At 39.9% G+C, this 72089-nt stretch overlaps 3 protein-coding genes across 3 annotated transcripts; 2 read left to right on the forward strand and 1 right to left on the reverse strand.

The window, feature by feature from the left end:
* Nucleotides 1-589: 589 nt before the first annotated feature.
* On the reverse strand, nt 590-10329 carry gpr142 (G protein-coupled receptor 142). The gene is made up of 3 exons (XM_029456456.1): nt 10151-10329; nt 4887-5041; nt 590-2992 (listed from the first exon to the last, which is right to left on the reverse strand). The coding sequence occupies exons 2-3, from the start codon at nt 5023-5025 to the stop codon at nt 2034-2036; spliced, it is 1098 nt and encodes a 365-aa protein (XP_029312316.1). The 5' UTR covers nt 5026-5041; nt 10151-10329; the 3' UTR covers nt 590-2033.
* Nucleotides 10330-15649: 5320 nt separating this feature from the next.
* Nucleotides 15650-22054, forward strand: btbd17a (BTB (POZ) domain containing 17a). The gene is made up of 3 exons (XM_029456455.1): nt 15650-15780; nt 17460-17754; nt 19638-22054. Exons 1-3 carry the CDS (start codon nt 15702-15704, stop codon nt 20710-20712), a joined length of 1449 nt encoding a protein of 482 aa, XP_029312315.1. The 5' UTR covers nt 15650-15701; the 3' UTR covers nt 20713-22054.
* Nucleotides 22055-23428: 1374 nt separating this feature from the next.
* Nucleotides 23429-47963, forward strand: map2k6 (mitogen-activated protein kinase kinase 6). Its single transcript, XM_029456335.1, has 12 exons — nt 23429-23726; nt 35660-35723; nt 36718-36766; nt 37937-38050; nt 38837-38956; nt 39999-40115; nt 40247-40298; nt 41535-41662; nt 42740-42817; nt 44343-44482; nt 47126-47171; nt 47439-47963. Exons 1-12 carry the CDS (start codon nt 23636-23638, stop codon nt 47514-47516), a joined length of 1077 nt encoding a protein of 358 aa, XP_029312195.1. The 5' UTR covers nt 23429-23635; the 3' UTR covers nt 47517-47963.
* The last annotated feature ends 24126 nt before the right edge of the window (nt 47964-72089 follow it).

Genomic DNA, 72089 nt, shown 5'->3' on the forward strand with positions numbered 1-72089 from the left:
CGTACCCGACGTGTGCTTCATAAGATATGCAGACGTTACATGACGTTAGACATACGTGAATACGGAATACGTATGTAAATACTTACCTACGTAAATATAGTACGTGAATACCTACATGAATACCTACGTGACTACGTTAGAGGTACGTTATTTATAGGCTACGTCGGCTGACGGTGAATCCTACAGCCAATTTATTGATAACGAGTGGATAACCTATTCCTACCCTATGTTAAGATAATGCCTGTCGACGGAGTAACTTATTAAACGTGGTTCTACAGTACAGCTAGCGTTCAGCATGTTAGCCGTTCTCCAGCATCAGCATGACGTGAACCAAATGGCACTTTTCCAGATCCGTTGGCCAGACGCTCCGATACGTTTTAAATAAGTAAATGATAAGCTATCAATGTTTGACATATGTATAATAATTAGTTATGTATTCGTTATGTATGCGTCAGCTACAACACCGCTGTGAAAAAGTTGGACGTATTTGGACTCTGACACATTTTTAGCTAATTTTCAAAAAGCCGGCATGTTTCTGCCATACGGAACTGTGTATGGCAGAAACATGCCGGCTTTTTGAAAACCGTGTTCGGCGTATCGTCTGCGTCCTTCAAACGATCACAACATACCCTTAATTTATATCAACCTATGCCGATATTTCGTATGCGCCAGCATATGTTTCTGTCATACGGATATGTGTGACAGGGCCTTAAAAACTGACAAATCCAATAATTTACAACAACTAGACTCCATAATACAAAACATTCATATTCTATATATTTACAGTATATATGCCAGTTAGGACCAGGTCCTGATCTAAACTAGCATTTAATGTGGCTGCGCCGTGTTATTTTAAATACCATGAGTTAATGTTGCGGCATTTATCAGACTACAGAAAAACAACATTTGTACTCAGACACCATTAGAAACCAAGTGACAAGCTGTTAAACAGAACAAATTAGTGCTGCATGACAGCTCACTTTTCCCCAAGGGCATTAATTCAAATATGTACATAGCAGACGGATCGTCCAAAACTTAAAATCAAATATGTAAACTAGCTGTTAGAGATTTAAGTGCAGACCTGTTATTTTTCACTGATACAAGAAGTGATCATCATGAAATTGCAATGATGTTACATGAACATTCCTGTTGTGGCAAATGGAAATGTACCAGCTGACATCGGTGTGTGCGTGCACGTACATGCATGACAGTGTGTTCCTTCTTGTGAGTTTATGTGTGTGTGTTTGTGCAGACCATCAGGTTAATCTTAGGTTTGTTTAGCCAGAGCTGAGGCAATGTTGGTGATGTAGCAGAGGGTCTGTTTGAAGAGCAGGGTCTTCACTCCTGCCGCTTAAACAGCAAGCTTTCATTCAGTTGCATTTCAGGAAAAATAAACAGACGGCTTAGCAGCTGGAGTTTTTATGCCTGGGAGTGCGCTGCAGAGACAGATTTGTTGCTCAGGGGGCGGATTGTTTTTTAGACATTCAGCATCTTTACACAACTGCAGAAATAGCTACCAAATTAAAATGTATTTTTTCCTCTTTGCTGCTTCCAGAGTGGATGTCATAGCAGGGCAATTAAAGTAGATTGAAGCAAACTGAATGCCACTTGACATGATAGAAGTGGGACTGGGTATTACACTCACTGTAGCAGCATGCAAATAATCGTTTCCCCTCCTAATCATGAATCTACTTACTGATTTAACCATCTTTTCTTCATTCTAGTAACAATATAAAAAAATATTTTATTCACGATACTACCATGTATGGAAAAAAAGCTACTTTTAGTTTGTCAAATTATTCTGAAGAAAAATAAATAGGCTGTCATCTTATCTGATTTACATGGACAAACACCCAGTGACATAATACAACAACAAAAAAAGATTCATCATTTTAGGCCGTTTGAGAACGCTCCAGGGCTGATTGGCAGCTGTCCACGGTCACAGCTGGAATGCAGTGTACGTCTCTGGGGTCAAAAGTGCTTGGGGACCGTGGGATGCTGGGTGTTTTGGATTAAGAGGAAGGGGCACGGGGTCATGAGGGCTTTTTGGCTCTGCGAGGTGACAAGGGGGTGGAGTCCCGCTGGGAGCGCTTGATGTTCCCACTGTACAGCGAGGAGATGGAGGCGTTGGTGGGGGCCTGCGGGTGAGGCAGAGTACGCCGAGAATACAGCGGGCCCGCCCTGAGCAGCACGACGTCCCGCACGGCGCCACAAAAAGGCTTACTGACGAAGCAATAGAGGAAGAAGTTGACGGCTGTGTTCAGCATGGCCAGCATGTTGGACAGGTCGTAGGCCAGGTGGACACGCCAGTCTCGGTGAACTGAGGACACGTACAGGTGATAAATGACCACCGCCGTCCTCGGAGCCCACAGCACAGAAAACACAGACGTGATGGCCAGTAGCATGGCTGTGGTTTTCCCGAGGCGCAGAGGAGGCGCAGACTTCGGCCTGCCCTCCTCCTGGCAAGGCTGCTGCCTCTGCCTCGCCCTCAGTGTGTGGATTATCAAAGAGTTCAGCACTAAGAAAATGCTGCAGGGCAGGAAGTAGATGATAGTTACATGCGTCCATATGAGGACGGTGTCCAGGGCTGTGGGGGGGTCGCTGTTCCTCCACATGTCTGACCACCAGAAGAAGGGCACACCTGATACGAGAGATAACCCGAGGACGACCGCAATGATCTTCCTGGCCCGGGCCGGGTAGCTAATCTGGCGGTGGAGGAGGGGGTGGCACAGCGCCACATAGCGATCCACGGTGAGGGGCACGGTGGACCAGATGGAGGCGTGGTTGGCAGCGAACTCTGCAGCGCTGACGGAGTGCAGCAGGAGTGCAGGGACATCGCGGTGAAAAACTGCCGTCTCCAGCAGGAAGCCGACAAAGATGATGAAGAGCTGCGAGAGAATATCTGAGCCCGTCACTGCCAAAAGATAGTAGTACAGAGCTTTCTTGGTGCGGGATGCCAGTCTGGATAAAGCCACGGCTGTGAGGATGTTCACTGAAACAAACAGAAACAATAAAAAGTAGTAAAAAGGTTAATCAGGTTACTAATGGCTAATATGCTATACTATGCTAGGCTGCCTTAAATATATGGCATAACAAACTAAATTAAGACACTGATTACTTTCAATTACAGGAAACAGATTGGGGGGAAAAGTATATTTAGCCAAGGCTAGCTGTGGTAGCTCGTTAACTTGAAGCGGTGATAAATACAATTGATTTTAGCACTGTTTAGAAGATTGCCACAATTCTGGCTTTGCGTTTCCTGTTTTATTTTGTAAAGTTCACTCCCCTTGTGTCATGTCGAGTTGTACTTCCTGTCTGTGTGTTTTTCCCTCGCCCTGTGATTGTTGATGTATCCTCCTGTGTCCATTCACCCTGCCCTTGTGTCTTTGCCTTTTTACCCCAGCTGTGCCTCGTTCCCACGTTTAGAGTCTGTGTGTATATATCCCTGTCTGTCCCAGTGTTCTTTGTCGGATCGTCTTTCATGTTACCCCCATGTTGGCTCGTGCTTCGGTCGTGGTTCCTTGTGTCTTACCTGGTTTGTGTTTCAGTTATATGTGTTGCCTTGTTTTGTTTGTATTTTGTAAGCTTTATTAAATAAAGCTCTCTTTTGTTAATAATCTGGTTTTCTGCATGTGGGTCATCCCCTGTCCTTAACTTGTGACAAAGATATGCAAACTTCACAGCTTTTTCACAGAAATTATACATTTCTATAAAATAAAAGGTAAAACCAATCATGAAAATATTCTGGTGGTTTTGGTAGGCATAACAAGTACCTTTTTTAAGAGTTGTGCATTTCTAGGGTAAAATGCATTCATAGCAGTATAAGTTACAAACCATTGATTTTATTTGTCTCTTGCAAAACATCTCACACAGTATCTCCTCTATACATCATCTCTAATCTGTTTTTTTTCAACTTGTCAACAGCTTGATATTTTAGCAGTAGGATCTGTAACATCACCATCATTTAAGACCCTGCATAGAGCTGTTGACTCTTGCCCTTTGGCCTTTCTACTTATTTTCCTTTTGCGTACAATTACTGTCACAGTTCGGTTAAAAAGGAAGACCCTGCCTGTACACACAACAGGCAGGTTGCCAACAAAATTCGATGGCAGCAGGGTGATTAGACACAGGAGGATCAAATCAGGGCGGGGCAAACAAATCACAAAAGGCGGGAAAACACTCAAAGACAGGAAGTAAAACGAGACATGACACACGGTGAGTGTTCTTTACGAAGTAAAACAAGAACAGAAAAACTAAAAGCCAGGATCATGACAATTGCGTTTCACATCTGGTCCATTAGAGCTCTGTTCACATTCCTCTTGTTTTGATAAACACTGTTTGAATCCCTGCTGGATCAATACCAAATCACCACCATTGACTTGTAGACGAAGCACAGTAATGAGAACAATGCCGAGGTGAACGCTGTCCATAAACCTGACAGTCAGTTCAACTTTCTGAATAATTGAGGAAATAAATTTTGATGCACATAGATTCCAAAGACAGTGGTGATCGATGGATGGATAAATACTAAACTTCCCTGGGGATTAATAAAGTATATCTACATTAAACAAACTGATTGCAAGATGATTCGATTATTGTAAGCTGTGAAAAGTGCCATCCACGCTTGGTCATGTGCCACAACAGTATCACTGGTCCATTAGAGCTCTGTAATGTACCTCTAACTCACTTGTGTATTGATTTATTCTGTCCTCTGCAGTTACCACTTCTGTTATAAATAGATATCAAAGCAGCAATTCAACCTGTGCTGTGATTCGGATTCAATGCAAATGCAACATATAAAATCATGTAGAGCATCAGGTAATATTCTGACCTTAAAATGTCAGTTCTGTTGAGTGATTTGCATACATGACATCATGACAGTGTACCTGGTACTCCCACACAAAGCAGAATACTGTAGTAGATGACGGGGATGAAGCCCAGGACACATTTGGACTTCTGCAGCTCCTCAGGTTTCAGGCCCAGCTCTTGGTGGCCGGACGCTGTCACATTGGGCCAGTCGATCATGACCTTGGCGCTTCCCCTGGACAGAGATGGAGACTATGAGTTAGTGTTTTAATTAAGAAAGCAAGACACAGGGGAAAACTGGTGATTTATTGTGATATTCTGTAGTTTTCTTATTGTCAATTAATCCCATGATATCCTAAACCACCAATGTATTGATCCTGACAAGTATTGTGTGTAAGCCTGATAGATCTTCTTCCTCTGTTGTCCAAAAACTATTAAAAACACATCAATGAGCCTCACTGGATGACATCTTCCTTCATTACCATGAACACACACACTTTATGCTGTGCTGCTGCAAATACTCACTCGAGCATCAAATTTGGAATAATCTGCCGCTCAAAAAAGTCCCAAACAAATACAATATTTCCTCCTGTTTGTTTGATACAGTGACCAGCTGAGCCTTTATCAAAAATTAAACTACATATTTGTGACCTGTTTTTAAAGATTTACATCTATAGTTTGCCACAGGCAGTCGGGTCCTCGGAAGGTATTGAAAGACAGACAAGCACATTATTAGATTTGCTCTGTAATACTAAAATGTATTTAATTTAAAGTTGAGTTAAGGTTTGGGTTTAGCAGGCTTGAAAATTGAATATTTTGTGTTCAAAGTAAATATATTTAAATTAAACTGCTTTTTCAGCTGAAACCCAAACTAAAGACATTTTGTTACATTTTAATTTCATTATTTTTTTTAATAATCTGCTGATTATTTTCACGATTAATCTTTTGTTCTAAATACATCAGAAAAAGTGAAAAGGTTTGCTAGAACCTGAAGGGGTCATCAAATTACTTGTTTGGTTTGACCTGAAGGATTTATGACAAGAAGATAGTTCTCACATTTCAGAAGTTGCAACCAGAGAATGATTTAACATTTTTGCTTGAAAAATGATCCGAACAATTATTTGATTATCAAAACAATTGCTGATGAATTATTTGTCAATTGATTAATTGACTAATCGTTGCAGCTCTAACTTGCATAAATCAAGAAGGTCGACGAATCCAGTGGCAGGTAAATCTCTGGAATACACCACGTCTTTAGATTAAATTTCATTCACGAAAATGAAATTCAATATTAATTCATTGTATCAGTGACAGAATACAGACCCGACTTATAAAAGAAATGTATCAATATGCAAAGATACATACTGTATGTACGGTCTGAATGATTTACCGAGCTGTTTCCTGTTTTTCAGAGATAAACTGTGGAAACAAAAAGTCGATTAAATCCACTGAGTTTGGACTCAGTCAATTGAGCTGCAGGTGCACAACAACAGATGGGCTGACACCAATGACCCCGTCACCCTCCACCCTCCCGAGAGTCATTATCATCCCGTCCCCCAATCTAACCTTTTCACCTGGGTGCCATCCATCCTGTTTTTCTCTGTCTGTCTCTCTTCTGCCTACTCTCCTAATTTACTTCGCTCATCCATGAAGCCATATTTGGACAGTGTTATCTCTTAAGCTTTCAGTGACAAACCATTTGTGGATGCTTAACCAACGTAAACATCATCGTGGAGCCACGGACACCCACTGGGTGAAACTGACCTCATGATGTGGTCAACAGTTGGTCATGGTCATATTTAATCACTGTGATTGTAAAGGCTATTTATGTGCCAAAACCCTGCACGTGATTATACGACTGACTGGATCATTTTATGACTTGTAGCTGGGATGTGATCATAAACTTGAAAAATATATACGTGCTTGGCTGCTTTAATTCACCTTAGCACAACAGACTAGCAGAAAAACATGAAGTGAAAAGCAATCTTCAAGATCAATGGCGTAATTCAGTATGTGGTTGTGTAGTAAGAAGAGAGGTCGGTATGATAGAGACTGCCTCATGCTTTTTCTTTAAACATAGCTGGAATCTTATTTTCCTTCAAAAGGATTTTGTAGAAAACTGTGTATGATATACTTTGTATTTTGTGAATGATGGGGAAGTGAGATCAGGAAGGATGACGCATGGTTGTCACCTCCTGTTAGAGTCGGCAGACAGGAGTAGGAGAATTGTCACAGGAGACAACCACATGTCATCGAGCAACTTCTAAAATTGGCTCCTTGATTGCCGTCACCAGTCAAAGGCGCCTGAAGGTCTTCGCTGTTATAAAATGTCTTCAGTGTCGTAGGTCCACTTATTGAAATCAAGCCAATCTGAATGGTGGAATTGTATTGTTTTGTCAGATATGTATTGTTATTGTACATGCCACATGTGTAAATGTGGTTCTAAATAAAAGAACAAATAGATATAAAGGGGGGGAAACACTTTCAGTACAAGGTTTATAAATAGAGGTTGACTGGAGGATTTGATGATGATTATGATCTTCATCAGATCGAGTTTACCCAACTGTCATGTCATTATCAGTCAATGGGAATTATAGATGTGAGCACTTTAAGGACTTTTCAAACATGAAAAAAAACAATAGACACAAACGTGGATAAGAAATCTATGAAGTGCTCAGGAGAATTTGATGTCATTTGGGCAACTTCCATCTGCTGACAAGGACAAGGATCATGTTATAAGATCCAAAGCTCCAGAACAGCTGCTGAAAGGACTTTGTGATTAAATTATTTTGTCCACTGCTGTTTTTTGAAGTTCAACTGGAGAAATTGCTGAACAAAAAACAACTCTGACTCTCATTAGATCTCATCTGTAATGAAAGACGTCTGACAAATGTCTTCATATGTTGGCTTTAACATTTAGTGCAACATAAGGTATCACTCTTACATACATGTCCTGTGAGAGAATGAATCTGTCCGTCTCCGTCTTCACGTCTCAGCTGTGACATATTTGTGACAAATTACACTTCTCAGACTTTGGAAGAAATGCGAGCTCTGAGTTTGCAGTCTGAGTTTTTATCAAATGCATTTTGGTTGCTTTATTTATCTGTAAAACATTCTCGTATTTCAGTCTTTGTTACGTAACAACCTCCCATGTGCTGATATAGGATGCCCCATTCAGTATTAATAGGGCTGCTATTCCCACAGGAGGTGTAGTTCAGATATACATTCATCCCTACAATGTTTGACCTCAGAGAAGAACACACCTATGTTTTCTACAGTATGTAATCATTCATAAATGAAAAAAATGCATAATGTGATAACATGTCGAATATGTCTTTCTAGGCAGCTTAAAACTGTTAAGTATTAAAAGTATTCTTGGTTGATCAATCAAGTATCAGAAAATTGTTTAAAAAAAACTTATCACAGTTTCCTAAAGTCCTACATGATGTCTTCAAATTGCTTGTTTTGTCTGAACAGTCCAACGACTGAAGTAAACCAGCAAATATTCACATTTGAGAAGCTGGAATTAGAGAATGACTCAAATTGTTCCGGTTTGTTTTTATTTCCGAGCACCTGTTACATTATTAGCTGCTACAAACACTACTGCAGCAAATAAATAAGAAGTGCTGCATGGAATTAATAGGAAATCAATATAAAAGAACAATCTGAAGCAAACACCACTGCTGCGTACATTTACCATAAAAACAGGTACGTTCAGTTGACCTGCTAGAGGTGACGGTACTGCCTCTTTCATCTGTTTCCGTATCGTAAGACCAGGAGTAAGAAAGATGATCATTATGAATGAGAAGGTTGTGAGGTTGAGAGCAAAACCACAGCACAAGGGAACAGTAATTACACCGACCAATCAATATCCCTGCAGCCACTTCTTTTACACCGGCAGAGATCCTCTTTAATCCTGAAAGTGCAAATGAAATCTTGAAGCTGGAGAGCTCTCTGTCTCCTCTACTTACTCTTCATCAAACTTTATTCTCTGGGAAGTTTCCTGCGCTGACTAATCTTCATGTTCAGTCTCTCGGGTGCTACAGATTCTAGGTGGGAATGAAGCTTCAGAGGTGTTTCATTAAGTCCACCTTACTCGAGGGAAATGAGGTGTATTGACGTGACAATAGAATCATGCCGCTCCAGTCAAGTGTCAGCAGACAGTATCGGTCGGTTAGTTAGTTTGGAATCACCAAAGTCACACAATGACACACACAAACTACAACTGATTGAGGCAGCGGTAGACTAACAAATTCTATGTTCTGCAAGGTGTTTTTTTCCATGTAGTCTGGTTGCTTTGAAGAGAGCATAGGTTCTTCAGTTCCTGTCGTAAACACAGACTTTATAGCTGTCCCACAGCAAGGTAACGCAGTACAACTATTCTAAATATAGCTCACATTTAAACTGATATTGATTTTGTTAGGTGGCTAAAATACATTTTGCTGCTGCACCACAGCAGTACTTTGCTTTGCTTCCGTGCGTTAACTCCTGTCGGTTCCTTCAAACTGGGGGCGTGCCGACTGTCATCTACTGTAGGCGATACACTCACAACGTTCAAACTATCTCTTTAACCAGGACAGTTGAGTAATCTGTGAAGATCAGATGTTTCTGGTAAAGACTCTTCCCAGGGTCCAGATGCAGCTGGAGGCTATAGGACGTCACTCTGCAGGGGGTTCAGTGCCCAGGAAGCTGAACTGAACTTTATCTATGCTCCACTGAGTCCTCTTAATAATTCATCAAGACACTGTGCACCTGAAACAACAGCGCTGGGAGATAAAGGGTGCTGCAAGTGTAACTGCACAGCCAACATATTACTGTTTCACATAAGAGCAAGGAGGATGCATTTTGGAGTTTATCATGAAAGAGACAGGGCTTTTGATCAAACTGTGGCTTGTTTTGATCCAATGGCTGAAAGGCAACACTACAATCAGACCTCAAAGAAGTGTGCTCATCGTGCAGATCGTGCTGCTGTTCAAAGTTCCTCCATGAGGCCAAAATCATTGTAAGAAAGACATAATCCAGAAGTGCATTTTGGCAGAAACTACATAGGATATCAAATGTTTCTCTCTATGAAGATGTAGGAGGTGAAATAAAAGTAAATGTTGTTAATATAAAAGGGAGAGTTCGAGACAATATACATTCTGAAACAATCGGAGGAGAGACAGTCCAGACTCGCTCCCTGATGTCCACTGATGTGTAACAGCGCTGATTGCACAAGAAACAGAAACATTTCATCCTTTTACAACAGAGCAGCTCGGACACTCGTGCATAAACAGTGAATGGAGAGAGATTTCTTTGGCTTTGTTAGCCCTTGTATGGTAACTCTCACTGACTGCAGTCTTACCTTCACATCCAGTTTGCACAGCGACTCTCCACCTGGTGTACAGCCGGACCGGTCCCCTGCTCTGCCGTTCCCACAGATGCTCCTACAGAGTCCCCGACATCGCTGCTGGACACCCGCTGAGGAGACGTGGAGGAGGACTGAGAAGGGGAGGAGGAGAAATGGAGTCCAAGCAGCCGGTTCATCACTGCAGCGAGTGAGCAGAGGGAGAGGGGAGAAATGAGGTAGAGGGGAGTGACAATGAAGGGAGGGTGAGGAAGGGGAGAGAGGGAGGGATTGATCTGTGGATGGAAAGGAAGGAGGGAAGAAAAAAAGATAGAAAGAGATAGAAAGAGACAAGGATGAGAGTGCAGAGAGGAAAACAAGAAACTACATTAAGTCTGATAGGGATTAAAAAGTGATGATGTTTTAGGCTGAGTTCCAATTCATATTCTGGAAAAAAAATGATATACACAAAGCTTTCTATATGCAGACTAATGCCATGTCTAAACTTCTTACTATATACTAACTGTAACTAAATGTACTAAGTACTAATTGTACATATAACTGTAGCATTTGTGTTCCAATTATGTCAAATTTAATTAATAGAAATTCATATCTGTTCTGAGCAACTAATTGTTTTGAAATTCATTCAAAGCGAATGAGTAAAAACTCAAATGTTTTCACCTGGAAGGGTTCGATGAAATGTCAGAAGATCACTAAAATCAATATGCATCCACTGGAGGGACGATGGATGTCTGTACCAGATGTAGTGGCAGCATTTCAGCCTGGACAAAAGTGGACCGACTGACCGACCCACACTGCCATCTCTAGAGTAAGTATGTAAGTAAGTTGTCACTTAGGAGGACTTTGCATTGACCTACATTGATCCCATTAAAACTAAGCCTAACCTTAACCAAAAAATAAACTTAGCTTGTGGGGACCAAGTTTTTGTCCCCGAATAGAAGGTGTGTCCCCATAATGTCAACAAAACACACACCCACACACACTATTACAACAGGCAGGGATCAAAGAATATCGGCACCCAGTAGCAGCAGCTTATTTCATGCACGTATTCTTAACAGCAGTTAAAACTAACACAATTACAAACAGGAGAATCATTGGGATCAGTCGGTGTGGGAGCTGAGTTGTTGTTTTGCACAAAGACAAATGTCTCCTTAATGTAGCTAAACCCTTCGAAGAGAGCCCATTGCACGACTGCAAGTTGTTGACGACAGCAAAGCAAACAGTGCATTAAAGGAGGAACTAATTCATCCATCAGCTCAGTCTGTTGACAAAACAAACCCGAGGCCTGAGCTCGCTGCGATCCAATTTGGCTTCCAGCATCCTGCAGCTGCATACCAGTTTATGTGTTTGTTTGACATAAAGCGTTAGAGCTCTGATTTTACACGGCTGCAGGGGTCAGGCAAACCTTGGCAGTCAACAATCATGCAAAGACATGCCTCGCTGTCGATCGGACCGGTTAGGCGGATGACGCTGAGGGAATAAATAAGGATCAAGCTGGATAGGAGTGGTTAAGCTTAATTGATTGTGCTTCATGATTCTTATGCAGCAGTTAATATTCATCATCATGGTCAACAGAAATCTAATTTTCCTTTTATAGACAGGAGGGAGCCACCTTAGAAAACCCAGAGTGTGTCACTGAGGCGGTGGCCTGAACAGATACTACACAGCCGCTCCCTTTAAAAAACTGCATTTACATGTCATGAAACATTTTGATAGATTGCATGCTCTTCTGCAAATTAAAACTAATTGTTTAAAATTCTGGGGGCCAGTTGCTTCTGAGTTAAGTTTTTCCTTAAAATTAAAATGAGTTGCACAAAACACCCTTAAGTCTTCTCCTTAAAGTTTCCTTGAAAGGTTCGCTTAAGTAAAACTTAAGGTGTTCCTGAGAACCTTCTTGAAACAAGACCAAAACGGAAATAACATAAACTCAAATATTTACTATACTTGAGTAAATGTACATGGTTGGTTCCTGCCTCTGATTACATCATTAGGATTTACACCAGGAGCACGTAGTCAAATCTATAATGAGTATATCTTTAGAGGATGTATAAATCATGGAGTCAGTTTCATGTCTGTAGAGTCTATTGGCAAATCAGATTTATTGTCAATTTCTCGCCGCCTACGTTGAGCTCGTCCCTCACAAACAACTGCCACTGAAAAACAAACCTTCCTCTGCAGCTGGAGGGGAAAGAGAAAGAATAGAGCTGCTGGGGTGAGATAATCTGATGCTGAGGCAGAGCTCTTCTCGCAGGTCACCTCAGGCTGGGCGGCTGCCATAACCCCCCCCACTCTCCAAACTGTCCCTCTGTGCAGCTTTCACGCAATAAGACTCTCACCGGCCGAAACATGAGCAGCTCTCAAAGAAACACTGTCATTTAATCTCCGCTCAGACACACTCAGCATGATTTCATGCTCTCTCTCTGTGGCGGGCTAATCCTTCTGAAAGTCTTTCCCTCTTTATGGTCGATGCATGCTTTTGATTTCACTCATCGATGCTGAAAACTTAAAATGTCTTTCTCTTAGTTGTATTTATGATACTTTTTTATGTTTTCTTTGGAATTTCTGTTTTCTTTAGCCAGAGTTCAAGCTTGTTATTGCACTGAATGCACTGTATGTAATGCATATTACAATAAACTATAATTGAATTATAAAATGCACCTGGCAGGACTGTGAGATTAATTGCAACTTGCTATCCTGGTAATTGCAGCAGTTACTCTGTGAAATATCTTCTTGTCGTCTTGTTGACTGATATCACATTTCTGCGTTATTTGTTCAAATCATACCAACGCAGTGACTTCATCTGGCACAGATGCTGCATTATGCACTCAATTGAGATCTGCATCTGACTTATTTTAGTAAAGCAAACAAGCACAAATGGCTACATAATTACCTCAGTCGGTCAGTTCTGCTACAGCTGTGTGAAAGAATGAATTCTCAGTTTCTTCCACTGAAACAACACAATCACACATTATCACTGAGGCTAAAGCTCGTCATAGATAAAGATACACAACTGTCAGGATGTGTCCGCAGATAACTTGCTTTTGGGGAAATGTGATTGATCACATTATAGGTAAAAAAAAGATTATTTTTAACTGTAAACTCTGCAATGTAATGCCTATTTTGAGACTTTTATGAGTATAAGAAATTAAATATATATACTACTTTTTTGTCTTGTTGAGTATAATAATGTAGAGCTTGTTCATGTAAAGAATCTTCTTGCTTAGTATTGTTTTAAAATAATTAAAACAACATTTTCTTTGGAAATATATGATGGTGGAGCACAGCCCGAGTCTTTGCTTATGTGTGTTTTAATGTTGATGTTTTTTCTCGTTCACTCACCTCAACTGGTAAATTATTGATTTGATAAATGGATAATGACAATATATACATATTAGCATCTTTGTGCCTCATTCTTAAATGTATTTTTGTTGCTGGGGTTGTGCTTATATTTGTAGTATTACTCAGCTTTTTCTTATGTTCTATGTGCATAACCCACCCACTGTCATCTGTCCATGTATATAAGTAGAACACGTCAATCTAACCCAATCAAACATCACTTTTCACTTACTTAATCCATTTATTAATCTTTCTTTTTCTTCTGGATTTCCTTTTCTTTTCTTCTTTCCACATCCTGTAGTTGTATTGTGGCGTCACCATTTCATGTTATGTCAGTTGAGATATTTTTACAAACAGAATAATGTTCACCGCTTGGATCCTGCCTGCCGCTGAGATGCAGCGAGTCTGCCTTCTAGTGGACACACTGTGTAAATACAACCAGGAGTATCAGAGTAGAGAGGAAGAGTTTGTCTTTGACTCTCTTTACGTTATGCTCTGGTGCTGTTGTTGCAAAGACTTGAAATGGTTCAACCGTACATGCATGGATATTGTCCAGTTAAAGCATTGCTTTGCCACAATATTAAAAGGCAAGTTTAACCACAAAGAAAAACATATTATATAACTAGCCTCTTGTATCTAGTCAGGGAGATAGTTTTTGATTCATGTGTCTAGGTTTTGAGGTAACCTAGGTTCTCACAGAACACACTATGAACAGACTTATAGGGACTATTTCCTCTGTGCAAAGTAGTTCCACTGAATTTACTCAAACAAAACCCTAACTCCTTCTGTCCCTTGTGTTGGGAGAGGCAGCAGACATTTGTCATTTTGTTTACTTAAAGAATATAAAGGTCAGAAGTTCAAATCAACAAACACTCTAATCCACAAAACAACTTTTACTTTCCAAAAATGTGGTTGTAAAAGTAATATTTTATGTTTTTCAAGCTAAACTTATAGCGTTAACTCTCTACAGAAAGACAACAAGCATTTCATATGAGCACATTGAAGGCCCACTGTATGCAGGCCTGACCTGTTGGCTAACATCCAGACACACACAGATCCTTTGTGTCCAGAGTCAGACTCGGATAGAAGAACTCGTCCTGTGGGATCACCATCGACTCTGACACACATATGATCTCAGCTCACAGGCGGGGGTCAACAGCACTGACATGGCCCCACAGAAGCAGATCATGAACATAAACAGCACAGATATCAGCAGTAGAGTCCTTCTCGCCGACTCTTTTTCTTCAATGGAGAATTGTGGTTTGTGATTATACAATTAACCATGTTTGTTTTAAAGTCAGGAGGATTTGAGTTAAAATCATTAAGAGAGGGATATTGATCATATAAATCCCCCCCCCCCCCCCCCCCTCCCCCTAATGAAGCGTGCTGTAGCCTGAAGCTGTGAATAAATTGAGTGTGTTGCTGTGTCACGCACACGGTCTAAATTGAGTGAACACACTGACACACATAACAAATCTGTAACCAAACTAAACAATAAGTATTCAAATCTTGTGGAAATACTCTGTTACAAGTAAAAGTCCTGCATTTAAAATGTGACTTAAGTAAAACGTACAAAAGTACAGTCATCAAAATATATTTTAAGTACCAAAAGTAAAAATACTTATTCGGCATAACGGCCCATTTCAGAATAATGTACATTATATAATTGGATTATAACTATTGATCTATTAATGTCTTTAGTTTTTAAGGTGGTGAGTGATGCTGAACCCAATGTGCATGTTTGACCAGAATGTGGCTGTTAATTTAGTGCCCGGGTAGCTTGTGAAGGCACCAAAGACGTTTATCTTAACCTAAAACAATACATGATAATAATGTGTTGATTATATTTTGTATTATTAAAAAGTACTAAAGTTATCAAATAAATGTAATGGAGTAAAAAGTACAATGTTTGCCTGAAGAACTTTAATGACTTCAGAATTGTACTTCAGTGCAGCCTCCTCGTGTAGAAAGTGTTTAATACCCAAGGATAGGAAAGTCAGAATCAAAGTGGTAGTCATGGAAACAACCCAGGCCTGTTTCCAACCACCAATCGATGAGGTTCTGTGTGTGTGCGGTGGTCCGGATGTGGCGAGGAGAACCACTGTCCCACATTCAGACACAGACCCCCCCCCTCGCCCTCCACAGCAGAGTGGACAGAAATCCAGACACACAGTGGCGGAGTGAGCAGCGGACGGAGGAAGACTGAGAGAAGATGGTGAAACAAGATGTTCAAATCCACGTCGGGATGCTGTTTTTGGCTCTCCATCTGCACTCGGGAGCAGCTGCTGCAGGTGAGTTAGTGTTCAGAGCTTCTCTACAAGCTTACTCATAAAGGCTCAAACACCCTGAAGCAGGATGCTGTTGAATAATTTGCACTCTGATCCAGTTTGACTTCATTTTAATGTGCTGCAACACAAAGAATGTCCTGACTGTGGTTTGTTTGATGACTGTGGGTGTGTAGGCCAAAGGCAATATTGCAAATGAGTATTTGACGAGCTTTTAAATTAATAATAGTAATTAGGGATGAATTCTGTGTCACGGAGATGAATGTGTTATTTTTCAGTTGGCTCACACAAACGACAGACACGGCTGTGGATAGTTTTCAATAGTTTGGAATGCTTTCCATTAAAGGAATATATTAAGGGAATGTAAGTCAAGTTCTTTTATACAGCGCATTTCAGCAACATGGTAATTCAAAAGGTGTTACATAACACATCAAAAGCATCAAGAAGAGTCCAGAAGACACTAAAGGACATTTAAATACAAATGAATAAAAAAGGCCATCAAAGAGGATAGAAAATGAAAAGGTATAAAATACAGGAATACAAGTTATAGTGCAGTGTAAGAAATTAATAATTATTAGATTTATTAAAAGTCTTCAGCCTTGATTTAAAAGAACTGAGATTTTGCAGCAGACCTGCAGTTTTCTGGGAGTTTGTTCCAGATATATATGGATATGAAATGGTGATATGAATATGATTAGGGAAGGAAAGGGGGTCAGAAAGGGAGGCGGGTAGTCTGTGGGAGAGCAGCATTGCGAGTCTTTTGGCCTCTAAAATGTAAATATTATATAATATATATAATATATAGTCGAGTGTGACACACACTATTCCTATTAAGCCCTCCTTCTCACACAAATAATGTTTCACAGTCCCTAAAAAGGTGTTTATTGGTGAAACCTATAACTTCAGGTTATGTACAGTATGTCCCTTATTTGACACCTAAAAGCTGACAGACTGCTCTCAACAAAAACTATATAATCTATATATATAACCGTGTCTTTAGTCCAGGCTGGGATTCAAACGGAACATCTCGGCCCACAACTGAGTTTGTGCCTTGCTCCAATTTAGAGTTTTATATAATATTAAGAATATTTATTTAATATTTATAAAGAATCAGAAAGAGGAATCCCACTTCGCTCATATGAATGAAGGCTCAGATCCTGGCAGTTACAGTTACAGCGCAGTGTGCAGTGGGGAGGTGGAAGAGGAAGGGTGGTGTGCTACAGCCGCCTCATCTGAGACAAAACTTTAATTAAACGTGACCCACAATCCCTCGTTATCCAGACAGTGCAGCTGCACTGATCAATGGCATGGTATTGGATGATGCTGCCCCACTATCTGCCCAATAAATAACTGACCTGCAACTTCTGCACACAAAACAGTGCAAGTTATTATAAGGGATAAAATATTAATATTAAATAAAGTTATATAACTTAGACAGTAATTGCAAATGAATGCACTGAGTTTAAACATGCATATGGTGTATATATAATATATAATAATAATACATGTATAATTTATACATATACACACATACAGAGGTGAAAACTTAAAACTTAAAGTATATAAAAGGTAAAGTGACAATATACTTGCTTTTAGGCAGTGTGTTTGGTAACATGTTTGGAGCCTTGCTTTAATCTAACTTGTTTTCTACTCCACCTACTCTGCCTCTTTTTCCCTTCCCCCAGCGATGCTGAAAGTTGACATGGTGCAGGATGGCAATGGTGGCAGCGGGGACACCATCAGCCACTCCCTGACCCTGGTGCAGCGTCTGGAGGCCCTGCTGGTTCAGGGGAACGGCAGTGACCTGTCGCTCAGGGTGGAGACGCCCAGTGCGGACGAGGTGAAGGTGATCCAGGCTCACTCGCTGGTGCTCTCCCTGCAGAGCCCCGTGTTCGAGGAGATCCTGCAGAGCCGCAACAGCAGCACGCTGGTCCTGAAAGAGAGCACCGACTGTGCTGCCGTGTTTGACAAGTTCATCAGGTGAGAACACATTTTCATCTCAACATGTAACACCATGTGAGAGTCACTTCCACACTCTGCTTCATCCGGTTTGATTGAGTCATCATGCCCACCAGAGGGATGAACTCTGCAACTGCAGCTCTACATCAACTGACACCAACAATCAATGAGTCCAACATAAAACAAATTGACCAATCAGGGAACTGCTGGGTTGCTCAATAGCAGCTCCTGTGGTGTAGCACTAAGACACTGAGGAGCCTGTGCTGCAACAGCAATCAATAAAATAAATCTATTTTTATCTCTAGTGCTAATGAGGTTGATCACAACCTGAACTGCAGTGGACCTTTTAGCTCTTTGTTTTGTTTTTACAGCACATTTACTGTTTGGTTCAGTCTCCAGAAGCAGCAGGCAGTTCAGCAAACAAGCTGTAATAAACTCACTGTACACCTGCCAAGTAACAAATGGCCAGTGTCTGGCTGTGCATTTCACACCTAGGCCTTCAGTGATGTCCTACACAGTCCTACCTGAATTGTTCCACCTCTTAATACGATCATTATGACGCCATGGCTCTATAAACTATACATTTAGACAGAAACTGCAGTATAACCGGGCGTTGCATCACCCTAACAACAGAGTTATATTAATATTTACGAAACATTTAGTTGTAAATAGCAGGCATTCCCAGCAGTACAATGTGCAGTGCCTCTCGGAGGCTGTGAGCCGGGGGTACCGCTCGTAGTTAGTGATTTGAAAGTGGTGGACAAACCCTTTTCTCGGCTGTGATAGGCTTGCTAGCGTCGGGGTTGGCCGTTCTCTTCTAACGATGTCTATCTTTTCTTGAAAAGTTTGTCTTGAAAATGGCGTTGTAATGATATCTGCGACCAAATCGATCTCTTCTCCTCCTTCAGCCATTGTGGGTTGAAAAAAAACAGCTTGTAGAAATATACACAAACTAGTTTGTTCAAGTTTGCTAGCTCTGCATAGCTCTGGCTCTCAATAGTGCGTATCCAATCAAAAGACGTGCACGTGATGACGTTATCGTACGCCTGCTAGTTGGCCCCGGTGTCGCCAACTCGAAATCTGATTGGTTAACGCCACAGTTTTGTTTCCATTCACTTTAAGCTACAGGCACCTGTACTGTTGATTCTGAAGGCCTAAGGGCAGATTTCTTGGACCCTGGCAACACATCATGGCTGAAATATGATTGGATAAAAGCTCTAAAATAAAGGCCAGCCCTCCAAATCTCGATCTGAGGCTGGAAGCAGCGCAACCAAGAGGACAGCTTTGAAATGAAGAGAATAGACTATGGGGAATAATTTAATACATATTTGTGGAAAAAATATATCAAAATTAAATTTATATTCTGATGATGTTTAGGCCAGCAGAGAAGGCCTTGCTGGCCCTGACGGCACACCACTGCAAATGGCAGACAGAGTTAGCATGTAGCAGTTAAAGAGCAACACATATCTCTCAGGAGTTGGTTGAGACCAAAACAGAGCTAAAAAAGAAAGTAGACAATAATGTCTGGAGAATCAGGTCAGCACAACGTCCAATGTCTGGTCCGAATGATTCAGACGTTTGCGTTGTCTACAGCTCCACCATGTCTTGATAATTTAAGGGTGACAGGGGCTTTACATTCATCAGTTGGACTTACGAGACTCCAGTGGGATGATGTTGCTCCGTCTGCTTGATATGTAAATAAGCAATTGTTTAATCAGATTGTGTTTTCAGCTTGTTGTGGTGTTCTTTTGTCCCCAAGTGGCCCAAATAAGTTGTAGTAACCCTACAATAGTCGGTCTTGATGTGGGTAAAACATTTTCCGAAAAGTCGTTTTAGGCTAAAAGGTCACAAAGCTGTGTTTAAAATGCTTCTACATGAACCTTCTACTTCCTGTCTCTGAGCAGGTATCTGTATTGTGGAGAGATTTCTCTGCGTCTGGACCAGGCTACACCTTTACACAAGCTGGCCACTAAGTACCAAGTGACAGGCCTCCAGCAGGGCATCACCCATTACATGACCCATAATCTGGCCCGGGACTCCTCCACGGGCCATGTGGCGGGCTGGTACGAGTACGCCCTGCAGGCCGCGGACGTGAGTCTGAGGGACAGCTGCCTTCAGTTTATGGCATGGAACCTGTCGTCGGTGCTGCAGAGCGGAGAGTGGGTGACCATCAGCAGCCAGCTGCTCATGTCCTTGCTTCAGCGCTCCGACCTCATCCTGCAGAGCGAGATGGAGCTCTTTGCAGCGCTGGAGGCCTGGATTATTCAAAACGAGCCAGACGGTCTGACAGCGGAGAACGCTTTGAGAGCTGTGCGTTACGCCATGATGCCACCACGAGAGCTCTTCCGCCTGCAGACCCAGTCATCAATCCTGGCTCGCTATCAGGAGTCGGTGCGCGACCTGCTGTACTTGTCCTACCAGTTTCACTCTGCGTCGCCACTGCATATGGCCAAATACTTTGACGTGAACTGCAGCCTCTTCATGCCCAGGAACTACCTGTCGCCAGTGTGGGGGGCGCCCTGGATCATCAACAACCCCTCGCGAGACGACCGCAGCACCAGCTTTCAGACGCAACTGGGGCCCAGCGGCCACGACTCCAGCAAGCGGGTGACTTGGAACGCCCTGTTCTCTCCACGCTGGTTGCCCCTCAGCATGAGGCCGATGTACACGGAGGCGGGCGCCATGCAGCCGACACGTGTGGACGGAGGGCGCCCTCGCATTATCATCACACCGGCCACGTCCAGTGCAGATTTCGCTGGGGTTAACTTCCAGAAGACGGTGCTTGTGATGGCTCAGCAGCAGGGGAAGGTGGTAGTGAAAAATGTCTACAACTTCCACCAGAGCACAGAAGAAAACGGGGATTTCTTGGCCGAAGCCGACCTGTACCGCCGGACGTCTGAATACCTTATCGATAGCTCCCTCTACCTCCATATTGTGGTGAAGCCTCTGTACCAAACCCTCATGACCGGCAAGAAGTGACCCTGTACCCTCTGAGCCACCTTACCTCAGCGAACAGTCCAACTTTGTGAAGCAACATCTCACTCATATCACATCATGGGGATCTGAATCCTCCTCGTGTGTGATGTTTGGATCATTTGTCTTGTCTCATATAACTGCTGTATTCATCGGGCAACTAACACACCAAAGCTTGATGCATGACTGTCTGAGAGCATTTTTAAATCATGTGTAAAACATAAAACGTGTTTAAAAAGGATAAGTATGGTGCTATTCTATATTTTTTTAACAAATCCCATGAAAGACCAAAATCCACTAACAAGTATTGTTTGTCTATCAAAACCAAACGGAACCTCTGGAGCTGAGCAGTGAAGCAGAAGCGGAAGTCAAAAACTGCAGTTCATCTAATGGCCACTTGAGGCTCCAAAAGGGAGTCAATCCCCATAAACCCCCATGTTAAAAGGCCCAACTTTACAGCAGAAATAAAAACATGTTTACAGCTACAGCACCAAATGTGGATCATTCCGCAGCTGAAAATAGACCCCGACAAATGCACTGAATCCTACTGTTTGAGTAATGTTTGTGGAAAAACTACAGTGCCCATCTGTTTTAGGATATTGTGGAGTCTTTCTAATTCTTTCTTTTTTTTAATTAGACTATTTATTTGTGAGCTGTTTTTAAAGATTTCAGTAGGAACCAATGTTCTTGGTGCTGTTAGGCACAGACAGATAATCAAAAGATACGGACAAACAGACGGAAACATTGTTGGTTTTGGTCTTTTCGTGGAATTTGTTGTCAACAAGAGAAATATAGAATATCACCTGCCTTATCCTTCATGCTCGATGTTCTGTTCCTGTTACATTTCATTTGTATTGATTTTTAATATTGGTGCTATTATACCTCATTTAAAATGAAGGGGTCACAGTTCATCACCCAGTAAGCACTGATTTGGTGATTTACATTTGTTTCAGCATTTTAATGACTATGTGCCAACAAGTTGTCAGGACAAGCTTTAAAATGAAGTTTTGTCATACATGTTATAACTTGGATATAAAAAAATTAAACACTTTTCAAACAGATTTTTTCGAGTTTTAACCTAGAAGTTTCTGACCTGCATATCACTAAATCAGTGCTTACTGGGCACCAAATGTTCATCCTGTTGAACTTGCTCCAACAGGAACATTTTTACTTTTTACTTAAGTCATAATGTAGTTACAAAACTACTCTTATACGCCTTCACACCAGAGTACTGTAGATGTCAGAGTACCTCCTCATTAGTTCATTAATGTGATTAAAGTCATTACTTAGTTTCACTGTTGCATTAATCAATGTTACCTGATAATAAACATTTTTATTAACTTTTAAATGTAAACTGAATATTGTCCTGTGATTTCATGCTTTCATCACCTACACCACCAAATTTGTTTTTATTTTACTTTAACTTCAAGTCAATGTTATATACAATCAAAGATGACTAGTTTGTCTGAGAGGGCTTTATAATGTGTACAACATGAAACCTGGTATCCCGAGAGTAGACTTGATCAGGTAAGAAAAAACTACAGACATGCAATAGATGTTCTAGAGAAAAGTTTTTTTATTATATGATTTATAAAATATTATGCATTGTTAAGATTAAAAGGAGCTCCACTTCGACCATCTACAATAGTGAAATGCTACTTACACATAAATGATAATATAATACATTATAGTATATTATTTACTTTTACTTTTGACATTTAAGACGAGACATTAGGAGTACATTTTGAGAGTTTGGGATATTTTGCTTCCATTACTTGTCTTTTTTCAGACTAGTGGAAAGAAAACATCCAAAATACACATGTAAGTATTTATTTTACTAACTTTGTCTATTTGCTAATGTATATTTATCTTAAATTCACCCTAAGTAAGCATGAGATAATGCCTGATTTGCATATTTAAACATACCATTCCAGAAAGGTCTTAATGTTTCTATAACCTAATCACGTGAAGTGTCTTGCAAAATGAAGGAATTTTACAATACATATCTTTTAAGGCCGTTTTCTCAAATCTATCTATATTCTGCAGGTTTTATTTACAGGGTAACAGGGACAGACAGACAGACAGACAGATAGATAGATACTTTATTGATACTGAGGGAAATGTATGATTCATAGCCTGATTTATATAACATTTTATTCCTAAATACATTGCAAATTCTTTTATAGATTATTTTATAGATGTTGAAATAAACATAATATGTCAACAAAATGAAACAAGAATTTTGAACCTGGCTTTATCCAATGTTCAGATATCTGTTCTGGAAAGGCATGCAACTTAGCACATATTTAATAAGATAATGCCTCATTTGAATATTTAACAACAAAACTTGTAACTTGAAAACGTGTAATACAAAAATATTACCGTGATGTAAGTAATCAACTGGGGAAGATTCATGGTGATAGCTATTAGTTACAAATGTCACACAATTCACCTGTAGTGTCCCTCGTTACATTTAGCTTTTGCAAAATTTAATTTAATTGTCTTACTTGAGTAAAATTAACTTTTTACCAGTGCACAACACCTTTCACTTCTCGTTGCACATCGAAGCGCTAGTTAAAACAATAACAGCACAGAGATGTAAATACATCCGCTGTAGACTACATTTCCCATTATCCTTTGCGCTCCAAGCAGGAAGAACGTTCTCTCGCAGGGGCTCACACTGATCCAAGTTAGGAGCTTTCAGCTGCCAGCCTTGGCCCATCATGTAAGTGCTGCGGAGAATTCTTTGCAGTGCAATTGCAAAATTACCTCTTTTCCCGACGCCTGCGAGGGCTGTGCAATTGTAACATCGCTCTTTGCACCTACACGCACGCTCCGGACGCAAAAAGGTTCCAAGTGCATGAAGATCGAGGCTTGTATTTTGCATCTTTGTTGCAAAGCAAGCCGCTGAAGCTCCAGTGCGAGGGCGATGGAGGGAGGGAGTGAAAAAGAAGGCAAAGTCTTTTGTGCTTCCCCTCCCCCTCATCAAAGCAAGGGGGAAATGTCTCAGCCAAAGGGAGGTAAGAATATGAAACCGATCTGTGCAATACTAGCGATATGCAATCACTGCTGCACGGTTTGCAACATGCACCGCTGCAGCTCGAGCACGGCCGGTGCATTTTAAAGTTAGATGGTTTAGAAGGGTCAATTGCATTTCCTGTTTAAGATCTTCCCCTTTGCACAGTTCCTGGTAAGACGATGCTGTGTGTACTCACTCATATTGACGTTGTTCGCGTTACAGGCAGGGATGTTGAGCACAGGGCGCCTTTAATAGTCACGAGATAGATAAGGACACTGCAACTCTTTATAATAAACTCTGCCCGAGTTGATGCATGGCTCGTGACTATTGCTCAAGGTAAATAAGGAAAGCCATGTCGCGTGCAGTGCTACACATATGCGTGCTTTGTTGCAGGAGGGCAACATGACGTGACAACCTGCAGCTGTCAGTGGTCAAGTTTGAGTGTTTATTGGGTGTTTGTTTGTTTCTGCTTATGGCACAGAAAATAAAAATCTAATAATAGAATTAGTTGTGAGCATTGAAGTGGTGGTGAGCTCAAGAGCAGGGTTTTTAGGCTATTAAAATCCAAGTCTCCAAGCAAAAAGTCCCACTCTGTCCTGGCAACTGGATATGTGTCAAACCCCTGGGTGCGTGATGTTCTTTTTCCTCAGCATGCATACGAAAGCATGCATGTCATACTTTGACCCCAACTTTATTGTGCAGCAACAACACGATCTGTGGAGTATCTGCAGTCAGAGAGCTCTTAAAGATCATCAGTGAATGCATCCTGCAGAAGAAAAACAGCTGCAGTGTAAGCAGCTCAGGCATTAGTCCTCCCTGTACTGTGTTTTCCAAGAAGTCCAAAGTGAGGCTGGTTCATTGCACAACATGCAGAATACACACACACACACACACACACACACACACACACACACACACACACACACACACACACACACACACACACACACAGAGGCTATACAGGATGTGTACAGGTAGGAAAGAGAGCCCCTGATGGTCAGAGCCTCACAGTGTTTATCTGTTACAGTCAATTGTCCACCCACCTACGTACAGAGGAACTGTCTTGTTGCAGCCCGTTCATGGTGATGAATAGTGCACAGACATTTTTTCTTCCGTTTGTAGATGAATGAGTCGGTTTGGGACTTTCCTGAGAGCAGAAGTAGGTTTCTGTTGTCATTCATTGGTGTAGTAAGGTGCAGAAAACACCACACCCACAGATCTAGATCTGAAAGGAATAATAGACGTAAACTGTGGGTCGATTATTCACTACATCAAGTTCTAGTCTTGACTTTTTGTGGTATGACAAACAAAAACAAAATGGCACTGGGGACGAAATTACTTCTGTCAGTCACTTCCAGGCCAGATAAACGGTTCTGCTGCAGCCATGTGAGAGCAGGAGTTATTAGTACGTCAAAGCAAATAATTAATTAGTGCTGCAACGATTAGTTTATTACAGGAAAATAAGTTCCAACTTGTCATTTGTGAGGGTTTGCTGCTCTTCTGCTGCTTATGTGATAATAGATTAGATTATTTCTTTCTGTTGGATTGTTGTTTGAACAAAAAAGGCCATCGGATGGCATTGCGCCGGGCTTTAGGAAAGTGTGGCGGATACGGTCTTTGGCATTTTCGAAAATTGTTTGTCACGTATGAAGTATTTGCTGTTCCAGCTTCTACACTGTCATGATTTGCTGCTTTTTCAGTTTTATATGATTGTGAACTGAGTATCTTTGGGTTTTAAACTGTGGATCAGACAAAAAAAGCAATTTGAAGATAATAATCGATGTATTCATAATGATTAAATATTTGTTAGTTGCAGCTCTAAACAGATTTTACAAAGTACAAGTATTGTGCTGAAAGAAATAATAAGAATAATACAGAATACAAATCTGTGAAGTCCCAGTAGTGTCAGTTGTTAAAAGTAAGTCAACTTTGAGCGCATGAGAACTAATGCATAGATAATTGGAATGAATTCAAACCCATGTAGCCTAATTACAAACTACATTACAGAATTGACATTTGGTTTCAGTTCTTTCATGGCGCCTTAGGGAGTGATGAGCTAATGTTACTGTACGGTAGCAAACAGCTTTGCCTTTACGAGCGATTTCTCCATCTATGATGTTGAATGCTCCAACGCTTCACTTCTCAGATGTTTTGTGGGACTGCGTCCGAGTGGTCAAACACCATAAACAGTTATTGCAGATTTTAGATCAATTTCTAAGAATTTCTGCAAAAGAAATAGTTCTAGTAGTGATGTTACAAAATGTTACCAAATATATAAGTAACAGTACAAGAACACAATAATAACCTACAATTAGCTAAATGATTATGATCAAACTGAACTATCTGATCGAAGAATACGTTAACAAGATTACAAACATGATAAATGTACAGTTTTAAAATCTCAGTTAAATTAACACATTTGATTTTGCACCAAAAAAAGAAGCAAACTGTTACTTGCAGCCGTACACAGACTGTACAACATAAAAGGGTTTTATGACTTTCAACTACTGAAGGAAATGAGTACACATCTGCAACGCTAAAATAAGCACCGTGTCCTTGTGTTTTATTGTAATCATGCCAGACTGAGCGAAGTCCCTTCACCCTGCTGCTGGTTTCCTTCTATTCTCATATCGTTTGACTGAGAGATGCATGTAAAGCCCTTGCGTCTCCTTCTCGAGCGCTGCCCTGTGTGGCTGGACAGTTTTTGCCCTCACCATTGTGCGCTGTGCTGAGTGCTGTAGTGTGCTCGGCTGGCCGATGGCAGTGTGACAGCGGCCCTCCCAGCTCGTGTCCCCCTGCAGCCTCGGCTGGCCCTCGCGCCCCTGCACAAATGTCCCCGTTTGTCATGCAAATGGAGGCTGCGTTTACAGCTGCACAGATACTAAATTTGCTGTTTCGACGGGGCAATTGTTGGTCCAGTTCCAGGCCTATAGTGGCTGTTTTTTGCTGCAATCACAGTAGAATTGTTCAGAGCATTGTTCACATGATCCACTAACTGTACTTCTCTTTCTGACTGACTAAGCGTGCATGCATTCAGTCTACAGAAACCTCTCTGACTGCAAAGAGCTGGCAACATTATTTAGGAAATTTTAAACAATTCCTGTTTATTTCAGCAGAGCTGTGAGCTGTTACTGTGACTTCCTTTTTTGCAGTAAAGCTAAATAAAAGAGTGTGTGCTGAAAATGACAGACGCATAACTCCAGGTCTCTGTTCAACCTGGAGTAACCCCTTGACCATTTCGTGATGGTAGCAGGTTTCTACATTGCACTGCTGACATGGGATGAGAATGGGGGTGAGGGTGGGGGGAGGAGGGAGGGGTCATTGCACCGTAGCATAGCCTTACACTGCAAGGTAATTGACGCAAATAATGTAATTGATTACAGGTGGATGGGCACATTGATCTGCTTTATTTATTTGCACGATGCACGTACTTCCATTCTGTGCCTTTAACTCCATCCTGCACATCTTCTGTTTTATATCTCAGTTCTGAATTGTCTGAAAAACAAAGAAAGATCAAAGGTAAAACTCCTCTTCCTCTAGAGGGGAACATATTTGTGCTACACTGAAGTTGCATGCATTTGATAAGCGAACACTGTTCGTCTTCCCAATGAGAATTTAGTTACTGCCAAACATTTCTCTTCACATGTGGATGGTGATTGAGGAAAGTTGCTGCAGCGGCTGCTATTTCCTCTGGGTTGAATTTTTATGTTGTACAGTTGTAATTGTATTAGCGCAACATGAAGGTCCTTCACGCAGACATTACCCAGCAGCCAGCAGTTTTCACACCTTTTGTGCTTTTTTGTGTTTTCCGCTTGTGTTGAATATAACAACTCATCACCGGCTCCAGTTAGTGTTTTATTTGTCTTTTCATGTTACCAATTAATCTCCTGATACATTTTTGATCAATTGTTTCATTTATTAACAGTCAGACAAGTTTTGATTTATTTATTTACTTGATTTAAAGGACTTGAACAATTAATCCTCTAACGATCAGCATACATCTAAACTGGCTTCATCTGTAGTGACGGATAAAGTGCAGAAACGGACAAAAGGCGTGAATCACTCAATTATTAGTTATCTCCCGTTTTCTGTGCGTACACGAGCAGATGACGACATTTCCATCACACACACCCTCACAGCAGCGTGGATGCAGAATGTATCATTTGAGCTTGCATCGGTGACTCAGTTTGACAGTCATGAGTGCAAAGAGGCACTCAACTCCGGTTCTCACGGGTGGGTCCTCTAATGAATTACCGTTGTGCATTATGTTAGTCTGTTAATGTGACGGAGTTCGTCTCGGGCTTCAGCCGTGTTGGAAACGTGACAGAAATGTTTCTAGGTTTCATCTGGTCAGTCAGCCGTTGACTTGGGTGCTTATTCAAGTATGGACTGACTTTATGGATTGATGTTAAAATGGCGTCACAATTACGTAATGAAGTGAACGGCTGACAAATGCTTGGCAAAATAATGCTTCATTGTAAAACAACAGCAGTGTTTAAAATCTGGCTCTCATTTAGAGTCTTGAAGTGATTCTTGGTTTTCCACATGGCCTGTTGCCTTGCAGTAAATCAGGTGAGTGTTATAATATGTTCAGTGCTTTCATGAGGATGAATATGGTCTCCTTTTACAGTGTGTGGTTTCTGAATCAGAACCACCTTTATTGGCCAAGTATGTTGACACATAAAAGGAATTTGACTCCAGTTCACATACGCTCTCACATACGACGTGAAGACAGCGTAAGCTAGTGTATACAGGAGAGGGTTGGCCATAAAACTATCTATATTCAGGTCAGATTGTTACAGGGTTGTGGAACAGGCAGTGCAAGATTTTGAGGTCTTGAGCCATGTCATCTCATGATGACAGTTGACAATCGTGAGAAAACATCGTGAAATGTTTGGTTGGTGGTCCGGAGCAGCGGTCCTATAACACACTCTGACTATAGACTGTTTACAAGAAGTGTAAGTGACTGTGACGACGTCACCCAATGTTTTTTTTAAGTCGGGGGGTTTCTAATTTTGGCCATCGCAAAATTTTGAAACCAAAAATGACACGAGAGCTAAGTACAACCGAATGCTGAACAATGAACCCAAAAACACAGACTACACACAAACCCGACATTGCTGCGGCATGAGTTACAAAATAAACATCATGTTGTATTGAAGAAACTTGAAGCTAGCGGTTGAGTCTAGAAACACTTTAGGAAAATGTTTACTGAGGAAATAAATCAAGTGACTTCATAGACTTCTATACAATCGGACTTCTTTTTGCACCCAGTGGAGTCGCCCCCTGCTGGTCATTTGAAATAATGTAGGTTTAAAGCAAGCAGTTTGACTACGGTGAGATGAACCTGCAGGATGTTTATCTGGGCCTCTCAGTAAGTGTCATGTCCGTGCCATCGTGGTCTCAGGTCATTTTCCTGGATTTGGTCAGTGTTAGCAGCATTCTTGCTTTGGGGCGACCTGAAGCTGATACCGACAGGCTCCGCTGAGCCAAATGCACAGGAAGTGTAGCGTGAGCCGGTGACGACATGATTCCCAAAGGAGCTTCCGACAGCTGTAACCTAAAGGATCAGCCATCTTTGGAAGTGTAGAGTATCTCACAAACTGCCAGAGCGACCGAGGGCTCCGGCTGGTGTTATTTTCAAATCTCTTTTTGCAAACCAGCCGCCCCACCCCTCCCTCCCTCCCTCTGTCCCGTGTTGCTGTTTGTTCATGTCCTTCCTTTTGTCACTTCCTCCCACCGTCTGCGATTGATCTGTCTTCCTCTGGCTCTGAGGAATTCCATTGAGGAACTCTTGGGATTGTTAGAATTCCAGCCAGAGTGCATGTGTGGGTAGCAGCGGGCGCCCTGTATCCCTGTGATCCGGGGCTCATCATCACGCAGGCTGGCCATCATCTGGCCTCACACACCGAGGCTTTCTGCATGCACGTCTCCGTTTCTTTCTGCAAACTCTTACTGCCCTACAAACATTCCTGTCAGCATAATATTTTTCCTTTCACTGCTCACAAACGTACACGCATGCATGACGAGGCTGAATGCATGCTCATATCGGGTGTGTCAGAAACTGGGAGCACATACAAACACCCATCTCCTGTGGCCTCACTGGCATTTCACTGCATACTTGAGCTCATGTGCTGCAAATCACTGGGACTGATATGTACTGCTGCTTTTAATTAACCCACACTGCCTGCCACAGTACGCAAGTTTTATGCTGAGCTCAGCTAGAATAAAGGAAGGAATTGTGTATTTGAGTTATGCAACATTATCTGGAGTTTGAAATGGGATATTTTTAGATTGCTCATAAGTATAGCCTTAGGTACTTGAGTATTTCCATTTTAAGCTACTTAATACTTTTACTTCACTGCTTGTACTTTTTACTCATAGAAAATATGATGCCGTGTCTGGGGTTAGACTAGACAAGAAGTTAAAACACAATATGTCATTGTCACGTAGGTAAAAGCACTGAATGAAGCCACAGGATGCTAATGTTAGCTCAGTCTCTCCGATAACTTAAGATCCAGACGTTCGATGACTAAAATATTGCATCCGTTTAAAATATATACTGTAGTTAAGGACGACCAAGATTCTAAAAAAGTGTATTGTTAAAAAGGTGGCTTGGAACTGGATAAAAAGTCACTTCATAACAGCTTCTGGCAAACAACGCTGACCCATGCACAAAGGGGATATGGAACGGACCATTACCATTTTAGACATTGTAATTGTAATGCGGAAAAGACACAAATTAAAATGTAACAGCTGCATAAAATAACTATTATTATTATTATTATTATTATTATTAATAATAAAATAGTGAATAAATGTGACCAAATCCCAAATATATTCCATTTACTGTCATAGATAACTAAGAAAATCAGCAAATCTTTCCATTTGAGAAGCTGAAACCAGCGGGGGTTTTTTGGGGCATTTTCAATAATGACTGAACTGATTAATTATCAAAATTGCAGCTGAGGAATTTTCTGTTGACCCACTCGACTCAATAATAGCTTGAGCTCTAACTGCTACTTCTACTTTAGGTCAAGGATCTGAATTTTGTTTTCTATCGTTGCATTGTGTTACAAAGCAGAGCGCATGCTTGTTACTGCCAACCACATAGATTACATAATTCACCCCCCCCACACCCCCTCTCTCATTCTTACACCTCTGTTCGTTCTCTTTCTGTCATTTTCTATCTGTCAGTAGCAGCAGGTTTTTCAGCTCTGGATCCTGCGTTCATGTTAGAGACATGTCCCTGTATATGAGCTGCTGGATGGCCTGCATCATCACCACAACATGCAGCTCTTATGACTTACTGCAAGGCTTTGTGTCTCGCCTCTGTGTTTTCATATTGAATTGTACTGAAATGCATTGTGCGTGCTAATGTGCATGCTGAGGTTTTAAAAATAAATCTGTCTTCCTCCTCTGAAGAGCATGCTGCTTCTTGTCTCATGATCTGAGCGCACTGACGGCTGTAAGGCAGAAGATTCTTCAGTCGTTGTACACGCTTGTGGAGAAAGAAAAAGGATGCCGTTGCTTGATTATAAACACACAATGAAGCTTTTGTTCCGACATTGGTTGAGGTCAATCATCTGACAAAGATCCAAGCATGTTTAATGCAATGCAAAGTATTTATTGATCCGTTCTCTTCATGTGGAAGCTGTGGTTACTTCTGCTTTGTTAATACCAGGTTATGCCATAAATCAAATTCCAGTGAAATTTGGAGAAAAGGTTAGATCATGAGCCAAGAGGAAGTGACTAGTTTGGGGTGTGGATCTGGATCCATTAGTGCCGAGCCTGGAATGTGTCAAAGAAAAAGCCTAATGTGTGCACCAATAACCGGAACGTTAAGTAATATCGTTGACATTTTAAGAGTTAGGTTTAGGGGAAGTAGATCCACATCTTCTAATCCTGCATTCAACACCAGAGGCTAATCTACATTAGGTTGTCCGACTTTCACTGTTAATTATGCGCTCAGTGTCTTTAGATGTTTTAATATTCAAGTGCCTACAAATACTGAATTTCTTCTTTCATATTATTATCACTAGTTGTCTCCTTTAGTTTATCCTTCTCCCCAACATAAAAAAAATAATTAAAATGTAATAGTAATATAATATTGTTATAGTTGCAATACTGATTTGACTGTGAAAGGCAACCTCCGGGGCAGAAAAGTGAAGTAAATACGGGAGCTCCTTAAACCTGCTTTCCTTCAGATGACCAGCAGGGGGTGATTCCACTGGTTGCAAAAAGTATCTGATTGTATAGAAGTCTATGAGAAAATTGAAAATGAGAAACTTTTAACTTGATTTATTACCTCAGTAAACATTTTCATAATGAGTTTATCGTCTCAATCATTAGTTTAAAGTCATCTTTAATACAGCACAATGTTTTGTAACATTTTGTAAATTGTGTTCCATTTAGAGTAAAATAAGCAATAAAGCAGCATATGCTTCGTGGCTACCTTGTGATTGACAGGTCGTTACCACGGTGTTGTCCGATTTTGCAGTTTTATCTGTGTTGAACTTTAATCTTTTCACAGTATGTTTTCACTTCATGGAAGTTACTTGTAATATTTTTGTTGCCTAAAAATGTCTTGTTCACTTCGGGTTCCAAAAAAACAAGAACTGAAGGCTTCAGTCACGGTGACTATGTCCACTTCTTATATACAGTCTATGGGACAATCTGATCTGCGTGCAGTTTGGTTTAGATTTTGTGAGAAGATATGTGCATTAGAGTTAGACCCATACATCAGGCTGATACAGGCAGATATAGGCTTGTTGCAGATGTATCAGTATTGGTGTATAAAGTATGTCAGCTGTGTTATCTTTGACTTCCCTTAAACATCCGCAGCCAATCAGCATGATTCCAGTATATTGATTCAGATTAACATGCAGGTGAAAAATATTGTCCTATAAAGAACACATTGAGAGGATCATGCAGGTGCTCTCTCTCTCTCTCTCTCTCTCTCTCTCTCTCTCTCTCTCTCTCTCTCTCTCTCTCTCTCTCTCTCTCTCTCTCTCTCTCTCTCTCTCTCTCTCTCTCTGAGTGTTCTCTGCTTCTCAGTGTGTTAGCAGAGTTGGTTTCCAGTTACTATTGTTGTCTGTGTAAATGCATGTAGGAGGGGCTCAAACTGACATTTTAGTACAACAAAGCTGCTTTGGAAAGTGGAGACCAGGAGGCAGGCAGCAAGAGGCCACCGGTGGAGGGCCGCATAGCACAGCCGCGGCACACCCTGTACTGTTTGAACAAACCAGGACATACTGGACGCACCGTGTGTGTGACAGTGTTTCGACTGACAGATTAATCCACAGCTACTTGTGTTTATTTTCTCACAAGACAGCAATGTGAGTAATTCCAGTTATCCGTTCCGGAGCTGCTCCTCGTCTTTTGAAGAAGACACACCTTCAGTTTTACTTCTAATAGCACATTATTACATCATAGGGCGGCGCACAGTGTGGTGACCTTAAATATTACCTTCAAGCTTTATGCGTCAGTCAGCTGCTCAGAGCGTCACACACCAACAAAAACACAAGTTCTGCATCAGAGGCCTTCGTCAGAACAAATCTGCAACAAACTTTTGATAGGCTTGTAGCACAGTTCAACCCAGTCTGAGGAGGTTTGAGCCAGATGCTGCTGGAGACCAGGCAAACACACACACACACACACACACACACACACACACACACACACTCACGCTCACGCTCACACACACATTCACACAGAGTCACACAGAGTCACACCCTTAGGAACCTGTGACACCCCTTTAACAAGGCACCCGACCATTAAACATTACTGCAGCACCTCCAGATAGAGCAAGCACACCAGAACTGCCAGACCTCCTCCTCCTCCTCTTCCTCTTCTTCCTCTTCTTGCTTTCAGCGCTTGTTGCATTCAATTAGGAGGATCTGGAGTCACTTACTGCATCCAACCGTAAGTGTCAATGATGAGAAAGAGTTTCGGCCACTGATGCAGTCAACAGGAAATGTAGAAATCGTAGCCTGCATGTAATACATAAGAAGCATTCTGTGTTGGTCTGAGTGATTGCTTCAGGAAGTTTGAGTCATTTTGCATCAGTGGAAGTTTTTAACTGCCGGATGGCTGCTGTAAGCGCTGTAGAGAAGCAGCAAATCATCAGCTTTTTGACATCGAATCTGCAGATACGTGCACAAATACTAGCAGTGGTACACTCCAATGTTCTTAAGGTTTGATTGAAGTTTCCCTTTTTCTTGAATCTTAAAATAGATTTGATTTAGTCCTCATTTCAGTTGTAGTAGCTTGTCTGGAAATTAAGAGAAAGTTCCCATTAAGGGGTTTACAGACTGCTCTCCTGTTTCTGGAGGGAGAAAGAGAGTAAAAGGTTGGCCAGGATGAACTCTGATCAACTGATCTCTCATCCTGAGCTATGTTAAGAAGTTAAGTATGCTTTCATCTTGTGGTATGCTCGGCTGCCAGTGAAATCGTCCTCTCCTCTCTGGAGTCTCATCAGTCTGCTTTCTTCTGCTTTTACTTCACTGAACCATCTCAGAAGTGTGTATAAATACTGAGATGCCGGTGCGTTACACACAGATATGTTACGTTAAGTGAAACTATTGCTGACAATAAACCTATTTTTCAACATAAAATTAATTGGCAACAATTTGAATTGTCTTTAATCAAATAATTCACAGCTTCTAGGCCTGTCACAATAACTAATTTGTTGGACGATATTGTAATATTTTCATCTTAAGACCATTTTATGCCACTGATATAATGATAATATAATAGCAGAATAATGAAAGTACACCCATTAAAAGAGCAATGATCCTTTAATTCTTTGGAATTGTGAAAAAATGTATAAAACAAAATATAAATTAAATAAACATAAATTAAATAAAACCACACAACCAGTAAAAATTATTAAAATGGCTTCTCAAAGTCTGTTAACAAAAATATGCAATGTCTGCGCAATACCCAAATCTAACAATGGTAAGTAAAACCCTGCTGTTTATTCTAGAATCATGTTCACGAAAATGTTGGGGATAATGATATGTAAACAAACACGCATGTAACACAACGGGCGATATCAAGGTCAGCAAAAATTATACGATAAGTCGATAACGTAAAAATTATGGAGGTCATGTCCATAAATCGTACGATAAATTGATGACGCTAAAATTATCGAGGTCACCTCCATATATCGTATGATAAATCGATAACGCTAAAATTATCGGGGTCATGTCCATATATCGTACGATAAGTCAACGTTAAAATGATAGATGTCACATTCATATATCGTACGATAAGTCGATAACTTTAAAATGATAGATGTCACATCCATATATCATACGATAAGTTGATAATGCTAAAATGATTGTGGTCATGACCATATATCGTACGATAAGTTCAAAATGCTAAAATGATAGATGTCATGTCCATATATCGTACAATAAGTAAATTACGTAAAAATAATTGAGGTCACGTCCAGATATTGTACAATAGGTTAATACAGTATTATTGCGACAGGCCTAACTGCTTCATATATCATCAAACTGAATGTCTTTGGGTTTTGGACATTTGCTTTGAAGACGTCCCCTTGAAGACGCTCTTGAAACCTTTTTCACAGTTTTCTCACATTCTATAGAATAAATGATTAATCGATAATAAAAATAATCGTTGGTTGCAGTTCTAATTGCATTATTGACATAAAAAATTATAAAACTAAGTTGTTTTTTGGCGGAAAATCAGTTGAGGATGATTACATGCTTGACCAATCAATTTATCACATTCATGAAAATATATAAAAGAAATGTAATATTGATTTGCAACATTGTTCACAATGGCCTGACAGATATTAACAGGACATTTACCTTGGCACAAACAGTAAAATCTCTGTATATCGTTTCGTGGTTTCCATCAAGGTTGTATCTCTAACCTCAGTCTAATGACGTTGTGTGTTTTCAGGTAAGAGGAAGCCGGTGCTCAAGCTCCCCAAGGAGGTGTTCGAGCAGCCTCCTCCCGCCGCAGTGTAAGACTACATAATGTTTACAATGATCAGATCCAAGGTTTTTTATTCATCGCACACAAACCTCGACCTAGTTGACAGAATGTTGAATGTGTGAAATGAAAATGTGAGAAACTGCAACAGGAGAGAGAAGTTTAATGATGCTCATATCAACATTTCACTCACAATCAGCTTGTCCTGGATATTGTAACTTGAACATAAATGTGAATGTAAAAGGTTTAATTTCTTCTCATCACACCCGTGACATTTGCACAGTTTCAACACAATAATTATTTGTACATTTTGTTCCTACTCCAGGAACATCCTCTCCTCGCTCTTGTTAACATGAAGCTCAGACTGCAGCTGCTTGTACAGCAAAATTATTCTGAGCTTCAGAAAAACTAAACGTTCAGTATGTCTCAAAGTTAATCATCTTCATTGAGAAAAGGCGTTTTGGTTTCAAGCCATCTTCATATGAAGTGTCAGAGTCAGACTTTCAGCTGTATTACACTCTATGTAAATTTGCTTTAACATTGTTAAATTAATTGTTAAAATTAAATTTTTATTTTATAAATGTTATAATTTGAATGACATTTCTAAATACATCTTATCAATTGAGTGATTTTTTTATATTCTAATTTTAGTTTAATTTAGTCTATTTTGTTTATTTAATAATAAAACATTTTCTATTTATTTCTGAATGGATTTCTTTTCTCTTTTGTGATTTTTGTGATATTGTTTTCTTGCATTTTGTTTTTTTATAATTGTATTTATTTTTAAATCCTATAATTTATTTTATTATTTTTGATTATAAACTTTTTTTAGTATTTTATTTATTTTGTCTTTTTTTTTTTTGGTTTTATAAATCTGTTTTGTAACTTTGACAGAAGAACAATTTAATTCAAGATCCGCACTTTCTTCATCAGCTCAGTATGAACAGACTAGTGGAGAACAGAGAACATGAGAAGTCAAATGTAACCAGTTTATAAGTAATAACATGTCTGTGTGTGTGTTTCAGACCACCCAGAGATTTGGATTCGAAAGCTTGTGTAACCATCGGAGAGAAGGTAATTTTAATTCTTTGACTCATTTTTAGATCAGGACATATTTCATCTTTGCACCTTTCCTAATCCCATTTGCGGTTTATGTTTTTTCTCTTGCATAACTCATCAGCGTTGACTTGTTTTCCTTCTCCCAGTGTATTTGTGGTCCACACAGGTTGGCTCAGTAAAGGGTCTGTTAGCTGTAAAGAACGCCTCGGTGAACATTACAGCCGAATTGAACACTTCTGATTGTGGGGAGACTGGAATGCCTTTTATTGCCCAACAGGCAGTAAAAATATTTATTTTAAACTCATCAAATAAGTGGAATTTTCCGTTGGCAGAGGGGCCTGCTCTTTGTGTGCATGAGTTGGCCAGAAGTCAAAGTGAATGATTTCTTGTGATTTCTCCATAGTGCAGCAAGATGCACTATGGAGAAATCACAAGAAAGCAGGCGTTTAGTGATTCTGATATACAGCATATTTACATTGTGCATGTAGCCGGTGTCCTTCAGTAAAAGTACTCACGCTGTGAAAATACTCCACTACAAGTCAAATCCCTTCACTCAAAACCTTACATTAAATATCATCAGCAAAATGTTCCCTGTCAGTGTTCTACTATTATTTATGTTGTTTTTGGATTAATATTACAGTTTATATTCTGTTGGGTAGTTTAATCTACAGCAATGCATCATATTCTATAAGATTATCATGTTTGTATCTTTGTCTCTGTCCTGTTAGAACCATGTGTCTCTAAAAAGTCAACTTTTCATAGGTTTCTCAGTCTGTTTTCAGCTTTATGTTGATGCATTTTCAAGACTTTATTTAACTTAAGAAGTAGGAGAATTTGCTCTGCACATAAAGGAACACTTCATCTTTAATCTGCAAAGTAACTAAAGCTGTCAGACAAATGTATTGGAGTAAAAAGTACAAAATGTACCTCTGAAATGCAGTGGAGTAGAAATATAAAGTAGGATAAAATGGAATACGCAAGTTAATTAGAAGTACCTCGAGTACAATACTTGCGTAAATGTGCTTCATTACTTTCCACTACTGCAAGTAGTTGTACATGTTCTTTAAAACCGAGATGAGATATACCCACGCTTGTTTTTACTGTTATCTCTCTTGCTGTGTTAAGTCTAAAGAGTTTGTGTCCACCTCTCACCTGGCCCTTGTTCTCTCGTTGTGTCCGGGGCAGAACTTCGAGGTGAAGGCAGATGACCTGGAGCAGATCTGCGAGCTCGGCCGAGGAGCGTATGGCGTGGTGGACAAGATGAGGCACGTGCCCAGTGGCCTGATCATGGCTGTGAAGGTGAGTCATTTCTGCATTTCAACAATCGTGCTTTCACATGGTGGGGAATATGGATGAAAGAATCTTTAAAGGTACAATATGTAACGTTTACGCATTACAATGTCTAAAAAACAACTACACCTAGGACTTATATAGTTTGTTGAGTTGTGTACTTAAATCAACCCAAATGTTTCCGAAAACTTTCAAAGCTAAAATAAATAATACATTTTAAGAAGGCTAACGGTCATGTATCGACTTTTTATTCTGTTTTTTTTTCCGATACACTTTTCAAATCATGGTCGTTTAAGTATATAATTTAAGCGCATGAAGGCAGGATCTTAAGTTGCTAGCTGAGCTAGTTGTTAGCGGCAGCCAAACAGCATAACGCGACACTGCTTTATTCAGTGTTTTTATCGGTTTTAATCACCAGGTCAGTGTGTTTTGGAGAGGAGAAATCTGAGGATAAAAAACAGTAAAAACCTCCAGAACGATGGACACTAAAGGAATCCTCTTATTGAGGTTATTGATTTGATTTAGAAACCCCTAGTGGCAGAAAATGGCATATCGGTGCGTTCAGTTTCGTGTCATCTCACTCTGCGTTGTTTTGAACCGTTGTTCTGAACCGTTGTTCTGAACCTTTGTCCTGAACCTTTGTTCTGAACCGTTGTTCTGAACCGTTGTTCTGAACCGTTGTTCTGAACCGTTGTTCTGAACCTTTGTCCTGAACCTTTGTTCTGAACCTTTGTTCTGAACCGTTGTTCTGAACCGTTGTTCTGAACCGTTGTACTTCCCGTCGTCCTCCCTCAGCGGATTCGGGCCACAGTGAACACCCAGGAGCAGAAGAGGCTGCTCATGGATCTGGACATCTCCATGAGGACAGTGGACTGTTACTACACAGTCACTTTCTACGGAGCGCTTTTCAGAGAGGTAACGTATTGGAGAGATGCACGACACTTACAAGGCTGCACTAGTAGGAGCCAACCAGCCTAATTAGAGCCTGAACTATAGGGCTGTGTACCAAACCTAAATACATTTTTTGTACCAGCTTGAATGTGGCGGTAGCATAAGGTTTTGCTGCTGTCAAGTTAAACTTGTCTGTTGTCTGTTCATATTTATCTTTTTTACTTAGATTTAAATCGTTATTTTATTAATTTCAGAGTATGTATTTAGATGACACTTTTGGCTTCTTTTGTATCAGGTAAAGAACGGAAAACTTTTTATGCATTCCTGGATTTTAGTTGCCGATATTAATATTGATATTTAAAGATAATCATTAACATCTGATAGCAATATATCAGACAAAGATATTTCTGAGCTAATACGTGTCTCTTGGATTCGGTGTGGATTATTAATCTTGATCAAATGTACAGTAAAGTTTGAACTGTACATTTTAGTGAAAAATAAATTATGAATAATAATTATAAGTAAAACAACAAATATTTTTACCCATTTTAATGACTGTTTTACTTACCTTTTCTTCACTTTATTGTGTTTATTTTTTGTATTTAAGTTTGTGTTTTTATTTTTATTGCACTGCAATTTATTTTTCATATCTTCCAATATTTATGCTTCTATATATGTATATATATATATGTATATATGTGTATATGCATTATATATATATATATATACAAATGTAATAAAGATGTTAAATAAAGTTAAATTGTTATATATAATAAAAATAATAATAATGATATAATAATAATAATAATGGGTCCATAGTCCAAATCTCTGTTGTTGACTTGCAGCCAAACTAGAACCACTAATGACAAACAGGCCAATCGTGACAAACACCTGTGAAGATTTTGCGGATGCAGACAACTTCCTGCAGCAGCAAGTGGATGCTCAGGATTTCCTCGCTGTGACTATAAACACTGGAAAATCTGTCACTTCCCGTCCGTCTGTCTGGAATGTGTCCTGGTGCTTTGTTTTCTTCATCTCTTTCCAAATGTGACCTGTCTGTCGGCAGGGCGACGTCTGGATCTGCATGGAGCTGATGGACACCTCCCTCGACAAGTTCTACAAGCAGGTGATCGAGAAGGGCATGAGCATCCCCGAAGACATCCTGGGAAAGATCGCCGTCTCAGTGGGTTCACTTAAATCACTTTGAAGCGCACAATATGAGCGATTAGAAATGACATGCTCGCTGTGTTGGCTTAACGACAGATAATAGTTATGTAACTCTCATTTGCTTATTAATGGGCTTTGTTATTACAGATAGTAAAAGCTTTGGAGCATCTGCACAGCAATCTGCAAGTCATACACAGAGGTAAGAGCCTGAGTGGAAACCCATTAAACCTCCCAGAGACCGTGTCAATATCCACTTCTGTGATGCATCCTCAATCAGCTGCACTGAGCTGCTTTCTTTCTTTCTTTGTCTCTCTTTACTCCATCCAGCTCTCATTCAAGGACCATACTGGTGTTTTTCATGTTTTAGCCCATTAACTTTAAGTCACGTCTGCTGCTGTGTTGAATAAATGTGAATGTCTTTCATCCGACCTTTCAGGCAGCCATTGGTTCCTGTTCATTTCCGTAGGATGTTCAAATCTATCAGCAGACTCTTGAAACTAGCATGAGTCATTTAATCCATTACAGTGGACATCAAGTCTGCATTTATTCTTTGTTCAAGTTACATTCACTCCCAGAGATGAACTGACGCATAATTATCTTTCAGCTCATTGTTTTTGTTTTCTGGCCCGCAGCTTTACTGTTTTAGTTCCCTCTCAGCGCTTCAGTGTCGTTTCCAGCAGCAGATGTTTTCGGAGAAAACGCTGTAAAAAGCCACCGTCCAATAACTGCTCAGCATATAGACACAGTTAGAGACGAGCTGGGGAACATGATGGGTCTGCAGCTTCTTCTGCTGCCTAGAAGCGGCTTAAACACGGCTATTAATACTTGAGTCTTAGTTTTGTAATTTTGGTCACCGTCTCTGTGCACCCAGATCTCAACAGCTCGCTTGGTGAGCACAATTTTACCATAACTTATAGAAATGATGTTTAAAAGTACAAAAATAAGACCCAAGCTGTAATTGATTTTTCTTTTTAAACTGCATATTCCTGCAGCAATAAGGTAACATTGACTTTGAATGCAGAGTTGGGGTTCACTCTTATGCCTGGCGGAGATAATAAATGGAAATAAATGGCAACCTGGAACAATACAAAACATACTTAAAACCCAAACTGTACAGTATTATTTGAGCACAGTCAGCAAAGATAAAGTACACATTATTTGTTGCCAAGTAGCTTCAAGTTGCAAACACACGGTTATAGTCGTAGTTCTAATTATGCTCCTTTCTAAGGGATAATGCTTCCTGTGTCAGACCTCGGAGGCCCAGCGATGACCGCTGTGTGGCTCTTCTTGCATCACAGCTTCATGTAATCGTTCAGAAAGATTAGAAGTGACAGAAATAACCAACGACCACAAAGTGTGACATTTCTTCTTTTTCAAAGCCATAAAGTGGCTCCACACAAACTAAAATTGGCGTGTCGTCTTCCTCTCTTTGCAGATGTGAAGCCCTCCAACGTGCTGATCAACACTCAGGGCCAGGTGAAGATGTGCGACTTTGGCATCAGCGGCTACCTGGTCGACTCTGTGGCTAAAACCATGGACGCTGGCTGCAAACCTTACATGGCGGTAAGCACAAAGAAGCCAAATAGAAGGATTCAGTGTGCTGTAGTTTAACTGTTTTACAACCTACAAACCTGAAGCTTTATTTTACCTACAGAGAATTATTAAATGCTGTAAAAAAACAAAACACTGTACGCTTCTCCTGAACAGCAGACAGACGCTGTGAGAGACTAGCTGGTGAACATAGTGGAGCATTTAGCAGCTGCAGAGACAGAGATTTCCCTTCAGGAGTTGGTAGAGACATCATATGGACCAAACTAGCCTCCAGGGACAGATGTATGCAGTTAGACATGCTCCGGGTTGCAGTCCAAACAAAGACTAAAGAGAGCCGACGTGTTTAAAAGATGAACATTTCATTTGAAAGCAAAGTATGTTTTGTAAAACAGCCCCAATAGCTTGCTATAACTAGAACCAAACAAATGGCTGATGCGCTGATAATGAAGTGTGGTCACAAACTGTGTGTTACCGCTCACCCTCATCTCATCTGGCCTCATATATGAGAGGTGAAGGGGAAATATGGGGAAGAAATGGGGCTGGTCCCAGGCAAGGCTCCATATTGGATTTCCATAATAAATATAATATGGACTCATTTACTAATGGGGCAACAATTCTCACCTTACGTTCATCATGCGGACAGAAAAGTGTATAAACGATCAACTATTTTAGTTTGCTCACCATAAAAGGTGATAAGTCAGTGATATGCCAATGTTGTGTTCACAACTTTTTACCAGTGCGCACAAGTCTGTTAACTTTAGCAGAAAAGACGTGCAACTTAATTTCAACTGGACTTTATGAGTTATTTTATTTGCACATCACAACTTTAGTGTGATGAAGACAAACGTTTTGGTAACTGAGGCCTGAGCTCGTCAGGTTCCCCTCTCGGTCTCTCATCATTATCCTCACAGTTACATTTGAACCTGCTCTGCTGCTGGTTGGCTGAGTGGCTTTTAGGGCCAGGTTAGGGCTCAGGGGAACATCGCCGTCTGTGTGTGTGTACAAGAAGTTTAGGATGGCAGGGAAGCATGCGGGTCATCCCTGACAACCGCTGCCATATGTGACATCATCCTTCCCTCTGTCCCGCAGCCGGAGAGGATCAACCCCGAGACGAACCAGAAAGGCTACAGCGTCAAATCTGACATCTGGAGTTTAGGAATCACGATGGTAAATCAGCTTTAATTACTTTTTATTTTTAATTTCTGTGTGAATTTATCTTGGAAACTTCTCATCTCACTCGCTCTCACGCACACATTTGATTTCCTTAATTGGTCCGTCTCAGTTTTTCTAAATGTCTTCATTAAGTGAGGAATGAAAATTATTCATAATAAAAAGAGAAATCTTGTTCTATGAGGCACGGCTCCAGACGAAGAAGTGTCTAGACGTTTTATTATGAGTTGTTAAATATTCAAAGCTTTCCCATTTGCACATTTCCAACTCAGACCAGAGAATATTTTGCTGTCGAGGATTCAGCAATCTATTTCCTATCATTTGAACCCCTTCTCTTCGCTTCTTTGAGTGGCTATTACAGACGAGCAGCAAATGTTCCAGCACAAGTCTAATTTGAATGACAATAAGAGCGCTAAGTGTTTGGTGGACAGAGGAGTCCAGTTCACATTTTAGAGAAATAAATTCATTATGAATTCTGAGGAGATGGGAGGGAGTTTTTTATGTCTTAATTTCAGGAAATCATCCAAACTGGACGAGACTGAGCGAGAAATCAATGTGTTGAGTAAAACACACCGGTGATTTTGGGTCATTACTCTGGGAGAACTTAAGAGTTCTCACCTGGACAGTGAATACTGAAATCGTCTGACGGGTGTAAAACAGTCGGGAGGCTCGGTAGCTGCTATCATTAACGTCCCGGGTGAAGTCTGAATGGGTTTTGTAAAGTGAAACCGTGAGATATATTGTGAGGCCCTGAGTGGGTTTACATGCCGGCTGATTTTAGAATCATTAATAATACGGCTGCCGAGAGAGCTCGACCCTCAGCAGCTGAAGAGAACACAATCGGCACATGTGTGGCAAATATGATGGGAATAAATAAAGATATTTGAGAAAGACATACATCAATTTGACTTCGCATAAAGAAATGTGCTGAAAATACAGAAAATCCAAAACGCTGCGAGTCTACAAAACAAGAATGGAACTAAATTACTGGAAAAACTGATGAACATGCTACTAATTAGGTTTGCTCTAACGCCAATCAAAACTATCATCCATGTGTGCAATTATATCGGAATTAAACATCAGAATAAAATCTGAAATAAACATTGTGACTTAAACTTGAACATTGTTTTTTTTTCTTTCTAAATGCAACATATGTGCAGGTGGTTTCTAATCTGTTGATTGTTATTTTGGATTAATTGTTAAGTCTAGAAAAATGTCAGAAAATACTGTAGAATGCCAAATCATGACAAATGTCTCAAAGATATTTAATTTACAGTGAAGTCATCACAATGGAGAAGCTGGAACCAGAGAGTGTTTGTCTTTTTTGCTTGATAAATAACTCGATTATCAAAATAGCTGACAGCGGTGTCCCGTGATGATGATGATGATGATGATGATGGTGTTGATGAATAACTACATCTCTCATGTTCCATTAAAGCATGATAAGTTAAGACCTAAAAACCTGGACACTCTTGTTCTTCTACGGTTCATGTTCTCAGGGTTTGAGTGACCTCTGTTTCAGCTCGAGCTCGCCATCCTGCGCTTCCCGTACGACTCGTGGGGCACGCCCTTCCAGCAGCTGAAGCAGGTGGTGGAAGAACCTTCACCCCAGCTTCCTGCCGACCAGTTCTCCCCCGAGTTTGTGGACTTCTCCTCTCTGTGGTACGTCTTTTTCTGTCCGTCCTATATTTTCTTTCACTAGCCAGAAAACTTTCAGTTCCACATCCACACAGAAACCCGGTGAAGGCCGACCAGCAGAGTCGCTGTGCAGCTCAACAAAGCCACAATAAATCAGACAGAAATGTGTTGTTCCCAGCTGAGAGGGCTGTAGTTATTTATTTAGTCATGGTTTATTTGGTAGGGACAGATACAATATGCATACAAAAAGCTTTCCAATGCAAGTATCATAGTGTTTAATGCGAATGATAGTTTGCAACAGGGCATTTATGAAACTAGGTTATTACAACAGTGAGGTTAAACAGAAAACAGCACACATTAAAAAACATTACATTTACAAACTAGACATGAGCACATGTTTGTTGCTGAATTGAGCAGGATGTGGTAGCTCTCTTAAGAGCAGTGAAGTCTGCAGCAGATTTCAAGTCATTAGGTAAATTCCAGGATTTTGTTGAGAAAAATCTGTCTGAGCAAAAGATTTATTTGCAGAATTGAACCTTAAAGTTGCCACGTGAAGCTGCTCTAGTGGATCTACTGCAGCTCTGTGTGTATTTGCAGAAAGGCTGAGGAGCAAGTGCATTTAAACGCAAGTGTTACAAAATGAAAATCATAATAAGTATGCAAAACTTAGAATCTTGTATTTACTTCACATGCAGCATTTGCTTTTTGTCCGGAGTTTTCAAGGCCCGATTATAAAGAAACTCTGGATTTAATTACAGACTGGTCGGTCTGGGACCAGGCAGCCAAACCGTAGGACACGTGTGAGAACATGATTGAATTTAGAAACAGCAAGTCAGATGTCAAACAATTTCCTATCATCTTAAAAAAAGCAAAGGTTAGCCTTAATCATTTTACAAATCTTTTTTGCATGACTTTTATATAAATACTTCATCTCTGTTACTTGTTCAATTAACTCACCTTTTGATTCTAACGTTCAAGGATTGTGTTGCAGGTAGCTTTTTAATAGAAAACAGATGGACTTTTGTTAGTGTTCAGTGTCGAACAGGAGGCATCGAGCGCAGCTGATACTTTTTCTAAGTTTCTGGCTTGCTCATCTGCAACAACTTCACAACTTCTGCAAGATCCATGTACGACTGTGTCGTCAGCGTACATCTGAAGACCTATACCAGGGCATGTTACTGGAGGGTTATTAATACACATAGGACCCAGTATAGTACCTTGGGGATCCCTCTTTTAATTGTGTAACAGACTTGAAGTTAATGATCACGACACACTTTTCATGTGAATCAAACCATGACAGTGACCATTAAGATAAATTGTACATTGAGAGTTTTTATGTTTTTTACGATTCACAGTGTCAAAGGCCTTTTTTAAATCCAGGAACACTGCACCCACTACATTTCCTTCATCAAGTGACTGTTTACTGTTTTCCAATTGTAGTCAATCGCTGACTCTGTGGAATAGTTATGTCTGAGAGGGAACTGTAGAGGGTGCAAATAATGGTTTGAATCCAACTGATGTAGCAGATGTTCTGAAACAACCTTTTCCAACACTTTAGACAGAACTGGAAGAAGACTAGTCTGTCTGTAGTGACTAATCTCTTCAGTTGTTAATTGTTAAATGTTGTTGTTTAGTTCACGTTTATCAGATTGAGTTCATGTTGACGTTCTTTTGTTGTAGCTACTGTTGTGAGGCCAAGAGTCTGTTCTGACAGGATGCTTAGGGACGTGCCAGGACTCTCCATGAGAAATATATCTGAATATCTCACCTACATCTCTCTGACGCTTTATTCTCAAATGCATTTTTTATTTATTTTAATTAGCCATTAATTACTTAGATTCTAAGTTGATGTCAGAACCCAAATATCTTCAGTTTGACAAACTCAAACCTGTGGGATTTTCTTAGATCCAAGAATATCAGTTTACAGCGATATACAGAGAAAATAAGCAAATCCTCAGATTTGAGAAGTTTAAACTGGTTTAATTCCCTGGTGATTTCTTTAGTTTTGAACTGAAGTGGCAGTTTCTTACTTTCCCTTGTAGAAATACAAAGGTGTTTTTTGTCATCACGGTTAAAGGCACGTCGACAGTGTTGTGAGTTACACATGAAGCAGATTCCTTACATCCTATCGCCACAGATTCTATTGTAAAGGGAAGTCTGATGCATAAATGTGCTGAAAGGAATTCTTAACCCCTAAAATGATCATTTTTGTATTAATTGTTAGTGAAAATGCGCTTGTGTTTAGGAAGTAGTGAACATAGGACTGGATAAATGAGACTTGGATTGTACTGCACAAGTTGTGTGAGTATATAAACGGATGTTTCGATATGGTTTCGCTGTTGTTAAACCTCCATTCACATCAATTCATCAAGACTTTTCTCAGTTTTTTGATACTTTGATTACGGCGGAGGCATGCGAATAAAGCCAAGTTTTCTTCAGGAATTTAAGGTTACAGGGGGTGAGAAATTGATACACAAATGATAATTTTAGAAGTGAAGTATTCCTGCACTTCCAAAGGCGAAAGTAACAACTCACTCCAAACTGCTCTGAGATTCAGACTTGAAATACAAGCCGAGCTTTCAGACTGAAGGCACAAGACTGAGTTTAATTTATAGCTTCGTGATGAATTAAATTGTTGTGTTGTTGATTATTTGTTATCTTCTGCAGCTTAAAGAAAGTTTCCAAAGAGCGGCCGACTTACACAGAACTCATGGTGAGTGTATTTGTATGTATATGTTGTTGTATTGTCATTATTCTGCTGTTTTAACACCTGCATGTTGTAATACTGTGAATCAGACACTGGAGGGTGCACTAAGATCATTACTTCCATGAGGCTGAAAGTCCTACCCCTCACATACTGTATGAGTAGATAAACTGTGATGCTTCGGTACATACATCAGTTCTCATATCCCAAAGATCTGATATTTTAATGATTTCTAATTGCACTCTAAGACTAAATGAATGTTATTTTCCTCCTCAGCAACATCCTTTCTTCAGCTCTCATGAGGCCAAAGAAACCGACGTGGCTAGCTTTGTGAAAGTCATCTTGGGGGACTGAGTTGCCACACTCACACAGGAGGGAGGGAAGATCTGTTATTAAGAAAAAAAAATACAACAAACAAACAAAAAGCACCAATGGCAGCACCTCTTACCTGCAGCCTACTCTCACCCCTCCCTCCAGAAACAGACAGGCGGAGCATAAGAGGAGAAGCTGACGCAGCAGAGCGAGTGGTTTATCCCCGCCCCCACCTGGCCTCCATGTCCTCTGTACAGTACCTGACACGGGAGGGGTGGGGGAGACGGGTGTCGCACACATAATCTGGAATAATTTAAAATGTCTGTATGCAAAAACTCCCTCTGTGGTTAGATTTGTACAACCTCTGTGCACCGCCTACTACTCAGACATCGTTGGTAATCAGCGAGTTGACCGTGTGGAGTTCAGCCTGTCCTCCTGGTTGTTGTTTTTCTTTTTGCTAGTGAAAAGAGGTGCAGATTATATATATATATATATATATATATATATATATATATATATATATATATATATATATATATATATATATATATATATATATATATATATATATATTAAAAAAAAGATGAATGATATAATGCTATCTATGTATAATCTAAATGTGTGTATACTCAAAGCAAGTGTTGCATCGGTTTATTAATTGACTGCATGTACAGAATATATCTCTGGGTGAAAACAGGCTCAGATGAGGAACAGTTGTAGAGTCCGACAGTTGGAGGCTCTCCTAGTGGTCACAAATAGGTACTGCACTTCAACTGCTTTCACTTGATTACAAAAGAGGTCGACTTCACGTTTTGGGCTCTGGCTGCCTGTGAGTGTGTGCGTGTGCGTGTGTGAGTTGGTGCGTGATATGTGTGCATTTGTAGGGCTGCACAATTCTGGAAAACGATTGCGATTTTTGTTGTCAGAGTTGAGATGATGGTTTTCTCTCACTATTCTGAGGGTAAGACTTTTTTAAATGTTTCCTCTGCAGTCTCATCGTACCTGTGAGAGCTTGTCCGTTATAGTGATGCTCCTGTTATTTATGTTTTTTGTGGCCAGGGGCCAGGCTTTTCAGGTAGTTTTCGTGGCCGCGATACTTTCATTTTTGTTCTTTGTTGTAGCGTTTCGATGCAGTATGTATTTTTTGCTTGCGCGACACGTACATGTGTTAACATCTGAAACAAGTTTTCTGTCAGAACTTTGTTTGACACATTGATTTCATTGATTCTGACTCTTCACGTGTTGCACCAGTTCAGTTGTAACGCAGTCACTTGTGGATGCAACGTTTAGCACTTAGTTTAATGCAGCGGACGGCCCTGCTAATGCAAAGACACAAGTAGTGTGGTTGCACAGATACGACGCGGAATTGCATTTAAAGTTTGATGAATCATGCAGCCCTACTTGACGCATGCATTTATAAGTGAGGTGTGTGTTGACATTGTGGTCAGTTGTGGGAGAAGATTGCCTATATTCTCCTTGTTGTCTGTACTGAGCCAATCACAACCCTTCTCCACTCCATGTTCAACATGAAAAGAACTGGATATTATTACTATTATTATTAATATTGTATTAATTATTTTTATTATTTAGATCGAGGGTTCCTCCCCCCCCCCCCAGATATATTTACTGCAGTTTCTCTTATTTATTACAACTGCTGTTTTCCCTCCGAAAACTCGAGCGAAGGCTTCTCTTGTGTTTGTTTTTGTCGTGTTCTTCTTGGCTCAAACACGTAAATGCTTTTAAACTGTAACTTGCAATCCTTCTATGTGCCTCTCTATAGAAAACAACTAAGGAAAATAAGATGTTGTAATAAGGATGATGCAGGGATCTCTGCCTCTCCCATCATATCGGCTTCCTCTCTCTTCACACTCATGGCATCATAGTTCCACTTCCTGTTTGCTTTCAGTACTCTGTGTTTCTCGTTGTAGATGGAGCTAGAGGTCGTCAGTATTTTCCTTCATTTGTACTCGTCTTTGTTGCCGCCTTGACTTTTTTCTCACGGTGGTTTCTGACGGCAGGAAGCTTCGAGCTCAGCCTTTAGTTGTTATGCAAGTACTACTCTAATAACAAAATGGGAAACTTGAAATAGTGTAAGCAGCAGGGTGGCAGGGTATTGTCACAGTTGGATGATAATGTACATCATCTTCTTACCTATAAATATTTTGTTACTGGGTTATCACTTGATGTTTTCTGCATTTGCATCTACCTTCAGTCCATTCTTCGCTGAGCTTCGGTCAAAGTTGTTTGATTATTGCTTAAAGGCTCAATCTGTGATTTACAAGAAGACAACAATTATTGGGAATGTAAACGTGTATAACACATGTATGAAAAAATTAGACTCATCTTCATTTGCAGAAAGAACGGCCTGTCCTAAAAAAAATGTAAAGTACCTTAAAAACATGGCACCTAGCAGTCCAATAGTTTTCAATATTCTCTCTCCCATTGGCTCTGTTTGGTCTTCACCCATTCCAGAGAAAAGTATTTTTCTGTCGCTTAGCGCTGAGCAAGCAGTGTACAGTGGGTATATCAGAACTTTGCTGAAAACAGCTGGTTGATAAGACTGAACCAAAACAGTGAAGTTGTGGGGCAAAACCAAAACAAAGAGCTAAAAGATGCTAAAACGCTCCGCAGAGTCGGATGATCTCTGTGGTTGTGTCACAACATGTGACCTCATTCACATTGGACATTGTCATTTGATCCTACGTTAATATACAAATTATTGATAAGTGCAACTTTAATTTAACTAATAATTAACTCATTAATTAACTTTAACTTTTTCTGATGCTGTTAAAGAGCTGTTTACTTTCTTAAATGTGTAAACACGGCAGTAAATAAGCCCAGAATTAAAATGTCTAATCATTTTCATCATCAGAGAAGTACCTATGTGTACATACCATATGTGTACATACCATATGTGTACATACCATATGTGTACATACCATATGTGTACATACCATATGTGTACATACTATATGTGTACATACCATATGTGTACATACCATATGTGTACATACCATATGTGTACATACCATATGTGTACATACTATATGTGTACATACCATATGTGTACATACTATATGTGTACTTTAAACACACGGTAAATGTAGTTGTGATACACAAAACGATTGCAGATTGGGCCTTTAAAATCAGTTTCAGTACCATCTTTAGCATTTGTTATGTCTTTAAAAAATGATATTCTGTGTTTGCTGTTTTGTTGCCATTCAAAACAATCTCTTGTCCTCAGTCCAGTTGAGTCCGCTCTGTCGTTTAAACGTGTTTTCCTGTTTTGTAGCAGATAAACTTTCCCTTCACCCCTCGCACCATAATCTGCTCCCTTCTGGCCTCTGGTCACACGGACTTGACCTTACTGTACTTGACTTTGCTGTACTAAACTGTCACCCTTCTCCATTAGTTCCTCCTATCATGATTACCAAACCTTTCACCACACCCGGCTCTGTAGAAAGCAGATGTCACACGGGGAAGGTGGTTGCGCTCTTACTCCTACGTGCGTCTCATTCTGCCACTTTTCTAACTCTTCTTTTGAAATGAAGCTGAGTCAGAGGACAGATGGCAGTCTGTCAGACAAAAGCCACTGCCAGCCACCATAATGAGAGCATTAAGAGCTCCCTCATTAGTATGTTTTTGTGCTCTCTAAGTTGCCCATGTGCTTCATTGCATGATGAAATCAGTCAAATTCAATTTACAGTTTCTGTCACAGGTCTGTCCTGATCATGTAGCGTCACGTTTGTCCTGTTTTCTATTCTCTGGAAAAGACCCCGGTGAACCCCTGAGGATTTCATGATGAGATGCATTTGTTCGTCAGATAATCGGCATCATTTTCGCAAATTAGGCGAGTACGACTGAAGAGCCAGAGTAGAAAATAGAGGGCTCATGTGGAGCCGGGCTCAGGAAACAGGAGGAGGAGGGGGGACAGTGTTTGCAGCCCTCCTGACATCCCACCTGTAGAAACTAACCGGATGCTCCCCTCCCTTTCATCATCACCTGCATGGTCTTGTAGCAATGATTTAGGTGTGTAGTATTTTTAGGTCTATTAAGTGCCTGACGATGCTTTTCTGTGGTGAACATTTAAACACTTCTGTCATTGTGAATGATGCTTAAACACTGTTTTTGTCCTTCAGTTTCTCTCTGGGACACACTGCATGTTGCTGTGATGTTTTGCACTGTACCGAGGAGCCATATCACAAAGTCACATTGTAGGCGTTGTAGGACGTTTTGACCATCCAAGGTTGCAGTCCAGTTGGACATTGTTTCAGTTTCAGCAGGGGGTTTTGGGCTGTTTTGAGAGAGTTTGGAATTATAAGGTTCTGATGGGTCTTTAAAATTGCAACATTAAATTCTCAAATAGTAGCTTTGTTTTCATCGCCTATCTTTAACCATATCTGCTCCCCTTTACTGGCTGGAAGTCTTCTTGTTTACCGCTGCTGGGCTTTTCAGCATGTTACCACCACATTGCTCAATAGTGCCACTGTTGGACGAGAATGCAACAGGGCAACTCTAACATTAAAGTACAGCAAAGCTAAATCACTTTCATCCTACAGCACACAGCAAATAGACAGAATTAAATGATTCAGAGATATTGATATCCACGTCAAATTTGTGGCCTTAATTTCTGTTAAATTACACAATTGTTCCCCAGAAGATTGAAAGTCTATATAGTAATTGCTGCTTCAGCAAGATTTCAGGACACCAAACAAAGAAATAATATGTAACATTTTTGGAAAAACATTTTGCTTTCTCCTTGTAAATTGAATTAGTTTGATTGGAAGCAGCGTTCCAAAGTTGATGTTTGGTTGACATTAAGGCTGGGCGATATATCTATAGCATATCGATATTGTGATATGAGGCTAGATATCGTGATATTGCATAAGTGTTGTCTTTTCATGGTTTTCAAGGCTTCTTTGCATTAAAGTGATATCATTTTCTGAGCTGTTAACTATTATTTGGAAATGTACATTGTGTTTACAGAGCTCTCAGTCAAGGGATTGATAGTTTTTATTTCTGTATTCTAAAAAATCAAAACATTTACTAAAGAACTTCACAGTTCTGTTTTGTCGGATAGTAACTCAAATATTTGATGCTCAGTGTCCCCGAAGCTGCACTCAGAACCTTTTAACTCCTCACTCACTGTTTACTACTTCTGCTCAGCAAGAAGAAAATAATTGAGTCCAGTAACCCGTCGTGTGTGTGTGTTTGTGTGTTTGTGTGTGTGTGTGTGTGTGTGTGTGTGTGTGTGTGTGTGTGTGTGTGTGTGTGTGTATCTGTCTGTCTGTCCCAGTCGGTGTGCCGGCCAGAGGGCAGCGCTATCTTTACCCTGCTGTTCCTCCTTTGGGAGATAATGAAGTGAGTCACGTTCTGGGGTTGATGCACTGCTAACATCCAGTAGATGAGCGGCTTTTACTGGAACAAGACGCCTCTTTTTTTCAAGTATTTGGTGGTCACAGAGAGACTTTAAGGCTTGGAGAGAATTGGAGGAAATTCAGCTCACCTTCCTCATCCTCAAAATGTGTCACCGGATGAATCAAAAATATCAAAAAGCCCGTGTGTAACACTTCCAGCCCTTCTGCCAGATTATATCCAGTGTAAATCTGTTGTTTGTGTGTGAACCGTGCTGAGGTTTCTTGAACGCTTTGTTTCACTCATCTATTGCACCACACTTCTCGCTTTGAGCGTTCTTGAGCTCGAATACTACGACATGACTTGTGAACCGTGGAGCTTCTGTTGCAGGTGGTGAACTGCTGGTACACACAGCTGTATGTGACTTCTGATGTTGCGGTGTTGTGTTCTTTAATTCGGGGTTGGGGATTTGAGTCAGGGCAGCGCAGGGCTGGTTTGTCAGAATAAGCCGTATCCAGAGATGCTACTGTACGTGGACGAGGGTCTTTCGTTGTAGTTGGGTGGGTTCCGGGAGGGTTACCGTGGCTACAGCTTCTTTCCCCATGGAAAGTGAAGTTCTCAGTATATTTACACATCTCTAAAGCCTCTGCTAAAGACTGATGACTGTTCATTTAGAGCTCAATGAATTTCTATAAATATTTTAGATTGCTCAAACTGATTATGTGCTATTGTAATGATGGAAATTCAATAAAAAAAGAGGTATTTTTACACAATACGGTCCATGTCTGCTCTGTTGTTTCAGTGTGTCTTTTATTTGGGGGGGCCAAAGGGAAAACAGGGTTCAGTGTGCTTTAAAGTTTCAATGTGTAAGATATGCAGAATTTAAACTTAAAACATTAAAACAATGAACTAATATTATCAACAGAGTGTGAAGAGGTAACAGTGTTGACCTCTATCAGAGGGACAAGAAGCACAGCTGCCTGACTGGGCAGACTCAGGGCTGGTCAACATTACATCCATGATCCCTGCACGCTTTGAGTTTTTGTGTTGTTTGTGGTTAATTCTGTGGAGACCTTAAATATTTGTACTATATTTAATGATGATCCATCCAACAGTTGTGGAGATAATTCTGTCTGCACCAAAGAGATGGACTGACTGGATACAAAGCTGTTTGCATCTGGAAGTTACTTTTATTTTTCTTTCATTTTTAACTTCACATTTAAATGCCAAAATTTAGCCTAACTTTAACATCGTTGTCTAGTCACTCAGTTTCTTTCTTTCTTTCTTTCTTTCTTTGTTAGCACTTATTTGTTGATTTAATTGCAAGTCTTAAAAATCAGGCTAAATTTGATTGAAAATGTGATTTTGAGACGTCTGGGTCACTGCATTTAAGCAACTTTATTTCAGTATGAAACAGGTCCCAGTACGATGGTGAAATGTAGTCATGTAAATGTAATCTAAACACTAAATCAAAACAACTGCTTTGTTTCGAAGACGTACAAAAAAAATAAGCTTTTAACCAAATGTAGCCTCATTTTAGCCTAAATAAAAAATAATCTAGAAGTATTTTGATCTGCACATAACAAATTCCGTTTCTGGGTTCTCTCTTTTGGTGTCTCTCTATCCGTTTTTTTTATTAACCCCGGGACGGATGTGTTTAGGTAGTAAACTTGTCTTTGGAGACCAGAGAAATGTCACGTAGCGCAACAGCTCTGAGGCGGTGTGCTTCAGGGCTGGGAACTGGACCCATTGAACTTCCGCACATGAGGATATTGCGTGCAGAAAAAAATAAAATAAAAACACAGAATCTCCTGCACACCCTGACAAACAAAAGCAAGATGAGAGAGTGAGGGGCTAAGAAAAGCAAAACAAACCCAAGAAAACCTAAACAATGTGATTGGACTCCACGACAAAGCAAACTACCTGTTACTCCTCATTTCTCACACACCACCTGCTCCGAGTTTGTTTTGACGCACATCCCTCCTCCCCTGAAGTCAATTCTTAGGCTCAGACTTTTAAGTTTGGAAGGTGGATATTTTTATCTTCACACTGTACCGCACAACGTCTTCCTTCCTTCCACGACCATCTCTCAGACTTCAGGGAGCAAAGTTCATCGTACAGTTTGTAAAACCCCCGTTCTGCATTATTAGAAAATAAATCAAATCCCCACAAATGACACATTTATGTTTATTGTTTACGAAGGCTGGAGGGTTGTCTGTTGGCCTGCTTTGTACCGCTGAACCAGGACACTCTGTGTAAATCAGCCCACCTCTCAAGGCTAAGGTCAGGGATCGGGAGATGTTCCAAATGCCCAACACTATCCGGTGTCACTGGAATGCTGTTGTGTTTATTTTTAACAACACTACAACTGGCTGTTTTTTATGCTCCAACAATGTGTTTTCACCTTGATACTTCAACGTCATTTGAGCTTCCTCTTTCCCTGCAGAGCACTCTGGTTTCACCATTACCTTATTGTCTCTGTTACACAACTCTTTGACTTGCATATTAAAGGCGCAATCACTCATTTTCCTGACTATATACATTACGGGTATATGAGCAGATGTAACCTAATCCAAGTCATCGATGGAAAATCAGCATTTCTCCCTGATCCTCCAGCTCGTAGGGGACTCTGGGGGAGACGGCTCCTCCGCCTTGTAAGACACTTTCGTGGCAAGAGAGTCGTTGCTATCGTTGCTAGCTGAAAGTGGCTAATGTCATAGTGATTGTACCTGTAGACAAAAGTAAAAAACAGTAACAAAAGGCTCTTTCCAATCATCACAACTGACGTCAGTGTCAGAAGAGTCTGAAGCTTTTCATCCTCAGTATTTGATTGTGAATAACTATCTGGATCTAGGTTCCCGGCTGGTTCTGATCCTCTTCAGTCCCTCAGGAAGCTCTGCCTCTCTGTTGGGCTCCTTGTCCTGGCTTTGTTGAAGCTGTGAAGACGTTCGTCTTCATCATCTTGACTCTTCACAGGAACAGCAGAGAATGGGAAGCTGGAGATCTCCACCTCCTTCCGCCCACTAAGCTGCTCTCCCTGCAGACCGGTCCAGAGTTCTTCCTGCTGTTCCTCTTTCACGTGGAGCGGCTCTGGGTCGTCCTGGTGTAGGCTGGGGCTCCCCTCAGCGGGGACGTCTTCTTTATCCCCAGCTGCTGGACATCTGCTGGTATCATTACTTATGTGTGTACGATAAGTTGCTTAGCAGTAAAAAATAAAACAGTTTAGCCTCTTATCACACAGCCAGTAGGCCTAACTGCTGCTGTTGCCAGGTTACGACTCTGTCTAGCACTATTACGTTCCTCACCTGTGTAGGGCTGAGTGTAGGCAGCTTTAACTTCATCATACACCTGCGCTCGTTCTCGTTTAAGTAACTGTTAGCTGAACCAAATTCAAAACCACAGCTAAACTTAGTAATACCACAGTGTAGAAATACTCTGTTACAAGTAAGAGTCCTGCATTCAAAATGTTGTAAAGTAAAATTACAAAAGTATTATCATAAAAATATAGGCCTAATTAAAGTATCAGAATTAAAAGTACTCAAAAAAAACATTTTTAAATAATTTACATTATATTATTGGATTATTATTATTGAAGAATGAAGACAAGCAGAATGGAAGGAAACACATTGTCTTAAATGTACATTGTGTGACTTGCATCCGTCCTTCAATAAAATATATATAAGGGAATTTGCACCAATCATTTTTTTAAATTATATTATTGACAGTATAGTTACTGTCCACTACTGACCAATATGTTATATACTGGGCTATATGTTGCTTATTGATACACTCCACATACACCATCCCAACAAATTCACTATCTAATCATAATCCAAATGATTATTATATTGCTTCCCACTGATACATTAAAAACATATTCAGTTGGACCAAATGGGCCAAAGACAGGACAGGAGTAAGACAGTTTTGAGAGACGGACCAACACTTGGCTGGTTTTGGTATTTTCATGTGATTTGTTGATATTTAAACACTTCATCATAACGAGCAGGTGCTGTGTTATAAATATAATGTGAGTGCAAGAGCCTCTGATGTATTGTGTGACTCATAATAATTGAGATACTGTATATGTCTTCATAAAGAGCTTATTCACAGTTGATAATTGTGCAATACTGAGCATTGGGGACAATTGTTGAGATATACAGACATTGATGTCAAATGTACACAAGATTTATGTTTTTTTGAGTTACAATTAATCAATTTAAAGACCATTTCCGATTTTAGACTGTCCTGGATCCTGGAGACACTGGATTTCTAGGAAAATTATAATAATTAGTAACATTTAACCTGGGGCTGACATTTGTTAACATTAAGAGTTGTGTAAATAAAATAAATAAATCTGATTACATAATAAGAAACAGACAACATACTGTATATAAGTAGGTCTATAGGAGGCACGAGTCCTCAGGAAATAGTAGAGTTGAGAAACATAAGTGAGATTTAAGGCAGAATTTTGTTTCAAGGTCTGAAAACACATTTCTAAGCATTAAAATGTAAATATATATAAAAACTCAAATTCTCAAGTGATAACCACTGATAAAGCTAAAAGGACATACACTTTTAGATACATATTATTTATCTATTTATTTAATTGATTAATCATTTTAATTATTAATATTAATCTTTTTTGCTAATTTTAATTTAAAAAAACGGATTGGGTCACATGTTAAAATAGGTTTTAGTATCTTTAATAAATATTAAAGGACCATAGTATTTTTTAAATCTTAACTACAAATCATATACACATCACCTTTTTGCTGTCCTGTTTTTAAATGCACGCTGTACAGTTTGGGATTTTTCCAGGCAGCCGTTAGTTTCCACTCATTTCAGTGTGATATGAATATCAATTAGCGGACTTTTAAAACTAAATAAGATACAGGTTTAGTTATCATTCCTCTGTAAAATAATAATTTGAGTTTCACACTCAGCTTTTGATGTTTGGATTACAGATTGGGCCTTTATGAACAAGCAGCAGCCACACCTGTTAACTCAATAAACATGAGGGATGTGTTGCTTTCCTGCTGCTGTGACTTCCTTTTAAAACTTTTTTTTCCCCTCAAGGTAAAAAGCCTCTTGACTCCTTCCCAACATGTACTTTACATTTCTTTTGGTCAGAGGCTCTCATGGTGGTCACAATTATATTTGATAAAGTATTCGTGGTGCAGGTTTTGTGCCACCATTTCTACGTCTTCACCAACAGATTCCTCGCTGCATGCCTGCCATGTTGCTGCTGCTGGTTTGAATTTTAGAATATAAGCTAAGACTGGCTTCCCATACTGACAGCTGATGATCTCATGGAAACTTTTCTGAGCAGCGCACTTAAAAACTGGAGAATGATTTATAATGAAATGCAGCCCCTGAGTTTTTTCTGGGGGGGTTTGGTTCGGCACGAGGGGCACGAGTGGGGAGTTTTTTTTATTCATTAAACCTTTGACATTTATGTTTCCAAGTAACTAAAAGCAGTCATTCCATCCTGTCATGTCCAGCAACTTCATTTGTTTTATGTTGTTATACTTGGGGGAAAACAGAGACATGTGGGGCCTTAATGCATGTTTTTACCTCTGGAGCCCCACAGCTTCTGACTGCAAGTATCAGTCAACAAAGCCTGACTTGAACTAACTAATCTTTCGTCTCTGAGAGTGCTGCAGAGGAAAAGCCTCAGCAAGCCACTTAGGCCCAAACTGTATGACATGACTGACAAGTGGATATTTTTGCTCCTGTTAAGATAAAAAAGTGTTACATAAAATATAAAATCCTCCTGAAAATCTCTCTGTCCTCCTTGATCTCCTCATCAGCAATGCCAAAAAGTCCGTACAACCAAACAAAAGGCTCTGTGAGGAGTGGAGGTGCAATTAAACTGGGGGAAAGAGCTGTACTTATTTGGGCAAAAGGGGGGAGGGAGTGAGGGCGGGGGCTTGGCAGCAGGAGGGCGGGTGTTGAGGTGAGGGGAGGGGGGCAGCTGGTGCACCTGCGTAAGAGTCGCTTCTTGGGAAAAGGGATGAAAACAGGATCTAAAGCTCAAACAACATCCTCTATCCCCCCCTCCCTCCCCCTACCCTCCTCACACCGCCTCCCCCCATCCCAGAAGTGTTTATGCTGTTTTTCCTGCTCCTCTCTGTAGAAAGTGGGAGAGAGATGAATCAATCAGAGTAAGGCTTGTGTAAGGATGGGACCGGGGTGAGGGGTGCTTCCTTCTGACTGTCCTCTGCTCATCAACATACAAATCTCCCGCTGACACACACACAGATTTCCCATTCATTCATTTTTATTCAAATCGTCGCTCTGGGAAATAGACCTTATCAGATCCTGTTTTGATGAATCAAAGACTGATAACTGTAACACTTGTTATTCTTTCTTTAATCTGAAAATATAACAATGACCGTGACTCTGATTTATGTGGTAAAACCGCTCTCTTTTAGGAAGTTAGAAAGAGAGGGAATTTCCAGAATATTGTGGTGTTGGAAGCACGTACAGAAGCTCACATGCTTCCTGGCACAGTTATTCTTTCCTTTATGAATTATTTTGAGCATATGGTGTAAGCGTTCTGACTAAGCACAAAAACTGCTCATAAAATGATTGCAGCTCATCAAAAAGGGTGACATGTACGTCATGTTTTTTAATAACATTTCCTACACACAAAGACCATAATGCAATGCAACATCTTACAAACAAATAAATACAAAAAATACAATTAGATAAACCAATAAACATAAAGTACAAATTCAACACAACATAAAACAAAATGATGCAGCACATTTTACACATAAGTATAGTTCTTTTCTTATCTTTCCTTATTTACATTTCCTTTTTTAGATCAAACTCATTGCAATCCGACTGTAACAAAATAACAATAACAATAATAATAAACTTTATTTATAGAGCACTTTTCATACAAGAGATGGAGATCAAAGTGCTTGACAAAAACAAAAGCAAATGTACCACATTTAAACAAGAGAAAATACGCAATGAAATTAGATTAAAAAAGAGAACATTAAGAATAACAAAATTTAGACAATTAGTAAAGAACATAATTCGAATGACATTTATTATAAGGCAAAAAAAAGAAGGTTTTCAACCGTCATTTAAACATTTTCACAGAGCCTACATCTCTTAGTGGGGTTTTCCAAAATGTTGGAATAAAGTCATAAAAAGCTGCGGTGGCTATTTTCTTGTGCATATTATTGTGCACATTTAAAAAAAAAAAAAAAAAGCAGTAAGAAGTGAGAGTGTGTGAAGGATATTAAAATGGTAGAGTTTGCAATGCAGGTCGGTTGCATGACAAATGAAAAAAGGTCAAAAGCTAGTTAGAAGTCGCTTGTCCCTGGAGAGATGCAGCTTGCATAAGATAGTATTGCATTTCTTGCTGAGTCTGACCACACACATAGTGAACGTCGTGCCTGTTCACCACAGAGGAAGTGACTGCCAAAGAGGAAGTGAACACGTCCCGTTTGTGTGCAAGGGGAAGAAGAAGTGTTAAAGTTATTAGCCGAATGGGAGCGGTGCATTCAGGGGGCATCCTGTGCACAACAAATGCTTCCTGCTCATGCCTCCAACCCCACAATCGACCACAGAGGGAGGGAAGGGAGAGTGGAGGGAAACCTCCCGACATGTGAACCTGCCCAGCACTGAACACAGGTGGAAACCATACAGTGCCCTCAGGAAAATACTCCCCAGAAGGCTGCCTCTCTATCTATACAGCGAGCTCCTATAGATGTCCTCCGACTACTCAGTGGAAAATTCATGTTTTTCATTTTAGCATTTAGCATTCCTACACACACACACACACACACACACACACAGACACACACGCACACACTGGGGCCCCTCCTTACGTGCAGCATGGGTAGCTCACTAAACTCAAGACAACATCAGATTACTGCACATTATGAAATTATTGGATGAAATGTGCGGCAGCAGGATTAACAAAGCCTGTTCCTGGCTCATCGCCTGCCGTACCTGAGCCTCCGACACACCGACCTCGACAGTGATCTGATGAGGCTCATCAAAATCAGAATAATAAGCAAGCATGTTTCATCCCTCCTGGGATCTGGACTAACACACCTCTGTGCACCTCTCTGTGGCTGTGAATTGAATGGGTTTTGCTTGAGACACAGGCACTGACGCAGGAGTTGTATTTATCGAGGTTTTGAGGGTTGAGAATGCAATGCAAAGAGGTTCTGTGCTACTCAAGAGGTCACATGATATCATACAGACCAATGGAAAGGCAAGGCAACTGTATTTATATATAGACCCTTCAACCACAGAGACAATTCATAATGCTTTGCATAAGGTGAAGTTAGAACAAGTAAAAAGCAAAATAATATACTTTTAAATAGAATAAAATGAGATGAAGTTGAGAATATTTCCAAGAAAGCGACGACACAAAATGATAGAAAACCACGCTGATAACGTGCAGAGAGAAAAGGTGCATGGGCAGAGATTGCAGATGAAATCTATTTTATTTTATTATTGTGGTTTGCAAAGAAAGTGCTAAAAATCCACCTAAAAAACTTACAGGAAAGCAGCAGCTGCAGAACACTACCCGATTCTGTGGAACAAGGAAATTACCTTTATAATAATTGGTAAGAACAGACAGACAGAATTCCAAGATTACATTATTAAAATGTAATTAACTCCTCAAATAACAAGGACAAGAGTGGCAGGACTATACTAAAATACAACAGTAAAACATCTGAAATGAAGACTATGTAGAGAGGCAATTACAGATTGCAATATTGAAAACGAAATCCACCCATAAATGGTATGAAACTTGTGGTTTGATATAATGAAAATGTTAAATGTTAACAGCGGTGCCCCTGGTAGAGTACCATTAAGCCTCACCACAGTGAGGCCCTTTGCTGCATGTCTCACTCTCTCTCTGCTCTGCCTTTCCTGTCTCTGTCTCGCTCACTATCAAATAAAGCAGAAATGCCAAAGATTTTTATTAAAAAATAAAATAAAATGAAAATCTTAAAATGAAAGAGAGAGAGAGAGAGAAGAAAAGAAAGATAAAAAAAAATGAATCAAAATTGATGAATAGCAAGCTTCATAAATTCTGGTGCCCACATTTTTCAAACTCCATGTGCAGAGTTTGTAATGCAGGCTTTCGGTTAACAATGTGTTAATGACATCACTATGAAATCATCGTGGTTATTTTCTCAGACTTGACAAATCTCCTTCAGCTCTACAGAAGACATTATAAATAGTTTTTTATAGTCTGAGTAGTACTCTTCATGATGAGTAAATGCATCTTCCTGTGAAAAATCAGCTTTAAGCATTATTTCTTTACATTATGGCACAAATTACACCGGTAGAAGCTTTATTTTTATATTGTGTTTATTGTTTTTTTCAGTTTTACAGATAAGTTCAATGCAAATAACATTTGCAAGAGCGAAAAGGACAAAACAATTATAAATAATTGAGAGATGATTAAAAACAAACAAAAACACAGACATAAAAAGGGAGGATTCAATATGAATTGGTACAGTTTGTCCAACAGCTATTTAATTCCTAAAGCCATCCTCTAAGCTAGTCTATTCTTGAGTGTCCAGACACGTGCAGGTCTGCACCAAAGTGGCCATAGGTGCCCCCGTTATGCCTACGTGACATGTGCCCCGTTGCCCCCCCCTTCTGCCTTTTGTTTGGACAATTGGCAACGACAGGTTCAGCTGTTATTAACCATCTCTTTGCAATATCACCTCTGGCACAACCCACTCCACGAGCCCTAAAGAGAAAGGAGGACACACACAACACACACAGCACACACCAGTGTCACCCTCTCTCTCTATCATCCACCATTGTTCACATAGAATCCAGTGTGTCGCTGCTGGATGCTGCAGCTGTCTGAAATCACAGTAGTGACAACATGAACTCTGGCTTTACATGCACTCACTTTACTGAAGAATCAAGAATAAAACACTCTTGGTGATTGATTGCTCTTAAATTGCAGCCACTTTTTTGTATTACATATAAACTGGATATTGTGGTGACTCATTTGTACTGTGTTTGTATTGTTTGTGTTTATTGCTTTAACCATGTTTATAATGTCCTCCCAGGTCACTCTTGAAAAATTGATTTTAATATATATTTTCCTCAGTAAAAAGAATATTCAATTTTGTGGAAGAAGAAGACCATAGATTTCAATTTCCCTTGGGCGAGAGGTGGGGAACACCCAGCAGGCTGCCAGAAATCTACATCTTGATGATTAATGAGCAACATGTCACATGGATTTGGTTTACATCTTTGTAACACAATAGGATTGAAGCAGTGGAGAATATACATACATTTTACAGGGCAGATTTAATTCTGTTATATTATACTAATAGTTATATATTTTCTATTTCATAGCTGTAAGGCTGTTAGTCTCCACTAGACAACTAGATTAGTTGATAGACAGAACATTAATCAGCAACTATGTTGATGATCGATATTTTTTCAGTCACGTAAATCATGTTCAAGCTTGAAAATGTGGGGATTTGTTACATAAAATAAATACATCTTAGTTTAAAAAATACAACCAATTTATTCATATTTCATATCTTAAATAATAAACTAATCGACTAATTGAGAAAATACTATCATAAGGAATAACCCTCATCTCCACAAAGGAAGTGAAACCAACCATTTGTGGAGTCATCTTAAATCGGCTACATGTTGATACACCTTGCTGTAGTCCCTGCATCGTAAATCAAACGCACCCTTTCTAAAAAAGGCGGGATATTTAACCTGCTCGTGCCCTGCCCGCCTATTTGGCCCGCTAGCGTGCTGCTAACCTACAGTTATTAATTCAAGTGCACTATTTCATAAACAACTACCAGTTTGAAGATTTTAAGGAGGAATTCCTCCTGTTTAGAGCCCCTTGCTGCCGCCGTCTATCAGCACCTCTGCCCGCCGGCCGCTCCTCTTCATCGGCCGCTGGTCGCAGCACCTGTCGGGCCTGGGATGGGGAAGCTTACCTGTTGGTGCTCTGGATGCTAACTACAACTCTTCCCAGGTGGTTTAAGAATCCCGACGTCACTTCAACAAGGTAAGGATGTGCTGCTTATGCTGATATGTATGTTTGTCTTGTTGTCTCGGCTCTTTGTGTTTATTTAGACTTTTCTCCTTCTGTTTATATTCTTGATGTTTGTGCTCCTGTTTGAATATTTTACATGTGGGCTGACATAGTGTTGCAGTTGGTTGTTGATTTTCATTTGGCGGTTTTCTGTTGATTCTCTGCAAACTTGCATCAGCTGATGTTGTTTATTGGCTGTAGCCTCTGCTATGAGTGTCATAACGACTGCTGCCTTGCAAAGCTCATACATGCTTTATATGGAAACTCAACATGGCTTCTGTCACACAGGATAAGTAGTCACGTATTTCTTAAAATCCAGTGGCGGGCGTGCATTTCACACCTAGGCCTTCAGTGATGTCATACACAGTCCTACCTGAATTATTCCACCTCTTAATACCATCATTATGACGCCATGGCGCTAGAAACTATATATTTAGACAGAAACGCAGTATAACCGGGCGTTGCATCACCTTAACATAGTCAAGTACAACAGAATTATATTAATATTTCCGAAGCATTTATAATCAATAAATCCAAATTTACAATTAAGAGTGTTAAACTTTAAGATCGCTAGGATACTGTCAAAACTTAAAAATAAAAGGCGCTTGGTTCTATGTGTCTATTGTGTATTTCAGCTCTGGACTACCAGCTATACCCATCTTCAGACATCTTTTTCAACAACAAACTTCAGACAGAGTGTATTTTCTTCAAATTCAGTATATTCAGACCACTATTACTCAGTGCCACAAGCACTTGGAGTGATTCTTCACTATTTTGCAAGAAAAATAAGAGAGTTATCTTTTGAATGAGAGCAAAATCATGCAGCTGGTGCAAATGGTTGAAGAGCAGCTTTCAATTTACTTTGGGTATGTCGTTTGTAGGTATTTTCGGAAAAATACGCCCACCTTCTAAGAGGTTAAGGGATTAGTCTACAAAGTTCTATTAAGTCCACTAAAAGTAGTATGTGTTCACTAAACAGCACATTGTCGCACCTAAAGCAGTTTCATTTAAGAAACGTGATGATAAAGAATAAAGACACATCAACTATTCACTGAAAATAAAAGAAAACAAACAAAGAATTTGCATTTGTTCATGAGGATATATTTGCGACAGTGGTGAAAGTGTAGTCCTAGCCTTGAATGTCCACTTTGATAAAGGTTAAACCAAAACAATTCAACAAGTCTCCTTGAGTACTTTTGCTGCACAGCTGAGCCAGTGCGCCACACACATCTCTACATCTCTTGCAGAAGCATCAAACATTTTATATATTTGTCAAAAAACTAAATGCTTGTTACCAAAACAACTGATTATTTGAACACAAAATCCATCCCTCCTTTCTTTCCTCAAGAAGTCTTCAATGACTCTGTTGTACAGTTCATCTGTGTGTTTCAGTTCCACCAATAAGTCCTTTTCTATAGACATGGAGGCTAATGCTGAAAGCCGAGTCTGTCCAGTAGCATTTCTGCCATAAGTTTTAATTCGCTTTAAGGCCGAGAATGACCGCTCGGCAGAAGCAGTGGACACAGGGATAGACTCGCTAGCGTCGGGGTTGGCTGTTCTCTTCTCACGATGTCTAGCTTTTCTTGAAAAGTTTGTCTCGAAAATGGCGTTGTAATGATATCTGCGACCAAATCGACCTCTTCTCCTCCTTCAGCCATTGTGGGTTGAAAAAACAACTTGTAGAAATATACACAAACTAGCTCGTTCAAGTTTGCTAGCTCTGCATAGCTCTGCCTCTCAATAGAGCATATCCAATCAAAAGACGTGGATGTGCTGACGTTATCGTACGCCTTCTAGCTGGCCCCGGTGTCCCCAACTCGACATGTGATTGGTTAACGCCACAGTTTTGTTTCCATTCACTTTAAGCGACAGGCGCCCGCACTGTTGATTCTGAAGGCCTAAGGGCAGATTTCTTGGACCCTGGCAACACATCATGGCTGAAATATGATTGGATAAAAGCTCTAAAATAAAGGCCAGCCCTCCAAATCTCGATCTGAGGCTGGAAGCAGCGCAACCAAGAGGAAAGCTTTGAAATGAGGAGAATAGACTATGGGGAATAATTTAATACATATACATACATAAACTCACATCCATGTACTGATATTGATCTGCTGCTTATTAACACTACCTAATGCAACAGATTGTCAGTTATCATATCTGGCATGTCCTAACCTGCTGGCAGTCATTTTATCCTTGTTATTTGCGAGGTACACCATAACAATATGGCATATAAAGTTGCATGTACTCGATTGAAGACGTAGATGTTGCAGCAAAAGTTGATACAGTTTCAACTTCTTTGGTATTATTTTGGCGGAGTCCTCCGCGTCGGCTCCCAGTGGTTTTAACTTTTAACAACCAAGCTGTTTTTCTTTATGGCATTCTTTTGGTGTATTGATGTGAAGTCCAAAGAATATCTGCTTCAATTACAATACACGTTTCATTGTTCAGTTTGTGTCAGCCCTAATAGGTGTATATCAGAAAGTTTGATTAATATTGTGATAATACCATTTACCTTGATATTTCTGTGGCATTAAGTTTGATACCAACTCTGCACGTACTCTCGTTCCACAAGCGTTTTCTGTTTGTACTGTATTAGAATACAACAGATATGTTAATGCTCCTTTAATGCTTCCTTAATACTGGGGAACAGTCTCCACCAGTGTTGACCTTCAAACAGACGATTTACAGACCAGCAAGTGTGACCAACCTGATACTGTGGGTCCAGAATAATCAGCTCTCCGTGGTGTTAGAAGCTCAGGGCCGCTGCAAAACTATTCATCACAATGCTGCTGTGTCTTGTTTTAAACAAGGAACTCTGCCCGGGAACAACACGGCATCTCCGTGCTTAAAGCGACAATGTGGAGGTCACACCGAATGACCCGGTGGAAGCTCCTCAGAGTCAAGCCTGGAAGAGGGTTGACGGCCTCAATAAAACTCCCCGGGCTTTAAAATGTAAACAGTATATGGAGTGACCGACATAAAGAGCTGCAACGTGCCCACGTCCCCTACACGGGTATCCTGTAGTCTGCTTCTTAATATAGAAGCATGATGGCATGGGACACTCGACCAGCGCGGTGTTTAGGTTTTTGTTTTGCACAATTTCAATTTGTGTTCACAAATTCAAAAATAAAATCTCTTCTTTTTATAATAACAATGTATGAAATGGCTCTGTGAAAACAACGTTAAATGTGACTCATAAGGTTTTAACCTGCACTGTAAACATTGTGACATTTGCATTCATCACAGGAAGCTATTCATTAACAATCGATAGTGTTTTTGAGGATTGATACAGTATCACAAAACCTAATATGTTGATACTCAAGTGTATCAATATCTACTCACTTACTTTACTTCATATTCTTCCACCCCTACTAAAACCCCACTGGACACCACCTGCTCAACAGCAACCTGCAGACAGACGCAGTTACAGTGTACTGTGTGTATATATACAGTAGTAGAAACTAGCTGGTGAAGCTTAGAGACAGATATTTCTCTCTGGAGTTGGAGACCAAAGACGGAGCTCAAAGGGTAAAACTTTACCCTGCGGAGTTTTCTTAAAAAACAAACAAATGTATCTTTACATCTGTTTTCTCTGTGTGTCCGTTGAGTACATTTCCTTCCTCTTAAAATGTTGGCCTAACCCCATTCGTAAAAATCTGGAATCATGCATCGTTTACATCCATGTTTACGATGGTAATGTTTACATGTTCGCTTGGTTTCTTTGCAAGTTACTGCTATTGTCAATCAGCCAAATACGTTAATAACGGTGACAGGAAGCTCGTGCACGATACGAAACAAATTACTTCCAGTAGTCAAAGACTGTGAGAGTTAATGGACACTTTATTTCTTCAACGAAGAACTAGTTTAGAAAGCAGAACATTTGATATGGACATTTTGAAAAGTGAAAAACACTGTCTCACTTACTGCATGTTTATTTTATATAGATTTTATAAGAAATGTTAACATAAATTAAATCCATCAGCTGCATATATATATATATATATATATATATGTATATATGTGTATATATATATATACAGCTGATGTATGTGTATATATATATATATATATATATATATATATATATATATATATATAAATAAATAAAATTAAATACGTACAAAAATGAAAAAATACATTTAATTAAATACATATATAAATTAAAAAATCAAAGATTCTATCCAGGTAATTATGTCAAAAGAGGCATCTTTTCTTAAAAATGAATGAACACTCTCAAACAACGGCGACAAGAGGTAAATGGGAGCAAAATTGCTGAAATTCAACATCAATGGGAATCTTGTTTCCATATTACATTACATTACATTACATTACAGATAGCCATCCCTGGTATTGAACTCACAACCTTCTGGTAGGTCCTTGGAAGGCATACCAGACCACTACGCTATCACTACCCACATATAAGACCCATATAAGAGCCACACTCTGTTGTAGACAGAGGGGGTGCTGAGGAGTAGAGCTCAAACTTAAGGTTTTTTGTGAATTGATCGCAGCGGCGTAACTCTCACAGACGAACCCGGATGAGTGTTTTAAGAGCAGGAATGTTTGGAGTGAATGAGGAGGGGGAAGCAGAGATGTTGGCAGCCTCACACAGTTTCTCCCCTTGTGGTTTCATTGTATCGTATGTCTCCTGCCCCTCTTTCTTTCCACTCGCTCTTCCTCTGTGTAATTCAAGACCACACAACACAATTGGCTGTGGCTTGGGGTAAAATTGAAACATCAAAGGGGGAGTTGCTGAATGGATAAAAAGAGACTGGAGATCATGTATTTTCCCCCCCTTCTGCTACTTTCACTCGTCACGTTTTTTCCGTCTGAAAACCCCGGGAGATCATGTTCCTTGATTGCGGTTTGTTTCCCCTTGTTAAAGAGAAAATAGAAGCGTAGGGGTTAAATTTAGATTGAGAGAATATCTGCTTGGAAACTTCTACATCTGCTGGGTCAGTGCATCTGTCTCTGTATCTGCGTCCCTGCAAATAGCAGTGAGGAGGGATGGGATGAACTTGATTGATGGATTTAATCCACCATTAAGACCAGTAGCTTATCGAATAGTGTGAACGCTTCCAAATAAATATTAGTAGAGGTTGTTAATGGATTAATGAAAACGTGTCTCTGTGAGTGAATGCAACAGTTAAACTTTGATAAAGTTGCACAATTATGCTAATGAGCATGTTTCTGTTGCCCTGCACGCTGACATTTGAGGTCAATGTGTCGGCCATTGTAGACTCCCAGTTAGAAGCATTACTGGTACATTGTGCCGAGCTCAGTGACTTTGAATTGCTTTCCAGCGGCTCGAGAAATAGACCCGGGTCCTTTTTTTCCCATGTAGTGCTGAAAAGATTAGTTGCTTTATTAACAACAACTGAATTGGTAACTATTGGTCATTTCTATAATCGTTTAATCAAAGTTATTTGTCAATTAAAAAATGAAGATGTTTTTATATCATTGTTAATAGAACATCTTTTGGATTTTGGACTGTTAAACATCAAAAACAATCTGAAGACGCCACCTTGGGCTCTGGTGATGTGTGATGGACAGTCACTAGATAACATTACATTACTTTTTATTTAGCTGACGAAGTGCATTCACCGCTGTGGATACAACCCAACATTCAACTGCAGCAAAAATGGCAAAGTTTCAAGAGATTCATCTAGAAACAATAAGAGACAGAACATGTGTTTGTTTGTAAATTATTTTATTTAAAGTATTTTATGGGACAAGGTGCAGTCTAAACGGATGCATTTTCTGTTTGTGACGGAAGATTTGTAGAGTTTCTACTTTTTTGTCATGTTATTTATATAGTTCTTTATCAGTATGTTAGATGATACTGATCGTCCCAAATGTATATATTTTTTACAATCAAAACTTCTATTGAGGTGAAGCTTCGAATGTGTACCGTCATATTCTATGACATCATCATCTTAAAGAAAGATTTTCTGTTATTGTGGTTATATAAATATAATGTATGGAGCTGTTAGACCGGCCTTAGATACAGGTGCGTGCCTCACTTTGTTTGCGGCAAAAATGTTGTTTTTGAAAAGCTAAACGCCAACAAATATGGATTGAATCGGAATATTTCGTTAGATAAAAACATGCTGTGAATTTTGGAAATGATTACATATGTCTTTTTTCAGTACATTGTACTTTTGGACTTTACAACGCTCTGGAGTTATTGTAAATGTTTGGTACACACAAGTCCTTCGCAGCCACCACTGGAATGTAATTCTTTAAATAGTATAAAACTAATAATATTAGCCTAATCTTTATCTGAACCTGTGCGGAAATACCAGATGCAGTGTTTTCTCTAGGTTTACTTCTTTGGGGGGGCGCTGTGGTCCGTGCGAGGGGGGGGAGGGGTTATTTGTAGTTCCCTCCGCTATGTGTGTGTGTGTGTGTGTGTGTGTGTGTGTGTGTGTGTGTGTGTTATAAATTAGATAAATAACATAAGCGTTTACTTTATTTAATAGAAGAGCTCCTGTTTAATGTGAAAAGTGAATTAGTTGTGAATATAATAAAAAAACAAAACACCTTGAATTTCAGGGGGGGCAGCGCCCCCTCCAAGACAATGGTAGGGGAAACAGTGAGATGTAAACACAACACATAGACATAGACATCTTTAAAATGATCCCCTGATCTGCCCAGACACCGATACTTAGGATCAGCTCGGGACATCTTGCTGCCTTAATTCCTCCTCTCCCACAGGGGGGACTCCTGTGTGACACAGCAGGGACTCGACATCCTTTGTGTTGACCCTGGATACGGCACACAGCTTAAGCTCATGGTCATAATCACTTGTCACTTCAGTTTGATTGACACAACATTCTCTCCGTCAGTTACCACCTACTGACAAATCTGACCTTCTCCGTCATAATCACCAATGAGTGAGAAGTGGAAAAAATATGATCCCTGCAGTTTCACCATGAGTGTGTATGTTAATACAGACGTGGAAAATATTTTATTGTTCCCATCGGAGATTTTTAATGGCCAACAATCCTTTTAATGGGTGAAGTGGGAGACACAAAACAGAGTAACCCAAGCCGGGGTATCCACGGCACGCGTTGTTTACTCCTAGTTTAAGATGGGGCTGTCTTAAAAGAAACTATTTTTGAATCTACCCTTTCGAGTGGAAGGTGAAACACAATATTTACAGGTCTTGAAACAGGGACAGCTGCCCGTACACAAACTGTACACAAACACAAACGAGCGCGGGTCAGGAGGACAGCTATGAATCATGGGAGTTACCAGAGCTGTAGGATGATTCTATTAAGAGATGCACCTTGTTTCTTGGAAGCTGTTATTTATTTGATCAAGTTTCACGTTTGTGATAAAATTCTCCATTCCTTTTATTATTATATATCGTTTGATTTGTATAATGTTTTGTAAATAAGGTTTTCAGAATTGGGATTTTATAACATTTTTCAGTTGCATTCAGATAAAACATGCATGAATATAACCATCATTTTGAACTTTGATAAATGTGACGGCGGTAGCTCAATCCGTAGTGACTCTAGTTAATTGGTGGGTCGTTGGTTCAAGGCCCCAAACGAGGTTCCAGGAAGGGTTACATGCAGAGTTCACTGTGTGCTGTGCTCATGTGTGGAGGTTAAAAGAAAGTTGATTTGATTCCTCCATTTGCAACTTGTCAAAATGTTGGAATACCAATTCTCTGTACTGTCAGAATTGGTATTGGGAGAGGAAAAGTTGGATTGATGCGTCTTATTTAAAGTTACTTATTCTATTCACATTTTGACCTTTTAATATAAATAAAGATTAAGGGGGTTTTAAGGTTTAAAATGACAGGGTTCTTTTTACAGTCAATATAAAACAAAACTTCATCTTGACCTGCGTTCAAACTTGGGGTGTCTCGATTTTAAGGTCATAATTTGATTCAATCTTCAGTTTAACCATTTTCTTCAGCCCTGACGGCTATGCTATTGTTAGACTTTAAAGTCTTGATTTGTAAATATCTTACAGATCATTGCTTTATGCCCTGAAAATTCTCTTAAAAAAAAGATAGGCTGCATGGTCTCAAGTGTGTTATAACCGTCATATCTTTCTCGAATGTACGACACTATGGTCTAATTAGAATGATTTACTTAATATTTAATAACAATAACTTATTTCACCAGTCAATTGGGAAAAAAACTGTTAAACACGGAAAACAAAAAGAAGGAAAG

Source organism: Cottoperca gobio, chromosome 19, assembly GCF_900634415.1.
Source record: "Cottoperca gobio chromosome 19, fCotGob3.1, whole genome shotgun sequence".
In the NCBI taxonomy this organism is placed as follows: domain Eukaryota; kingdom Metazoa; phylum Chordata; class Actinopteri; order Perciformes; family Bovichtidae; genus Cottoperca; species Cottoperca gobio.

Coding starts and splice junctions, on each gene's coding strand:
- btbd17a (XM_029456455.1), top strand. CDS start 15,702: ATGGTGAAACAAGATGTTCAAATCCACGTCGGGATGCTGTTTTTGGCT. Junction 15,781..17,459: donor CTCGGGAGCAGCTGCTGCAG/GTGAGTTAGTGT, acceptor CCCTTCCCCCAG/CGATGCTGAAAGTTGACATG. Junction 17,755..19,637: donor GTGTTTGACAAGTTCATCAG/GTGAGAACACAT, acceptor GTCTCTGAGCAG/GTATCTGTATTGTGGAGAGA.
- gpr142 (XM_029456456.1), bottom strand. CDS start 5,025: ATGATCGACTGGCCCAATGTGACAGCGTCCGGCCACCAAGAGCTGGGC. Junction 2,993..4,886: donor GCTTTGTGTGGGAGTACCAG/GTACACTGTCAT, acceptor TGTTTGTTTCAG/TGAACATCCTCACAGCCGTG.
- map2k6 (XM_029456335.1), top strand. CDS start 23,636: ATGGAGGGAGGGAGTGAAAAAGAAGGCAAAGTCTTTTGTGCTTCCCCT. Junction 41,663..42,739: donor GCTGCAAACCTTACATGGCG/GTAAGCACAAAG, acceptor TCTGTCCCGCAG/CCGGAGAGGATCAACCCCGA. Junction 47,172..47,438: donor CGACTTACACAGAACTCATG/GTGAGTGTATTT, acceptor TTTCCTCCTCAG/CAACATCCTTTCTTCAGCTC.